This window comes from Odocoileus virginianus, chromosome 4 (genome assembly GCF_023699985.2).
Source record: "Odocoileus virginianus isolate 20LAN1187 ecotype Illinois chromosome 4, Ovbor_1.2, whole genome shotgun sequence".
Classification (NCBI taxonomy): Eukaryota; Metazoa; Chordata; class Mammalia; order Artiodactyla; family Cervidae; genus Odocoileus; species Odocoileus virginianus.
In genome coordinates this window covers 144,900-215,694 of record NC_069677.1, presented here as the reverse complement: position 1 = coordinate 215,694, position 70,795 = coordinate 144,900, and the positions used below count along the sequence as shown (strand labels likewise).

At 37.4% G+C, this 70,795-nt stretch overlaps 2 protein-coding genes across 8 annotated transcripts; one reads left to right on the top strand and one right to left on the bottom strand.

Moving 5' to 3' along the window:
- Positions 1 to 12,455: 12,455 nt before the first annotated feature.
- SLC35A5 (solute carrier family 35 member A5) lies at positions 12,456 to 33,119 on the bottom strand. Of its 7 annotated transcripts, none has more exons than XM_020890882.2 (7): positions 32,868 to 33,119; positions 31,887 to 32,032; positions 27,050 to 27,148; positions 25,593 to 25,726; positions 22,868 to 22,935; positions 15,488 to 16,268; positions 12,456 to 14,113 (listed from the first exon to the last, which is right to left on the bottom strand). In XM_020890882.2, the coding sequence occupies exons 2-7, from the start codon at positions 32,011 to 32,013 to the stop codon at positions 14,045 to 14,047; spliced, it is 1,278 nt and encodes a 425-aa protein (XP_020746541.1). In that variant the 5' UTR covers positions 32,014 to 32,032; positions 32,868 to 33,119; the 3' UTR covers positions 12,456 to 14,044. The 7 variants fall into 7 exon arrangements, with proteins under 7 accessions (XP_020746541.1, XP_020746539.1, XP_020746540.1 ...); XM_020890880.2 differs by lacking the exon at positions 32,868 to 33,119 and adding an exon at positions 32,619 to 32,776; XM_020890881.2 differs by lacking the exon at positions 32,868 to 33,119 and adding an exon at positions 32,619 to 32,776 and having other exon boundaries at positions 25,593 to 25,723.
- Positions 33,120 to 33,600: 481 nt separating this feature from the next.
- Positions 33,601 to 67,531, top strand: ATG3 (autophagy related 3). The gene is made up of 12 exons (XM_020890886.2): positions 33,601 to 33,686; positions 37,867 to 37,908; positions 41,738 to 41,787; positions 44,641 to 44,711; positions 54,314 to 54,421; positions 56,968 to 57,017; positions 59,068 to 59,149; positions 62,964 to 62,998; positions 63,236 to 63,391; positions 64,130 to 64,257; positions 65,675 to 65,743; positions 67,280 to 67,531. The coding sequence occupies exons 1-12, from the start codon at positions 33,615 to 33,617 to the stop codon at positions 67,359 to 67,361; spliced, it is 945 nt and encodes a 314-aa protein (XP_020746545.1). The 5' UTR covers positions 33,601 to 33,614; the 3' UTR covers positions 67,362 to 67,531.
- The last annotated feature ends 3,264 nt before the right edge of the window (positions 67,532 to 70,795 follow it).

Below are 70,795 nucleotides of genomic sequence, written 5' to 3'. Positions count from 1 at the left end.
TGACTCTTTGTGATCCCATGGACTGCAGACTGCCAGGCTCTTCTGTGCGTGGAATTCTTCAGGCAAGAATACTGAAGTGGGTAGCCGTGCCCTTCTGCAGGGGATCTTCCCAATACAAGGGTTGAACCCATTTCTTCCACATTGCAGGCAGATTCTTTACTGTCTGAGCCACAGGGGAAGCCCTGGGCTCTAAGGTGAATATTAATTCAGCAGAGAGTTCATCCCCTGCCACAGAGGCTGGTGGCCCAGACACAGCAGAGTCAGTGGAGCCCGCTGGTCTCATCCTTTAGATTATAGTTGATAATGAAGTGCACACCTTCTCAACTCCTGAAACCTTGAGCATAAAAATAGTTCAGGGCCAGGGTGAACGATGGCCTTGGCCGACCCTGATGGGTAATCTCAGTACTTAGCCGTGTATGGAGATTCCAAAAAAAGAGAAGCCTCTTGAAAAGAACCTCTGTCCATATCTGTGCCATCACTAATTCCCCTTTGCCTACTGAGGAATCCTTTCTGCTCTGTGGCTGCTCTGTGGTTTGGGGTGTGCAGATAGAGGGTGTGGTCAGTGCATACTCTTAACTTCCAACCCAGGTAAAATGCTAACTCCTTTTTTCAGTCCTCTCGGAGTTGGAGCAAAGCTCCCAGTGTGAGATTTTCCCCTTAGTTTTGTACATGTTACTGAAAGGTTGTTGCTGAACGATAAGACGCCGGGATTCTTGGCCTCCGGAGGAGAAGAATTCAATCCGGGGCCAGAGACGAGGCTGGATCGCTCAGAGCTTTTGTGTAATAAAGTTTTATTAAAGTATAAAAGAGACAGAGAACATTTCTGACATAGGCATCAGAAGGGGGCAGAAAGAGTACCCCCCTGCTAGTCTTCAGCTGGATGTTATATAGTCACTAGCAGTCTCTGTTAATGAAAAGAAAGGAATGTCTTAAAACTCAGAATGGCACCAGATAATTCATCTCAGGCCATAAAACGATTGACTTGAATCTTGTAGAAGGACAGATTACCAAACAAATAGTTTTGTTTACATAGATGAGGGGAACAATATCTGAGTATAACGTACAGGTTTGTCAAGTGGGTTCTGAGCCATTTGGCGGAACCAACTTGAAGACAGTGTCTGGGGTAAATGCATAGTACATTAACATAGCTTAAGACAAACATTTTCATAAGAAAAATGTATTGGTTAACTCAAGGTTTGAGAATAGTTAGCTTCAGGTAAAACCAGGTGTTATGGCAACACAGCATTTTAAGAGAAACCTCCTTTTAAATTTGTATAGAGAAGGAAAAAATATCGCTAGTTTGTTTCCTCCTGCCACTTAAGAGAGATAAAAATGTCTGACACGTGCAGGCTATTTCCTCTGTTTGGAGACCCCCTGGCCTTCCTACCTGTTACCCTCTCATTACTAGCTACTAAGAATTCAAGAATCAAAGTTGGGGTGGTGTTTCTTCTGGTCTCAGCCTGTTGATAGTGATGCTATCAGCTAGAAATGCCCAGGGCACTCACCTGGGCCTGTATATTTGAGGCCGCCCCCACAGACATTTTCCAATAGGAGCCAATGTTGTGGACTGACCTTTGTGGTTTGTATCATGATCACAAAACACACCTCAGCAACAGCTGTGTTGACGAAAAGCTAATCAATAGTTGATCTAAGAAAGAAGCAGAAGTTTCTCTTTGAGCCAACCTGAGGATTATAAACTGGGAGATGGTCTTTCAGAAAGCTCTGAGGTCTGTTCCACCCATCAGAGATCAAAGTAGGGTTACATGAGTTCTTGAGACAGATGGTTGTGTGTCATTTGACAGCTTACAGACCAACACGTACAGAGCGAGTAGCAGGTCATGGGTCATAGTAGCCCCTGATGGGGTTAAGAAGGAAGGTTATCTTCTAGGGAGGCCTGATTAATCCAGACACATGCACAGTACACCCTACAGGAGGTGGGGTGGGGTGAGGAGGCCCAAATAGGCAAAGAAAGATTTTATGTTGAAATTTTTCTCATCTTGCCATAAAATGTGAATTTTATTTCATCAACCATAAGGTAACTTTGTAAGAAAAATAGCTTTATTACTCACAGGTCCTGGAGGATATATACACAGCAAGGCTGGAGGGAGAGCAAAAACTTGGGGTCCTGCCTGTATTGGGGTTGAGGTGAGGTTTGTGGGTTACTCTTTAATGGTGAATATAACATAGGAGTGGGGGTCAGTTATGAAGATGACCCAGGGGTCTCCAATAGGGGAACATCATGGGGTTGCTGAATCTTTAGGTAGTTGTGTAACTGGCAACATGCTTATTTGAGATGGATTCTTTGAAAATGGATGCCTTGATGATCAAAAATTTAATGTTAAGCATTTACATTACAATCAAAAAAGCTGTCAGGCACTTACATTAAAAGTGATGAGAGGCAAAGGGCCAGTTTTAACAGAATTCGATAGGTGCTTCAAAAAGGCCATTGGACGTGGGACAACTACTGGTCTTTGCCCTGACCTGTTACTTTCCCTCAGACTTAGTTTCTCATCTCCAAGTAAGATAGGCTTTTAGGTAATAGAATGCAAAGTTCAGAGATTTCCTATCATTCAATCAATATTAAATTCTCAGAGAACCCAGACTTCATAATTCAGAATCCAGTTCTAAGTAGTTATGGGAATGGGGAAGGTATTAAGCAACTTCACTGCATTCTTCCCAGCACAGTGCACTGCTGTGGCCAAGATTCAAAGGGGTTGTCACCTCTAACACACAGGCATCCTCATCAATGCCTTCAGGCTTGAGCTTCCAAGGAATTTGGGCTGGCAAGGACTGTGACCTTCCTGAACATTTAAGGAGTCCCTTCAACAGGCATATGCTTGTTCTTCAACACAAATTTCCTAATTTGGGGGCCACATGCATCACCTGAAGCTTGGAAAACTAGGCAGGCCTTGGAGAGACTCCGAGTTCTTAACTATTAATGCTTTCTTCTAGAAAGCAAAAGAATGGTCCTCCATCCTCAATCCATGGGTTAATACATATGCCAAGGAGGCTGCTTGTGAAGTGGTGGGGTGATTTTAAACATCCAAAACCGACTTTGGGCAAAATTTTCTTTGGCTTTTCTCCTCCACCCTAAGCATTCCTTTCCTCTCTCCTGGCCCTTTTCTCCTTCCCCCTTCTCTCATGAACCATTCTGGCTTTCATGAACAGATGGCTACAACTGATTAGGTATAACTGACAGGCTAAGTTCCACCCTTTCCAAGGACATCTACAACACAGGGGAAGTTCATTGGAGATAGGCAGTAGGGAAAAGCTTGGCAAGCCATTTCTGAAAGACTGCTATTCTCTGTAAGCAAGCCTCATTTTTCTTCCTAAAAATGTTGGAGAAAGAGTAAATTCATCCTGCAGATTTCACCGTTATTCTGTTTGCTTTCTTTAGTCCTCTTTTTTAGCTTTGGCTTGCTTCTTGCTGTGAGCACTCTTCAGAGAGCCATATTAGAACAAGGTAGGCAGTGTGCTCAGTCACTCAGTTGTGTCCAACTCTTTGTGACCCCATGGACTGTAGCCCTCAAAGCTGCTCTGTCCATAGAATTTTTCAGGCAAGAATACTGGAGTAGGTTACCATTTCCTACTCCAGGGGATCTTTCAGATTCAGGGATAAAACCTGTGTTTCTTTCATCTCCTGTACTGGCAGGTGGATTCTTTACCACTAGCACCACCTAAGTAGGCAGAGGCAGAAATATACCCAAATTTGACAAGACTTGATCAAGAATAGCTGAAAGCCTTGATGTATAAAAATAACCATCTAGTCATTCCAGTTCCTAATCCAAGATACTATTTCTAGGTCATCCTCAAGTTACATGATGAATATAATATTTATTATTTTATGGTGTTTTCTATGTATTCTGCTAGAAACCAGGAATACAGAACTGAAGGACATCTCTCAGTACAGATTAGTAGAGAACATCTATGTACACAGTCAGTCATAAGACAGTATATAGAAGTATAGAATCAATGATGGGGGGAAAGTTATGAGGAAAGGACCAGGGAGAGAAAAGTGATGACAGTTCTTCAGTTAGTTCTTCAATCTTTTGGAGGCTATAATTATTCCATTGCTCTTCCTGTCAGGTTCCACATGATTTGAACAAGCACCTCATACTGACTTCATTGTCACCATGGTCAATGGCTTTTGGATACTCACAGTGCAGGCACTTATGCTTCTGGGAACTTCTTACCTCTCCCAGACTTAAGAAGTTGTCTGGCTGTCCATGGAAAGATGGTGGCACTAATATTAATTCATTCATAAACACTACCCCATCCCTGAAATAAACCAAAATGAACAATAAGTATGAATTTATTGCTGGGAGCCAACACACAAGATCCTACCCATGACAAGGTCATGAGGGAGAAAACCTGACAGGCAAGGCGGATCAGGTTTTCAAGTATTTGGAAAAGGCCAGCTCACGAGATCCCACCCATGACAAGGTCATGAGGGAGAAAACCTGACAGGCAAGGCGGATCAGGTTTTCAGGGATTCCAAAAAGCTGCCCCCGGTGCTCACCTTCAAGATGATATTTGTCTTTTTGATGCTTGCTTCAATAGATTACTCCCTAATTTCTGTGACACAGGCAGAAGGTGTTCCCCAATCTCTTCCCAAATAAGAATCAATTTAGAACTTTAATCAATAAGTTTCCCGGGTGGTGGTATTTTATGAGATTCTCCAAGGTGAAAGGAGTGTTTTAATTTAAACTCCTTTGCTGGTATTTTAGTTTGTTTGGCAAATGCGTTTATGCCCTTGGTACTAATATGCATGACTGCTCATAATACCCTAATCATAAAACAGCACAAAGAACCTGATCATATAAAGGCCCTAATAGACATAGAGCCTTTTTGGGGGGTGAAGGAGTCCTACTAGAAAACATAAGAAAAATTATTCTAAAGGTGGTTATTGGGTTAACATTTGCTTGCTGTGTTTTTGCTCTTAATGTGCTAAGGTTGTGTTATAGAAACCATTGTTAACATAGTTATAGATCTAGAAAAATAAGAGCTTAGCCCTAGTGTGGTAACAATGAAACAGTTGTTAATTATTAGCCAGGAGTGCTAGGCAAGGGCTGCCTCACCAAAGTCGCAGAGTCAGTGTGGGGTAAACTTCTTAGATAAACTCAACTGACAACTTCTGCAGAAGGATTAATTTTTGTGTTAACAAGGATATACTTCTACTCTGTACTGTTGCCCTCTGAGACTGCTACCTTTTGGTTAAAGTCACCACAGAAACAGAAAATAGATTTACATTCACCTGACCCGCATAAAATGTTAATGGGCCCCAAGGCCAGAAGATAATGTGCTAAGATTTATTATAGAATTAGAAAGCAGAAAACATCCTACTCTTCCTAAAAAACAAACTGATGTAATACTAATCCTGTATAAGCATGAGTAAGCATCTTGTACCTTGGAAATGTTCTGAGTGAGGGTATAAAAACTGTTGTCAAAAAGTAAAACACAGACTTGGCCCTATCAAGGCTGGTCTCACGTGTCTTCTCTCGCCGACGCCGTTCATCCTGAGGGTATCCCCTGGATCCTGCTGGACCCGGGCAATTTATATTAGAAGTAAACTTCTTCAAGACTGGAACTAGGGAATAGCTTTGATCTTAAAGCATGAAATTGGAGTGATGTGTGCCTACTTACCATCCCCACCTTAGGGAAACTGAGCACTAGGAAATGCAAGAAATAACTTGTGGTCTATGGCCCAGGCAAGAATCAGCTGTGGCTGAGAGGCCAAAGATAAGTGACGTGCTATGTCCTGCCTTTCCCCTAACTTCCTAATTGGAAAAAGGAGCTTTGGAGATAAGGGTATAGATATGGAAGATGGAGTTAGTTTACAGCTAGACTAGAAAAACTCTTTTATCTCTGGGGACATTATGGTGTCTGTTTTTTTGACTCTTGGCCAAGTTAAGGGCAGTGAGATTTACGATGCTGTTTTAAGTTTGAATCTACCCTGGGAATCCCCAGGGTTAATTTCTTTAATGATGGGTTTCCAACCGGCCTAATAGATTATGCAAACCTGATTGCATGACTAGAGAGGCATAAAAATCCTGGGAAGTTCTAGTTTGAGCTCTCCTGAAGTCAGGATCCCTTCCATAAATCATGGTAGTTCCAGCTGGAGACAGTGCCGTCTTGGTGTAATAAGGACGCTGGGAGTTTAGGCATGGGTTATCTCTTGAAATCCCAATGTCTACACTCTCCTTGCTGCACCTGTATCTTTGCCTTACACAAAAGTCTTACGTGAGTGTGCTCTCTGGAATCTGGTGAGTCCTTTCAAATACATGAACATGGGAAATCTTTGTAGCAGGGCAATGACACTCAAATGTTGTTTGGAAACAAATAGTATGACCATGTGTGTATGCTTAGTTGTATCCAACTCTTTGCAACTCATAGACTGTAGCCCACAAGATTCTCAGTCCATGGGATTTTCCAGGCAAGAATACTGGAGTGGGTTTCCATTTCCTTCTCCAGGGGATCCTCTTTAAGACTTCTCCAGAATCTTAAAGACTTTGCATTTATAACATAAATCTTCCCAATCCAGGGATCAAACCCACGTCTCCTGAATTGACAGGCAGATTTTTTTTAATCACTGAGCCAGCTGGGAAGACTATATATATACATACATAATAAAGCAGGGAAACAACTTCTTGGCAACACTAAATGATAAAAAAAAGACTTCTAATAAAAAAAGGTGACAAGAATGATTTTTCAGGTAAGCCATCATTTATATTAAATAGTTATAGAAAGTAATAAAAATGCAAAACCTCTTTGAGTAGTAATATGAATAGAAAAAAATTGCAGTTAGTTAAGTAGTTATTAGACACTAAAAAATGAAGAAATAAAAAACCTCAGGAAGTGTATCAAAGACACTCTCAGAAGAGAATAATCTATTTTAAGACAGCTCCCAGCTATTGGGATGAATTGGCATTTAAAAGCTATGAATGTGCAAGTTATATCATGAACAAATAAAGTTTAATTAGCTATGATAATTGGAGTTATAAACTAGAAGGCAAACTATTAATTCTTGAGAGGAAAGGTACATAATAAAACATTTAAAAAGAACTTCCAAATTTCATCATATCCGTGACAGCTCAAGTCTAAGAGGCACTACCATTTTGTGTCATGCTAAGAAACACTTTTAGTTTAATATATTACTTTCCAGTCATTACAAATTTTCCTTTTTTATCTTGTTTAAAGAGTCTTAAAGACTTTGTATTTCTCATTTAGCATTTTCTGATTGCATAAAAAAGGAAACTACAAGTTAAATAAATTAAACTATTGCTAAAACATCTTCCAGTCTGAATCTCTTGAATCACTTCTTGAAGCTCAGAGTTGTAGATGTCTGAGGTTTTCCAGGCAGATAGTTCCCTGCACCATTGAGAGATGTGATGATGCTAATGCATTTTAAGAGAGTTTCTTTGCTGTCTCCAGAATCTTCTTCCAAGATATTGACACTCATTCTGTAAAATTTGATGCTGATATGCTCTTGATCTTACCAGGAGGTATCACAAAAGGTGTTCAGACAACAACCAGGACTCTTATTTTCTCCTCAAGTGGTCTTTAAGTGGTTTGTTGACTGAAATATCAAGAAGTTGTATGCCCATGCCAAATGCCAGCTTGTGCAAGCAAAGACAACTTCATCCTTACTGCCAGGAGGCAGCAGCTATATTAACATGTCATTGCTTAACACACACCAACTTCAAAGATTGTAATATGAAAACATATGAGTCCTAGAATAGATGAAATACACTATGGTGGATCTGGATAAAATTCTCAGAGCTTATTAAGAAAAATTGGGAGTTGGAAGGAAATGCAGTAGCCTAAGTTCCACAATTTTCAATGAAAGGAGTCAACGACCATATTTTGAGGTTGAAACATTTTTATAAATGTAAAGTTCGAAGTTTGCTTTTTAAAAATGTAAAAGTAAATACTAGCAATGAAACAGACTAGAAGTGTAAGTTGAGTACATCTAAAACATAACAAGAAACTTTTTTTTTACTGTATGATATCATTTATATGTGGAATTTTAAAAATAAAACAAGTTAATGAATATAACAAAACAGAGTCACAGATAGAAACAACAAACTAATAGAGAGCAGTGGGGAGAGGAAGTGGGGAGGGGCACAATCAGGGTAGGGGATGAAAAGGTACAAACTACTTTTGTAGTCTGTATAAAATAAACAAGCTACAAGGATATATCACACAGCACAGGGAATATAGCCAATATTTTATAATGACTATAAATGGAGCATAACCTTTAAAAACTGTGAATCACTATACTGTACATCTGTAACAGAGAACACTGTGCAGACACTATACTTCAATTTCTTTTTTTTTAGTTTTTATTCTTTTTTTTTTCATTTATTTTTATTAGTTGGAGGCTAATTACTTAACAATATTGTAGTGGGTTTTGCCATACATTGACATGAATCAGCCATGGATTTACATGTATTCCCCATCCCGATCCCCCCTCCCGCCTCCCTCTCCAACCGATCCCTCTCAGCCCTGAGCACTTGTCTCATGCATCCAACCTGGGCTGGTGATCTGTTTCAACCTTGATAATATACATGTTTCGATGCTGTTCTCTCTGAACATCCCACCCTTGCCTTCTCCCACAGAGTCCAAAAGTCTGTTCTGTACATCTGTGTCTCTTTTTCTGTTTTGCATATAGAGTTACCGTTACCATCTTTCTAAATTCCATATATATGCATTAGTATACTGTATTGGTCTTTATCTTTCTGGCTTACTTCACTCTGTATAATGGGCTCCAGTTTCATCCATCTCATTAGAACTGATTCAAATGAATTCTTTTTAATGGCTGAGTAATATTCCATGGTGTATATGTACCACGGCTTCCTTATCCATTCTTCTGCTGATGGACATCTGGGTTGCTTCCATGTCCTGGCTGTTATAAACAGTGCTGTGATGAACATTGTGGTGCACGTGTCTCTTTCAGATATGGTTTCCTTGGTGTGTATGCCCAGGAGTGGGATTGCTGGGTAATATGGCAGTTCTATTTCCAGTTTATCTCCACACTGTTCTCCATAGCGGTTGTACGAGTTTGCATTCCCACCAACAGTGTAAGAGGGTTCCCTTTTCTCCACACCCTCTCCAGCATTTATTGCTTGTAGACTTTTGGATAGCAGCCATCCTGACTGGCGTGTAATGGTACCTCATTGTGGTTCTGATTTGCATTGCTGCAGCTCAATTCCAGAAAAATAAATGACCCAATCAAAAAATGGGCCAAAGAACTAAACAGACATTTCTCCAAAGAAGACATACAGATGGCTAACAAACACATGAAAAGATGCTCAATATCACTCATTATCAGAGAAATGCAAATCAAAACAAGAAACTTTCAAATTGGCATAAAATATAAACCCAGTATCAACTTTCTCAAAAAGGTTTTTACACAAAGGATGAGTCAAACAATAGAAAAAATTCAATAAAATATGCAAATAACAGGAAGAGTATAGATCTCACCTTCCAACCAGGTGTATAAAAACTAGAAATTAACAAAAGTATGAATAAAATCCTCAATGACACTGCTCTTGACTCAAAACAGAATTAGAAAAATAATGACAATTTTATATTTTAAAGTCTTTGGGCTAGAGTCTACTTACTCCAGGGAATTTTTCTACTAGTTATAAACATGTTCATTAAGCAAGAAAGAAAATAAATTCATTTGAAGTAGATAAGATGGAAAAACAACAAATTAAACTTTAGAAAAGCAGGGCATAATAAACTTTATTTATTTTTTTGTGAAGTGTCATGATATCTTTTTTTTCATAATAAACTTTAATAAAGTAAAAATTACTTAGAAACTGCTCATTAAACTTTTTTAAAAAGACAAAAGACACTATTGAAACAGTCAAAAACGAGAAAGAATATAGAACTAGAGTAAAAAAGGAAATGAAAAGAATTATGAGAATGATTCATAAATTCCTATGCAAATAAACTTGAAAACCTAGATGGTTAAAATATAAATGATCGAGTCAATCAAGGAGAGGATGAGATGAAACAAAGAACACTGTGGGGAAAAAAGTACTTGTCAAAAAAGTGCCAAGCCTAGGCGATTTTATTTTTGCGCTCTTTCAAAGTTTCAGGGAACACATAAAGCTGATGTTTTTAAAATCTTTCCAGGGCATTGTGGGCAATGGGAGTTGGCAGCTCGACCCACACCACATCCGTATGGGATTGCTGGGGACATGGATTGATAAATCACAGCAGGATTAAATGCATTACCAGCATTGTCAGCAGGTTTCAGCTATCTTGGCAGAGACAGGATGGCGCATGAAGCAAGTAAAACAACAAGTGAGGACAGAAATTCCACAGATCTGTTAGGGAGCTTATTGTTGAGTTCATCTGAGCAAAATAGCACCTTCTCACTAAACTATTTGAATTGAAAATTTACTGGTTAATTTTATCCTTTAAGTGTTCTGTTTTCATATAAAAACTATAAGCAAGAAGCTTACACTTTATGTTTGTATGCATTTATAGTAAAGTAGAAAATGGCCAACTCTTGAGATCTGTGATATTTTAAAGGAGGGATATTTATTATCAGGGGCTTCCCTGGGGACTCAGTGGTAAAGACTCCACCTGCCAATGAAGGAGACCCAGGTTCGATCTCTGGGACAGATAGAGCTACTGAAGAAGGAAATGGCAACCCACTCCAAATTCCATGGACAAGAGAAGCCTGGTGGGCTACCATTCATGGGTTGCAGAGTCAGACATGGCTTAGTGACTAAACAACAGCAACAAATATATTACCTAATTTCAGAAAGCTTGCTCTAGGCTTTAGAGAAGGAAAACAACTCTCTTTCCTTTGGGTTTGACTTTTTCTGCCTCTGCTCCACACAAGAATGGCGAGTTTGCAAGAAAAATCAGGACTTAAGTAAAAGGAGAGGTTGCCAAGGAGGACCTGGTATGTTTTGGGTCAAGGCTGGGCCTGTACAAGAGCAGGATTCCCTGCCAGCCATACACGGTCTAACTCAGCTCCAAGCTGTTGCTTCCCCATGAGGATTCAGACTTTTTACAAAAAGCCTTAGTTATAAACAAGAAACTCTTTCCTTAGAGTCTCCTTTGCATATGAACCTTGAAAACATCTGGCAGCAGGGCACAGCTGGCCAAGGATTTGGGATCCTGGGTCTAAGCCATCTTTCCCTCTACAACCAATGGCCACACCCTGCTTCCCCTCGGGATTAGGTGCATTCCTGGATAGAAGTTTGATCCTAGGACCAGTGACAGAGCTGGAGTCAGGTCACTGCAGGACATAATTGTGGTCCAGGTGAAGGCTATTCCAAAACTATGGAGAGAGCAGATTCAGCACATTAGTTGCAGGGCATAACTGCTTAGAAGAGTATCTAAAAATAGGAAATAACTTAGTCCAACTTCTATACTAATGGCAGAATTGCTTCTGAATCATCTGGTTGATACAATCTCTCCTTAACACTTCAGTGATAGAGTCTACTACTCCTCTCTACCACTCTTCAGGAGGGCCTTCTCCATTGTTGGAAAGTACCATTTGTTAGAAGAGTCTTCTTCTAAGGAGAGAATAAGCATTACCCTATAACTTGTTCTTTAGAACAGAAAAGAAGTTACTTCTTCCACATGACCATTGTTCTTCTCAGATAATGCACTTGACATAGGAACATCCAAGATAATAGGGTGTGGTTTCTAGGCTTCGTACCTTACGAAGGTACAAAGAGAATTATTCTCTTATTATTAAAACAGTAGCACCCACAAAATACAGGTGTCCCTTGGTATCTGTGAGGGATTTGTTCCAGGACTCACTGAGGATACCAAAATCTGAGGATGCTCAAGTCCTACAGCCTGCCCTTCATCTCTTCAGTTAAGTAGCTGAGGATTCAACCAACCAGTGATCATATAGTACCGTATTTATTGGAAAAAAAAAATCTGCATGTAAGCGGACCCGTGAAGGTTAAACCTGTGTTGAGGCGTCAACTATACTCCAGTGCATCCACATCAGAACTTCACACTTTATTACTTCCAGCTCCTTCCTTCTAATTTGTAAGTTAGCACCAGTAAACCTTACTTTAGGCAAGCAATTCTTTCCTAAAAAGGAGGGTGAAAAAAAGTAACTGTAAATGAGAAAATCAATCTATACAAATTAGTGGAATCTGCTATTTAATATATTCTGTAGGCAATACCTTCACAAATAATATTGTTGTAATTTTATCTGTCTCATAAGTATATTTTGTAAGCTATATTTCTTCAAAGTGAGGTCTTCCTAGAGCTGATTTTCTTTGCCTTTAAAATGAACTGCCATAATAAGGTAATCTTCCTGCTCACAGCACTCTGATGGAAAACCTATGACTAAGGCAAGAATTTTGTTATTCTCAGAAGTCAAGATCTCCTGAAAGAGAAAGTTTTAAAAGTTTTGAAATTAAAAATACTCTGTATTCCACCTCATATGACAAAATGGCAACACAAGGTAAGGGTTTAATAATTATTTTATTTATAAATTTCCACCAACTCTTGCCATTCATATTATTCTGGCTATCACAGATGTATTAATAGTATTATATTTATATGCATGAAAATTAGGGGGAAAAAGACATACAAACTGTATGAAAATGATACCGTAAAGCTCATATTTACAGTATAGCACTCTGTAAACACACAGGCCTATTAGCTGAAGTCAGCTCTTATCCTATTGCCATCCAGCTGTACAGTCTTGGGCAAATCATTTGTTTCCTCATTTTTAAATTACCTATCACCTGACTTTTCTACCTCATAGACTCAATTGGATGCATGCAAAAATACTTCTAAAAATACCATGCAGTTTAAGTGTGTAATAAGTTACTATAAAGTGTTTTATTTATGACTAGCCTTCCTCTTTTTAGAGTAACACTATTCAGATTTCAGTAAGAGTCATTTGTTTGCAAAGGGGCTCTCTTAAAAGGAACTCTTCGTCACTAGTTTTACCAACAGTCTGGCATGATCTGAAGCCAGTGTCTTAACCTTTAGGAACACAATATGCTATAAATACATATAATAATCATAACTTCTATTTAATAACTAATAAAAGTGGCTTATTAGTTCTCTGAAATAGAATAATCCAAAAGTAACATGCTCAAACTGTGGAGAAAAAACCCATCACAGCTGGTTTAACTGATGTAAAATACAAGGGATAACAGGACTGGAAACCAACTTTCACCTAAATTGAAGCTTTTTTGTATAGAAAAGCATCAAAGGATAATAAATAAAATTCCCTGAAAATTCCTAAAAATTAAAATTCTGAGATTTTTGTTGAAAATTGTTTCTTTGGCAAAATATTTAGCACAGACTACATTATTCTCAATTATGTTGTGGCCTTCCAAGCAAATTTTTTAGCAAGAGTCACATTGCTTTTCAATTACAAAATGACTATCTCCATGACCTCAAAATTCAAAGGACAACCTAAATGATATTTATAATGATAAAAAAGGGAAGACTATGGCATGCAGAGCAGAACTACACAATTATGAATATCTAGCAAACTGATCTCTATTTGTATACTTATAGGGTAAAGCTAACATGATCATCACAAGCTTTTTTTTGAATGGTAGAAGAGGAAAATAATCTGCAAATATATCTTGACTTACTAAGTGTTTGGGTGTCAGTCACATCTGACTCTTTTGAGACCCCATGAACTATAGCCTACCTGGCTCCTCTGTCCAAAGAATTGTCCAGGCAAGAATATTGGAGCAAGTTGCCATTTCCTACTCCTGGGGATCTTCTCAACCCTGGGGTCAAACCTGCATCTCCTCTAATGGATTCTTTATCACTGTGTCACCCGGTAAGCCCTCAATGTACTAAGTATCACGTCATTAATGCAGTCTCCATACTATTACTTATGTCAGTTCCTTAGAACTTCTCAGCCTTTAGGTCCTTTAAGCTTTGGGTGGAATTATTTGGGGAATGGTTATATATATGCAAAGAGTTTTATGCTTTAGAAATGTTCTTGGTTTATCAAAGTGAAAAGATAATCATCACACATAGTGAAAATGTTTGTGAGAGCTGCCAACTATTTGGGTATCACTTAGAAAGTATCTTCATCTGATTCAATATCACTCTTGGGTTTGGTAAGTCTTTCCAGTTCTTCTCCATCCTAAAATGAAACATGAAATCAGTAATTAATTAGGACAATACTAGAAATGCTCCATTTTTAATGATTACTAATGATAACCCTTACTAAAAAATCATGGATTTTATTTAATTAAACTATAACCTGGCTAAATGAAATTAAATAAATACTTATTCTTGGAAAGTTAATTTTAGACATATAATGAGATCATAAAAATTGGAATGCACGTCAATGTATTTGAATTTCAAAGTTAACAAGAGCAAAGTAAAGAGCGCCCTCTGCTGGTCTTGAAGGGAAATGACTAAAGGTTGCAGAAATAGGTATAAACTAGGTGTTGTTACCTAAATTCATTTTCTTTTACCTAAAAAAGTAGGGCAAACGGTGTTATTAGACTTTTGGAAAAGAACACAGAATTTATAAATCTATACTCTGACTAAGATCAGAGCAGGCTTCTAGTTTTTCCACCTTAAGAATCTGTCGTATCATCACTTAAGAGGCATTAATGAGGGAAGCTCTGCCATGAACTCTAATAAGCAATAGGCTGACTTTCTCAGAGTAAAATGTTCACTGTATGAACTATCACATGAAGTACATTCATTGTGTGAACTATCTCACGTGTTCATGAGAACTATAAATTTAAACCAAGATAGACAACTCTATCTCATGTTATATTTAAACATATGTGATCACCATTTATTTGCTAATAGTATGACTGGCAGACCTTCCTAAAACAATTATAAGCACTTAGAAGAATATTCAGAATAACTGCATATGTACTTTTCTAGAAAACAGTTTTGGTTAATGTGCAGAGATCCTTTTGGGGACCACCTTCTTAGTGAGATAAACAAGGCATATCCTTCAGGCACACTCTGGTTTGAGTAACTACCAAGAAATAGGAGCCAGGCTTTCAATTTAGTGATACATTTAACAAGACTTACTAATGTTAAAGATCAACTTTTCTTATAAACAAAGCTTTTATCCTCAACTATGGTAGAGCGATAAGGGTAATGAATAGATAAGGAGTCAGACCTCATGGGTTTGTTACAAGTTCTTTCACTTACTATCTGTCACCCAGTAAGCCTCTCGGAGTCTGTTTCTTCATTGTAAAACTATGGAAACTAGATAAGATAACCTATGAGGCATCTCTGGCTCTATGACTCTACAATATTCTATGATACAGCTAATGTACAAGGCCCTTGGCACTCTGATTTATAATTCTTTTCAACCCCTTACAGTATTATCATGAGCCCTTACACAGAAGGAGTTCAACAAATGTTGAATGATTTTTTAAACTCACAGAGATCAGATATGTCCTGTGATAAAACAGCCCTGATCTATTTCTTTTCTCATATAACCATGCTTTGAATTTGGGAAGCAGCAGCATCCTCACAAACTTACCCCACTGGAGCGCTCCCAAAGAGTGCCACTTAGATCTCGAATCCTTTCTTTCCTAGGTACATATTCCACACCTTGAGGACTGCTGGCATTGTAAATAAGTATTGAGAGAAGAACTGATGGGGCTTCTAAGAAAAACTCCAGGGAGGGCCTGAAGTCAAAGACCAAAACAGATACCGTTGTGATGACGACAGTGGTGACCTGTGCCATCAAGACATGGAACATGTTATCCAGGAACTTCAGAATAAAGGCCACCGAGAGGCCCTGGAATGCAGTCACAAAAATAAGGGCTACTGAAAATGCATTGTGGCCATAAAAAATCCCACAGTTCTTAATCTGATCATGGTTACTGCTCTGAAGGCCCAGGGTCAGTCCATTGAAAAGAACGCCAAAGAAATAGAGTTTGCTGTTCTGTACGAAAATGCTTTCGGTGAGTTGGTTCCCTTCCTTCAGTATCTTTTCATTATAGATATTGGCCATCGAAGAAATAAAACACTGAACTATAATAAGAACGTGACCCAAGCCAAGACGGATGTGACTGAAAACTCTGGCCGTCATGTTCCACTGAGCTTCAGAGAATGTCCACTCCTTTGCTGTGCAATTGTCTTTCCTGGGACACTCACTTCTGAAGAGAAGACAGGAATTGGATGGGCTGAAGAAGGCGTCATGATGAAATCCATGTCCTGCCAGGCTATGCTGTGAGGTCTCAGTCCCAGAAGTGAGGGCCACAATAGATAAAAACAGAATCAGGAGGGAAGCCCACTGTATCCCGTTTAGATGCCTCCTGTTCAAAGATGAAAAAGCAGATTTTTAATTACTCATTTTCCCCCCTCCCACATCAACTATTTCTACTGAAATCTCAATTACTTGAGTACTTGGTTGCCTGAACCACACCATTTTTGCTAGCATTCTCTACAATTCAAGTTCAAAGGAAATCTGTTGGGTGAGTCTGCTTCTTGAACTTGTTATTTTTATTCACTTTTTAGAGTAATTATTCCTTGACACCATCCAGTCATTTCTCCTGCTGCTGCTAAGTCACTTCAGTCGTGTCCGACTCTGTGCAACCCCATATACGGCAGCCCACAAGGCTCCCCCGTCCCTGGGATTCTCTAGGCAAGAACACTGGAGTGGGTTGCCACTTCCTTCTCCAATGCATGAAAGTGAAAATGAAAGTGAAGTTGCTCAGTCATGTCCAACTCTTAGCGACCCCATGGCCTGCAGCCTACCAGGCTCCTCCGTCCATGGGATTTTCCAGGCAAGAGTACTGGAGTGGGTTGCCATTGTCATTTCTCCTAGCTGTTGTTTAATCACTCAGTCATGTCTGACTCTTTTGCAACCTCCCCTAGGCTCCTCTGTCCATGAAATCTTCCAGGCATGATTACTGGAGTGAATTGCCATTTCCTCCTTCAGGGGATTTTCACATTGTAAATTTCCTTCTAACCTATATGTTTAACCAAGTCTCCTTTCTACCTTGAGAGCTGATCTTACTTGTTTGGTACAGTCACTTTTTATCTGGGAATGAAGTACATTAAAACAGGAATTCTTAATATAGTTTCCATGAATCAGGAGAAAACACGATGAACTTTTCTGTGAATTCTTACAGTGTGTGCGAAAGGTTCTATAATACATAGGTGAATTTCTGGCCTTCCCTACCCTCTCCAGGAGACCCTTCAAAGCTCTGTCATATTTTCAAAAGTATTCATGATCCAGAAATGATTTAAGGAGGAAGCTACCTCCCTGATCCATAGCCTCATCATAAGGTATTACACCCCAAACTACTATTGGATAAGACAAGTTAAATATATATATATATACATATATATATTTTTTTAGTGTTTCAGCTGACAAAGTATATACTTTGTCCAACAACACATTTTGAGCAAAAGAGGATGCAATGATTATTGTTCTATTTTCTGAATTCAGCTTAACAGACATTTCATGAGTAGCAACTATGTGCCAGGAATTCTGCAAACAGAAAAAAGACTTGGTCTCCATTCTCTACAAATTTACACTTTAATAGGGAGATTCATACCTAAATGATGACAATGTCTTATGTGACATGTGATAAACAGAACAACTAGGGTACACTGAGGAAGGAACACTTGAGGCTGTAAATAGAATCAGGTATTGCTTTGAAGAGGAGATGACACTTAAGCCAAAAGATGAAAAATAAACTTAAGCTTGCCATGTGAAAAGACAGTTGGTGATATATCCAGGCAGAGGCAAAAGTCTATTTAAAGGCTAAAAGAATGTACATTGACTAAGGAAAGAGGAGGATGGCAGTCAGGTGGGAACAGTCAAGGAGGCTTCTGGAGGTGACAACATCTTCAAGTTTGAAGATCAGTCAATCAGATGAAGAAGAGGAATACCAAGAATAGAGCAACATAAACAAAGGCAGACGTGCAAAGCAACAGGTGAGAACTAGAAGTAAGAATTTTGGAGCATTCGTTCAGCATCTACCATGGGTCAGGCAGTCTGTTCTAGGGCAGGAAATGGTTCTCAGAGGTTAACTGACATCCCTAAGGTCATGTATTCATGAGAGCAATGAAGCAGTCCGAGTCATGGTTTTGTTAAGTCCTCCTCCTGGACCAATGCATGTCTTATGTATCAATACAATTCTGAGTACCCAGTATGCCTATATGGGAATACGTGTGACCTCACCAATGCATCCATAGAGTTTCATGCTGTGAAACTGCTAACTAACAGTCTCAAAGGCAGCACTATCTGAGCATAATATCATATGTCTTCTTGTGCAGACACTTTCAAATAACCAGATCTAGAACTTAGTGATTGGACTAGCATAGTCCTACTTCATGAGGTCAGAAACTGTTAACTAGTCAGTTACATTTCTGAAGATGCAAGTGGTACATCTTCAGTGGTAGAAAGCTAATGTGATGGAAATTGAAAAGACACAGATGAGGTGCTCAATTTATAAGAATCATCATATAAGCAATCACTATGCATCAAGTTAAAAGAGGCAATGATAATACTCTATAGGTCCTTTAGAAGCTACAGATTTTCACTAATATTGACACTGAGAAAAAAGAAGCTAAGAAAGTAAAGCCTTATACAAGCTAAATGGTACCTACTACAAATAATTACTCATTCAAGAATGTTCTGGGGAAGGTTAAAAATTACTAAGGACTAGGCTGAAAATAGATTTTCAGCAAAGAAAATATAACAGTAAGTTACTCTGTAAAGTGAGCTGAGAATCTGTGCTGTTAGAAATGATGACTGATTATGCACAGAAGAGTGCTCCTCAGTTTAGGGGATGGACTCATGCAGAAGCTGAAGTTCCAATACTTTTGGCACCTCACCTGGGCAAAACGCCGACACAGGAAAAGACTCTGATGCTGGGAAAGATTGAGGGCAGGAGGAGAAGCGGGCAACAGAGGATAAGATGATTGGATGGTATCACCAACTCAATGGACATGAGTTTGAGCAAGCTCATGGAGATAGTGAAGGACAGGGAAGACTGGCGTGCTGAAGGACAGGGTAGACTGGCGTGCTGCAGTCCATGGGGTTGCAGAGTCAGACACAACTTAGAAACAGAACAACAGTGACACTCAATTGACATCTCCACTGCTCTGTGAAACATTCAGATTGATGTGCAGAGCTGAACGCTTATGGCTGGAAGGCTGCTTGCTGAACCCGAGGGCCTCTCCTCCCAAGTGAACTTTTTGTTCAAAAAAAGTGTCCGTTCCAAAACGTGTTTTGGCCAGGTGAGCTCATTATTCTAATCATATAGTTTAATGATTATAGAAACCATAAATTATGTGTGAAAGAAAAGGATTGCTCTTTTTATGAAAACTAAGTTGAAAGTTTTAAGAAGAATAAAGGCAAATCACAAGATTTAAAAAAAAAACAACTGCCTTTGAATTAGGTGCAGGTGAGTTAGTTTTAAGATTGGGGAACGAATAATAAAGAATCTACTAAAAAATATTTTTAAGGCTTGTTCCACTTTAAAGAAATTGGAACTGGAAAACCATGGATGATGTGTAATATACAGTAGGTTCAAGCAACCCCATTGGCAAATCCCAGACACACACAAAGGAAAGGCCTTAGCTCTTCATCAAAGGAATGATGAATGGAAATTCACATATCTTAAGTTAAATTTTCTAAAGTGTGCATATATGTGTACATACATATACACACAATACATATATACACCATATTTGGTGATAAACCAAGGCAGAGCAAGAAAATATTTAAGTGGAAAAAAAAACTTTTTTCAAGAAACCATACATCAAACCTTTCTAATTAGCACAGAGGATGACCAGGGACATATTTATCATGAGAAATTATAGAAAATATTTATCATGTGAATGAATGGTTTTGGGGAAATGCTTATATTACTGAGTGGCACTTTTGTTTCTCCTGCTACTTCTGAACGTAAAGTTTACCACAACTTCCAAGATACCCATCAAAGTTTCAAAATGTATTTTTTAATAATTTTTTTCCCTGCCCTTTGAAGAAATCAGAGAAACTCATATACATTCTTTAGGTAAAATTAAGTGTTGTTCCTGGTTCTGTTCCCAAATCTCGATGTTCAGGTTGAAGTATTATTCTCTAAAGCCTAGCAAACAAGATTATACAACTCTGCCAAGCCTTAAGAGCAAAGCAACGGGGCTTTGAGGCATGCTCGTCATATTTCCACTTTGAATCATTAATTATACTTCAAAGAAGGAATCTATGCATCACATGGGGTTTAGAATAAGACATTTTGATAGTGGCATTTTTGTTTTTCTCACTTTCAAATTCTTGCAAGTAAATTCCTGCATTAGTCATTGGACTTATTTTTTTTCTACATGTATAGCCTTTATACTCTTTATCTGTATGGGAAATGTATTTGATGGCTTTGCCAGAATCAAGTATAAGACAAGATCTTCAATATTCTAAGTGAGTTATTTATGGCAAAAAAAATTAAAAACTTGTGAAAAACAAACTATTTTTAGGTCAAAATTTTATCACAAAAGACCATCAAAGAGTCACAAAAATTAAGTTACATAGGGGAAAACAAGCAACATACATTACCACCAACAAAAAGATCAAAATAGAACAAGGTTAATTTTAAAATGTATTAACAGGTAATACTTAAAAGGTATTTAAATAAAATACATTATTAGATTTATTATCATATTTTAGCTCTACTATTTCAAGTAACTTCAGGCTGATTTGTGAATTACTCAAACTAAGACCCACTCTCAGAACTAAACTAAAGCTCCTGGAAATAATAAAAATGGAGCGATTTATTGTTTCTTTAATCCAAGTAACTTCTAAGTATTCAAAACAAAGAGATATTCACAAACTTAGAGAATGAACTTACAGTTGCAGAGGGAAAGAATAGAGTGAACGGATACTAGGGAGTTTGGGATGGACATGTACACACTGCCATATTTAAAATGGATAACCAACAAGGACCTACTGTATACCCTGGATGGGAGAGATGTTTGGGGAAGAATGGATACACATACTATGTATGGCTGAGTCCCTTTGCTGTCCATCTGAAACTATCATAACACTATTAATTAGCTATACCCCAATACAAAATATAAAGCTTAAAAAAAACCAAAGATACTAACAACAAAGTAAACAAATGCCTAAGAATCAATATTACTGCTTTGAATTTTATTAAAAGGTAAAATACATGAAGAAAGAAGTTTGAACTATAGTTCATAATGTTGTTTACCTCTCTGCCCCCAGCCTATTCACCTAGACTCCCTCCTCTGCAGCCAAGGGGAGCTGCTCAAAGGCTGCAAAATGCTTAGTGGATCCGGGCTCCAGGCAGACTCAGTCTAACTGAACCTACCATTAGGGGTCCTTATGGGATTAAGTTAAAACAGGGTGGAGAGGCCCTGTGGAGGCGTTAGGGTTTTCTGGTCACTGCCTGACGGACAGCCTCCCCGTATAGCTGTCCACATGGCAGTCAGGGCACCCTGGGCAGGGCTTTTCCAAGTGGCCCTCACCTCTGCCTATGGCCCTGCTCATGCTCTGGAGTCACTAAAAAAAAAACCAACCAATTCTGGGCACAGCTAGAGCTACTGGCCAATATCAAGCCAGGCAATAACATACTTTTAACCCTCTCTTTGGTAAAATCAGTTTTAAATTAATGTAATTTTGGCATAATACTTATGCATTACATAGTAACACCATGCATACTCATAAATTGTCATTTCATAGGAAAAAACATTTTTTTAACTTAAAGGTAAAAAAAACCTCAAACAGAACAAAAAATGCATGTTTTTTAAACCATTGTTCCCCTAATAGTGAGCCTTTTTGTGTGTCAGAGCCAATAATTTTTCCTTTACGGAAATGAATCTCAATTTTATCACAGGAATCAATATAAAAATATAACTGCTTACATATAAGCCAACTTTTATCCTACTAAGTGACATTCATGCTGATTTTAAAGACTATAAAATGTTTTTGGATTAGCATTCTTTACTTACTAGTTGGACTGAACTATTCTCACAATTCATAAATGAAGAAAGTGATGCAAAAGCACATTTCAGTTACTCTAACATTTAAATTGGTTGAAATGCTATGTTCATTTTTTCCCCATATCTTACATCAACCATTAAACTGAATGCTTTCTCAAGGTAAAAGAAAATCTTTCAAGAATATCATACAGTTTCTAAACTGAATGCATCAAGGGATTCCACAAATAACTGCTGAGTGCCTATGTACCAAGCCTTTCACCCTTCTGTGCACATCAATCATGAAAACACTCTGTCACAGTAGACAGAAAGAAATCGAAAACAGAAAGTGAATGTAAAATTAAAACAATCATAACAAATATAACAAAAAGTTATTTTATTTTCCATTATTACCACCATCATTAAACAACAAATTAAACCGGAGTTAAGTACCCAGATCCTATATCACCTTAGGACATTCTGGCCTTTGCTTTGCAGCAGAGCCTATTTAAACTTGTTGCAAATCCTCTGCCAGTTAGAGCTTAAATAACATACTTATCTCAAGGACTTTAATAAAGACAATTTGTCACTTTTTATCATCTCCAAACTCCAAATAACAAATACATTAATTTTAGGAACTTCTTGGTTCCCTATTAATGTACAGAGATTCTGTTTAAAAAAAAAAACAAAAACTAATGAATTCTTTGTTGAAAATCTGGCACTAAAAACTAAAATAATTAAAATACAGTCATTCGTCTCTTTTTCTGAGATGCTAAGGAAAAACATTTCAAACACTGAATCGCATGCTAACACTGCAGCTGCTTTTCAGATGGGTTAGACAACGTGCCCAATACACAAAGCCAATTAGCAATAAAATCCCAGCCTTGGGATTCCAGAGGGTATATCATCTGAAACAAGGCGGTGCCACTTTAAAGTATGATATATGCTTTCACAACAAGTTACTTACTTCAGCACTATCCTGAATAGGAGAGCTGTTGTTATAATGCTAAAATTTGAGAAGATAACAGCCATGGCCTAGAAAGAAAGAGAAGATAGAGTTACAATCCAAACAAAGCACTGACCTTAGAAATCTCTGAGCTTGGTGCAAGTTCACCTGACCAAAAAAGCTTTTTGGTCAAAACCCAGAGAGATTATTAGGGCAACTACTTCACTAGAGGATTAAATTTTATTTTTATTGCTGGTTGAATTTATGCAGATATGATCAAATCATTGTACAGGCTTTGAAAATGTGTTGAAGTTCAGCAAATGCCTGAGCAATAATCTGTATGAGCAGATCTGGAAATACTTATAAACTCTAAAGGTTTAAGTCCAGAAATAATGGTTACCATGACTATAAAGCATACTTTTTCAAGCCCTCAAAGAGATTTATATAGCCTTTTAATGCTGATTCTGTGGATAGAGAGAAAAGGCAAGTACTATTAGGCTCATTTATACAATACGAAGACAGAGGTATAGGTTTTTAGGCAGGTTTAATGTTCTAGAATGAAATCAATTTACTTGGTTGAACTATAGTGATTCAATATCAGTGATTCATTACCAAACTCATACTTGACAGTCCTTTGGATTTAGTCCCATTTTGGGAAAAAATTAGAAAGGTGCTAGCCAGATTTTTTATAAAGGTTTGTTTCTCTGAATTTAGTCAAATTGCACATGAGAATATTAATCTGAATATATGTACATTTTGGCCCAGAAAGTATGAAATTAATCATTATCCTCATAACTGGATCTGACAATGTTAATTATTTTCAAAAACAAGTCCTACTGCCTTCCTTGTCACTTTACATTGATTAAACCTTAGAGAGTTTCCACAATTTATACAACCAGTAAACATGACTAATATACAGCTGAATGAGAGAAATGAGTAAATCCAATAAAAACTAGCAAAAACTCCAAGAATGCAACATTGCTCTTTTTCCACTCCATTTTTACGGGAACCATTATTTTAAGATTTTCTCTGTAGATAAATGCTTGCGAACCCCTGGTTAGGAGGTGAATAAGAGGAGATGAGAAAAGTATGTGGCTGCTAAGTTGGAAAGTGGTGGCTCTTGTCAGTCACAGTAACAGCAGGCAAAGATACACAATTAAAACAGCCTGCTGGCCTGGGGCACTGGTATCCACTCTATCCATGGCAGTAGTACAGAATAAACAAAATATCAGAGCTCTTTGCCCCCAAACTGCCATGCATCTCTAATTCTTTCCCACTAGGCTTGGGCACAGCAATACACACAGTATGTATGCCAGGGGATTTATTTTGTAGTATTTGTGTTTGTAAGCAATCGGGAAGTAAGAGCAAAGCAATAAGTTGTAAGAAAAGGAAGCTGCAATCTTGCTTCAGTACTGGGGATTTAGCAAAGCAGTATAAATTTAGAGCTAGTCTGTTAGACACCAATGAAACACGACAAACATATACTTGTTGAATGTGAAAACTTATTTGTTGGGTACAGGAATTCTCAGATCTGAAAAACAAAAGTGAAAGAATTTAGAAGAGGACACAGTTTAGATGCAATGAACACTTACTAATAAAATGCACCACAGGTGAAGGAACTTCAGGTGTTCCTCTGGCCCAGGTCCTTGCCTTTGGGTTAGTATGGTAACATTATTCTATTTTTATAGAGCAGTTTGTTTTTGCCTGGTTCTAATCTTCTAAATTGTGCAAAAATATCAAACTCCTGTTCTCCACCTCAGTGCCTTCTTGAACCCTCCTTTTCACCCCACTCTCAAACTGATTTGGCTATACCTAAAGAGGCTTCAAATACAGGATTAGTGTCAACAGAAATCCTACTTATAATCAAAATGAATGAATTTGCTCTTTAAAATAAAACACAATTTTGTTAAATGCAGCAACAGAAACCTTCATTTTATAAAATAAAACTAGAGAGGGGAAAAAATATATGTGATCCCAAATGAATAATAAGTAAAAGCAGAAATGTGTGTTAATCGCTCAATTGTGTCCAACTGTTTGAGACCCCATGGACTGTAGCCTGTCAGGCTCCTCTATCTATGAAATTCTCCAGGCAAAGAATACTGGAGTGGGTTGCCACTTCCTGCTCCAAAAGCAGAAGACCAAAGTTTAATTTTGATTACTAGTGGCTCTCTAAATTGGCACAGGGAATGCCAGAAGAGATAAGAAGCATTTCTAGTATTATCAGTTATGGATAGCATTTAGATTGGGAGGATAGAATCTCTACCCTTAAACAACTTGTTGGTTAAATGACAGGACTAACACAAAAAGAAAATCATACCAATAGAATACATATAAACCACATTAAAACAAGTATAAGAGCACTGAGAATATAATTTTCTGAGTTCAACACTCGAGTCAGCTTAGAGGTCCTGGGTATTGAGATTAGCATTAGAGGTGTATGACCACAGGATTGCTCAGAAAATAGGCAGATAGGTTAAGGTTACACAGAGATGGCTCTAGATTCAGGGATCAGGAAGCAGCTCCCTCAGATCAGTCAGCACAGTTTAATAGTTATCTTTCATAGTGGGAGAGTCTGGCAAGTGGATTGGCTGTGCTCAGATGATTCTGGTAAAACCTTAGGAAGGTCAGTGAGGCAATGAGAAAGTAACAAAGGTAAGGTAAACAATTAAAAAAGAGAAAAAGGTTAGTTCTGGGATTTATTTCTCTTGTCTTTTCAGTGCTATTTTCTTTGTCATTATTTACTTACAGGCTGAAGATAGGAAAGGACATAGAAGACAATCAAATTATCCAGGAAATAAAGAAAGGCAGGAATGGACCACTTCATGAAATTAAAGAATTCCTTCCAGGAACCACATCTCAACTTTCTATTTTGATGATCTTCTAGAGAAAGAAATACAGCAGTAAGTATATGACCTTGATAAGAATGCACGAACTTTTAGAGAAAGTAACTTATATTGACTCCTGACACAATTCTTTAAAAGAGGCTTAACAAACTTGCTCTCATAAGTGACTATTAGTCTTGAGAAATCAAGAACAACACAGGATTTCATTACTGTCTTTCTTCACCCCACCACTGTGCCCATCACTGATATCAGCAACACCTTAGGAATTACGATTTTCTTAATTTCTGCTAACCTGAGATAGATGTATCACTGAAGAACGCAACTCAGAATACCCTTATGGTTTCTCTTACTACTCTGAGCATAAAGCCAAAAGAGATCAACCAGTTAAAATTTTTAAGTGGAAAGAAAAATCAATCATTCGCGCTGGAATTTTTTTACCCTGGGGAGGCTGTGTGTGTGTGGGGGGGGGGGGGAAGGAAATCACAAAAGGGAGATACTGACTAAAACTTAAATAGAGGGGAGTAGATAAAATTAACTTTTACTCGTCCTAGTATGAGTTATTATCCTATCTCTAGGTTTCCAAAAAACTTAGGAAGGTACTTAACAGAGAATGTAAAATAAAATGAAAAGATAGAAGTCAATTTATATTTAAGCCCTAGTATAAATTTTATGAGATAAGAAATGTATTCTACCAACTAGAAATGTCACACAGACGGAAACTTTTAAAAATGAAAAGACATCTTTTGGGGCAAGCTTTTAGCAGTCTAAGTTCTCTGTTTACCTGATGTGGGAAGGCAAACCAAAGTAGTAGAGAGGTAAAGTTCAGTAACTAGAGAATTAACAAAAGGCTACTTACTTTAGATATAAGGAAGGATTAGTACGCCTATTTGATTGCTAATGAAACTGGAACTCAGAAAAGTAAAATAATCTGCCCCAGAATATATTCTCTCTGACTTAAAAGTGGTATGCTGCCTCCCCTAAATGAAATGTGGACTGCCGTCCAGTATGCACATATCAAGTGAGATGGCAGTGATTTAGATGATCCTGAACTTGAATACAAATTAACTCCCTATGGGACCCACCACAGGAACAAGTCAAGAGGCAGAGCAGTGGACAGGACGCTAGGACATGTGGGTTGGAATTGGGGCTCTGCCTCCTCCTACCCAGCACCACCTTACACTTTGTTTGAGTCTGTTCCTTACCTGCCAAACATGGGTAATCGTACTTCTATTTGTATCTTAGCATCCTCATATATACAATTAATGGGCTAGGTTAACTGACATAAAATGTTTCTTTCAGTTCTAAAATTGTTTGATTCTCTGGTTTTTAACCAGTTATATAGTATCATGTCAAGACTCACCTTTCTTTAAAACCCAGAATGACACAAGCGCACAGAAAACCAGCTTTACCAGTTCTGAGCACACATTCACAGTAGTTGGAAGATAATCATATTTGTTCTCTGAAATGAAACAGAAATGTTTTTTAACTATAAATTTTGGTCTACATAATGTTTGTTGTTGTTTAGTTGCCCAGTTGTGTCTGATCCTTTTGTGACTCCATGGACTGTAGCCTGCCAGGTTCCTCTGTCCATGGGATTTCCCAGGCAAGAATACTGGAGTGGGTTGCCATTTCCTTCTCCAGGGGATCTTCCAGGGATTGAACCTGCATCTCCTGTATTGGCAGGCAGATTCTTTACCACTGAGCCACCAGGGAAACCTACATAAACCCATATTAGCTTACATACATTAATATTTAATAATTTTAGAGTTGTTTCTAAACTTAATAGTTAGATTTTAATACTGGTTACATTACATTTCATCCAGTTGGCTTTGTTCTTTCCGATGTTTGAATCAATTCACCTAATGTGTTAGTTAGCCCTACCTCAGTATTTTATTATCCTTGAAATTGAGAACTACATCTCTCATGTTTTCATTCAAATTGTTGAAAAATGTGCTAAGGGGGCTAGGGCTACCAGCAAAGAAAGCTTTGTGGTATGGCATTAGAGACCACCTTCTAAATGGACTATTAATTAACAATCAGGGCCTGATTCATCAACCAGCTGTCAACTTACATAGCTGAATTATCACCCAGCTCATGGTTCCTCTTATGTGTCTTATGTGCCTTGCTTAAACCAACATACATTCTGTGATATTCCCTAACTCAGAGGTTTCCTATCTGTTTCATATGATTGTCCACATGGAAAACATTATTAGTTAGGCACTTTGGGATAAACAGATGTTGAGGTCACAAGAAGGAAGCAACCTGAGGCAAGAGGCAACTAGCCCAGGGCTCTGGGGTGGACGAACATGCTCTCAGACATATCCAAACCCACTGACACATTAGTAAGAGATGTCCCAACTTACAAGTCAATCTAATTAGGAAATGAGATTTGGTTAGTATATACTGACTTAGCTATTACTTCTGTTTTCCAAATGCTTACAAACAACTTGTTGTATAATTTTGCCAAGGACAAACATAAATTTTATCCAGTACTATTTTGAGGAATGTACTTTTTAAAAAATATTTGCTTGTTTCCCTTGGTTGTCATATGAAAAACCCAAACTGGCCAAGTAGAAAGGAAAAAAGCCAACTCAACATTCTTTCTTCCCAGAACATTTTTTCTTCCTCTTTTCTGTGGTTTTCCCTCACCCTCTCAACCCATGCATAATCAATCCTTTATTCATCTCCAATCCTGAAGCACTACTGTAAGCAGATGAAGTCAGGGGTCGCTGGAGAAAGAACAGGCATGGCTCTCTTGACATGAGTGGCCATTTTTAGCTTAAGTCATCTTGTAACCTAAACTTGGCCACAATGCTTATCTTTGAACAGGTCTCAATAATTCAGAATTTTATGGAAACAAAAGAATGTAGTAATAAACTGTTATCAGTCAAGAAAAGTGACATCAGTAAAGATATCAGTTCATAAGATACTCAACCATATCAGTTTTAAAGACTCCCAGTTCAGTTTCAATGGTAAAGATGAGACTGCAGTGTTCACCTACCAGATCAACCAGAACCTAAGGGATGATGATGTTGACCTTTTCTGCCCCTTGCAACTTCAGTCAGCTAAAGTCTGGATTCTGTCAATAAGCCAAGCCCCTTCATAAAATGCACCTTAACTTAAAACTTCCCCAATTCTGCTTTTTGGGGAGACACTGCTTTGGGAAAGCTCTCTGGTGTTCTTACTTGCTACAAGTAACAAATCCTTTCTTCTCCTGATCTTTGGCTTAGTTGTATCTTTTGGTTCAACATCCACCAAGAGATGAACCCAGTTTTCAGGAAACTGTCTATAAATCTTTTAACAGTGCTTGTAACATTTCATTATGGTTATTTTTTATGTTGTATGTCTTACCCTTAAAATGTAAGCTTCTAATAAGACAGGGACCATGTTAGTCATCTTTCTATACCTGGCAGTTAAGGGTTCTGTACTACAGGCACTTACTTAACTGTCTCTTAAACTTTGTCCATCATTAAAAGCTTAGCTAAGAACGTCTCCTCATCCCTTTTCTGAGCTCAAAGCTAGATTGAAATCACATTCTATTATTCTCCAACAATACTTGCATTATTCTCTGGCATGATATACATGAGCATACATGCACACACAAAAATGGAGGGCCTCAGATCACAACTTTCAAACTCTTGTCATCGCTCTTTAACTCATTCTTGTTTTTTGTTTTTTTCCTTGTATTTCTCTCACGGTTGATTCAAAATCATGCCACGGTATCATTCCACTCACCTTCTACCCACACTCACAATCTTGTCTACACAATACCCATCCTTATTGGTTTCTCTTCAGTCCCAGAGAGGACAGCCATGGCCTCACTATTCATCCATTCTCCCCATTAAAACCTTCCCTTCTCTTCAGGGGCTTTGCTACAGTAAGTATTTCCTCTGGCTTCAGTGTATCTTCTTTGTCTTTCTATTAACTGCCTTCTTCTCCTCTACTACAAATATGCTCAAAATTACCAACTTAAAAAAAAAACAAACCAAAAACCCCATTATATCCACTTTCCACTCACATCTCGTCCCCGAACAGTCTGGTTTCTGATCACACTTCAGTACTCCAACTAACTAGTCCCTGAGATTAGGCCTTCTAATTAATAATCCCAAAGGGCAGGTTTTAATCCTTATCTTATCCTGATGTTGCAATTCTCTCCCCGTTTTCAAACTCCCTTCTACAAGTCATGTGCATTTAGTTCTCTCATCTTTCTAATTCCTTCTTAAGGTCCTTCTGAGTGTTTGCATGCCTGTTAACCGCTGGCATTCCTCAGATTTCTATCCTTGGCTCTTATTTTCTCATTCCGTGTGCTTACCCTGAATGAGCCCTCTGCTCATCAAGTTTTAAATGTCAATTTAATATTAATGTTTCCAAATCTGTGTTCTGGAACATTTAATGCTCACTAAATATATCCACATGAATGACTACCTTCTATTTATTCACTAAACTGGCAGTTCCTTGACATGTGTGAGGCGCTAGACATTGCAGGACACAGCTCCTGGCCTCATGTGAGGTACAAGGGCTAAAATTTTAACCTCTATGAGCTCTGTCCAATCTTCTCCTTCTCCTTGGTCTCCATCTCAGTTGGGAGCATCATTAGTCTATTGGGCATCTAAACCAGAAAGCTCTGAATGAACTATCCAATACTTCATCTCCTTCAACCTCCACATTCAATACACTCTCCAAGTCCTGTCTTTTTTTGGTCACACCAGCTTGTAGGATCTTAGTTCCCTTGACCAGGGATTGAACTAGGACCCTGTGCAGTGAGAGAGTGGAGTCCTAAAACCAGACCACCAGGGAATTTTCAAGTCCTGTGTTCTCTATGTTTAGAATATTTCTTGAATCGATCCTCTTTTCTCTATTCCCACTTTAAAATCCTTCATTAGTTGTCATCATCTATGGCTCGAATTTGTAATAACTCCCCAACTGGCTACTTCTCTTTTCCTTTAGTCTTGTCTTCACCCAGCTATTATAACAGTCTTTCTCATTTTATCCAGCTGTTTACAGTTCTCCAAGTACTCCCTGTGCCCCAGAATCTACAGCCTAAAGTGTCAGATCCTTAGCATGGCCTATGGAGTCCTCAACTATGTGATCATTACTGCCCTCTCTAGCCAAGCATTCCTTTCTCCTCTCCTCCAAGTCCTTAAAATTTTTTCTCAGTAATTCTGAATGACATGCTCTCACAATCCATTCTGCTTCTTGATACATCTGTCCATTTTTACAGGCTGCTGCTTCTGTTTTGAATACCTTTTCCCACCTTGTCTTCTTGTAGGTCAACTATCACCTTACCAGGGAAGTGTTCCCTGATCTCTTTGCAGTCCACACCAAGCTCTCTCAGACAGAATATATCACCTTCTACTCTAAACTACCTCTGCATTTTTAGTATAGAACTGCACTTATTATACTGTATTTTCTTAATGCATTTACATGTATTTCTCTACTAATAAACTGTGAATTCTTGAGAATAAGGTCTACATCTTATGCATTTTGAACCTTAATACTAACATTTAGCCCAGTGTGAATTAAGCTGTTAAAATATAAATTTTTACATCAGTAATAATAAAAGATTTCTTGAGTATATATTTACCAAAGCTAATAACCTGTACTGTTCCACTGATAATGTAATTAAAATAGTACCTTACAAATATCAGGTGTCCAAATTTATCTCTTGTCTATTTCAAAATAAGTTATTTATTGCTATAGGCTCAGAAACACCTGCTGACTGAAGCAACAGTCAGATGTTATGATCTATTCTGCAAAAGTTTTGATCTGTACTTAACTGACCCAAATTTTACTCAGCATCAAAAATTTTTCTTGGTGAGGAATGCAAGACTAAAGAATCATATTTAAACATGTTTTATCATTTACATAAAGCAGAGGGCTTTTAAAGATGAAAGTGAAAGTTGCTCAGTCCTGTCAGACTCTTTGTGACCCTCTGGATTGTAGCCCACAAGGTTCCTTTGTCTATGGAATTCTCCAGGCAAGAACACTGGAGTGGGTTACCATTCTCCTCTCCAGGGAATCTTCATCACCTAGGGACTGAACTGGGGTCTCCCACATTGCAGGCAGATTCTTTACCATCTGAGCCACCAGATGGTGGCCAACTTTTAAGGGTATTATCCCCATCCACAAGGAAACTAAAAACAAGATAATGTGCAGTTAGATGGAAGTACCCCATACATATTCCAAATTTAACTTACCTTCATTAGCTGAATATTTTACCAGTAGGATGCGACTTGAACTTAAAGTAATGAATACGGCCCCCAGCAGGAATGTATACATTGCTGACGAGGCGCTTAACATGGGATGAGCACAATTGTTTTCCATTCCACTGTTTTCTAATTCCCTTAAAGAGAATAATAAATTCATGAGCAACCATGCTGGCAGATTAAGCATAATACAAGTACCACTTACTGTGAAGAACAGAAAAAGAATTTTTTTAGGTGTCTAGCTATGGCTATACCTAAACCAAAAGTTGAGGAGTACAAGAGATACCAGGGAAAATGAAATGAAAGAGTCAATTTTATCAAATCTCTGATAGGACGGGGGAACTCCGGCAATAAACACAGGAGCCAGGTTAGAAGTGCTGCCCTCTAACCTGGACACTTTAGAAGGGTGCTTTAGGACTGCAGAATTCTGCAGAAAAACAATGCTTTAACTTTCATTCTTATGAGCAACTTTGCTCTAGAAGATAATTTCAGATTTTTATTTTTCTCCTCAGTAGCGTCTTTCCATAGGATGAAAAAGCGCTTGCTGGTAAAGATTTCGTTGCCATAAAGACCAAATGGAAATATCCGAAACACTACTGTTAATTTATACTGAATTACTGTTGAAAGTAGAAGACGACTTAAATATCAATGACTCTAAGGCCTTCTTTCGATATATTAAGGCTACCAAACTCTAGACAGGATAATTAACTTGCCCAAACTAACCTAGTATAAAGACAGCGCACAGGACGTGGGAAACTGATGGGAGACGGGCTGAAAATGACAACACCCGCAGCCCAAGCGGGCCTAACCCTGCAGTGGCCAGAGACACCTCCCCTTCTCGGTAAGGACAGGTTTCTCTCTGTCATCTAGGAACGCCTTCTTGTCACACATGCGCAAGAGGGATCTGGTTTGCTGCGCCCTTCCCTCAAACGCACGCGCACTTTGCCCCGGGCGCGGGGGGGGCGCGGTTACCTCGGTCCCTTCGAAGAGCTTCTAGTGGAAGAACGCACATCCTAGAGCTGAGACGATAACTGTCTAGCTCAGCAACAGCAGCAGCGGCGGCAGCTTTTAGGGTCCATAAGGCGAGGGAGCTATGGGAGGAAAAGAAAGGCGAATAGGCCTCTGGAAAAGACCCTCCTATTCCGGAACAAAAAGCACAATAACGACCGACGCGGAGAGAGCGGACCTGCCGCCCATTGCGCAGGCACGCTCAGTGTTACGCTCCGGGAGGGAGGGGAGAAGCAACCGGATCCCTCCCCAGCGCGGCCTTTCTGGCGTCACGTGTCGGGAAGAGTCCTGTGTCACGTGAGGCCCAGTTGGCGGCGGAGCTACGGCAAGAGAGTGAGAGGAAGGGGAAGCCGGAAGGGGCGCGAGTGACGCTTGGTGGAGAAGACAGCTCCCTAGAGGGCGAGGGGTGCGCGTGCGCCCGCTTCTCCCCGCCGACTCGGCCCAGTCGCCCTCAATCGCCGCCAGGTGATAGCTGGGCCGGGCCTGTGGCGCGCTGTTTGGGGCGAGAGGAGCGCGCGCCCTGCCGTCGCGCGGCGCGGCGTCCGCCCCTCCCCCTCGTCCCGTCCGTCCCGTCGCGACCCGTCCCATCGGGTGCCGCCGACTGGGTGCTGTGGCGAATCGGCGGCAGCGGGGACATTTTCTGACTCTCGTTCCCTGCCCCGGCTGCCCTTTTCACGCTTTCGCGGGGCCGGCCGCCCCTCCGGCCCCAGGATGCAGAATGTGATTAACACGGTGAAGGGAAAGGCACTGGAAGTGGCCGAGTACCTGACCCCGGTCCTCAAGGTAAGCCGGCCATGCGAGGGGCTGGCAGGCACGCTGGAGTATCATTGTGGTGTCCGGCGGGGAGCGGTGTAGCCAGCTGCTGAGGGTGGTACGCGGGAAAAGGTGCAGCCGCCTACCGCGGTCTTAATCTGTTCGCGGAGCGACGCTCTGTGCGTCTGTACTCTTGTTTATTCCCGTCGGAGCTCAACTGCTCTGGGTACCTTGGGTTGGAAGGTGGTCCGTAGTTAGGTCGGTTTGAGAACGTTAAATCTTAACATCCGAAATCTTTTGAACTTTTAAAAGAAGGATTATTGCTTATCTTAAGTCAGTTTTTGATACTAAAATGACATGTCACTTTTTTCTTTCAAATTTCATAGTAAGTCTCTTATAATTAGGAGTTTGAAATAGTTGTGAATGAGGTCACAGCTTTGTTAGATTTCAAAAGAACAAGGTGAAATTTGCAACGTTTTTTTTCAGTACCATTGAACCCAGTTTACAGGCAAAGCCCCCCTTTTTCAGGTTTTAAAATAGCTGAAACTAGTTCATCTTGGACGTTAGCAACCTGGCCATTCTAAATACATAATTTTATTTTACATTGGCAACAACAGCATTTTAAAAGTAAAAATTGTGACATATTACCTATTTAACCGGTGACTGATTTATTTTCAAAGATAAATTTTTCGAAGTGCATTCGAGTTTTTCTTTTATAACTCTTTCAGAGTGATTTTTTTGTTGTTATTGTAACTTTATTTTTCCTTTCCGAAAAGCAAGCAATGATGAAAAGTAAATGAATAAGGATTTCTTGCTTAAGTGTTTTTTTCTGTAAGTTTTCAATTAAAATTTTACATTTCTTAGTGTGGGGATGAAAAACCCTTGGAAATGGTTCCTCTTTATTCAAGAAGTTACTCTGGTATTTAAAATTTTTACTTTACTCCCTTTCCAGGACAGTGGGAAATGTTAATCCTGTGTTTTTAAATACTTATTACTAAGAATTGTTTAAAATTATACCTTGCTGGGCCAAGTTTAAAAAAAAAGTTAAAAATGAGAACTCCAACACTTGCCATACCTGTATTTGTTTAGTGTGAAACCCATCCTAATTGAGAGTATTTAGTCTATTTTGAAATTGAAAATGATTTTGACATTTGAATCAAGTGATTCTTTTGCATATTATGCCATCTCTTCAGAAACATGTCTAACTAGGCATACAGCATTTAAATAATACATGCTTATAAAACTTTTTAGTTTTAAGGAGAGAAGAGCAAGAGAAAAAGACTTCTTAAACATGAAACTGCTATTGACCAGTTGTATTTTACTGAACTTATAAAAAAGATTATGTTTTTAGGAAGTGTTCTACTTGTTCACCAAACTGAAAAAATGTGTTAGCTTCTTAGTATGTAGTTTTAGTAATAAGGAAAAGAGAATTAATGACCCTCTTCTTGTTCGTCCCTGTGCAAACTTCCCCGTTTTTACAAAGCTAATTCTTGTATTGATAGTTTCCTACTAGACATGCGAAAGCAGGGAGAACAAGCTAAATTCCTGGGAAAGAAAGAATGATTTCTCTTAGGAAGTAAAAGTTACGAAAAATTGTGGTTTGAAAGGCGTATGTATAGTGAAAGCCAGAGTCCTTACAGGGATCTACAGTGGTTTTTGTTTAGTCACGAAGTTGCTTCTGACAGTTTTGCCATCCCATGGCCTGTAGCCCTCCAGACTCTTCTGTCTGTGGGATTTCCCAGGCAAGAATACTGGAGTGGGTTGCTATTTTACTACGGGTGATCTTGATGACTTAGGGATTGAACTGGAGTCTCCTGCATTGGCAGGTAGATTCTTTAACACTGAGCTGCCAGGGAAGCCCATACTGATTTGATAAAGAGTGCTATCTCAACTACTACTGGTTTTTAAGCAAAACCTCTTGCTCGCTTTTGCATTATCTATCAAGAGCTCTCAAAAAGAAAAAAAAAAAAAAAGAACTCTCTTGCCTTGGGTTTTGCATTTGCTCTGAAATGCTCTTCAGCATTTGGCTGTTTCCTTTTCTTAAGGTCTCTCCTGTAGAGTCACCCATCAGTTAAATCTTTGTTCCCTCGCCATCCTATGTGAAATAACCGTCTCTCTCTTTCCATCCCCACTAGTATCCTCTCTGCCTTATTTTTCTTCCTGGTATTGATTACCATTTGGCTTTTCTCCCTGCACTAGAGTTTAAACTTATTAGGAAGACAAGGATGAATTTGGTCTATTTTATTCACTCTGTGTCCCTATTACTCAAATAGTGCTTAGTATGTATAATTTGGTATTTTTTTAATCAGTAATGTTCATAAATGGATCTTCATTTTTGTAAATTTCTACCATAAAATCTTATGTAAAACTTAAACTTTAGAAAAATTTGGTAAGGAACATCCTTGCTTTAGGGAGAGTATAGTGTATACTATCTTGGTGGAGATGAGAATAATGGAAAGTATTAAATGGTTTAGGACTTCTAGGTTTGGTTTCTAATATTACTCAATTTCAGTGAGACATTGGCTGAATTATAAGATGTCTAAACATCTTAAGATATTTTTGCTGTCTCGTAAAATAATGATATTTAGTCATTTTACAAAATTATTTTGAGGTTTAGTGTTTGTATAAACCTTTGAATGTTTTTCCAAAGAGCTTTGCTCTAATGAAACATTGATCACACTGTATTTTAATTACTTTCATGTCAGTTTCCTCTGCTACATAATCCTGAGGTCAGGTACCAGTGACAGATTTTTTTTTTTTTTTCACATTCCATTACCTAGATGGGTGCCAGGCAAATCAGTTCATTTCAGTTGCTCAGTCATGTCTGACTCTTTGTGACCCCATGAATCACAGCACGCCAGGCCTCCCTGTCCATCACCAACTCCCGGAGTTTACTCAGACTCAAGTCCCATCGAGCCGGTGGTGCCATCCAGCCATCTCATTCTCTGTCATCCTCTTCTCCTCCTGCCCCCAATCCCTCCCAGCATCAGGGTCTTTTCCAGTGAGTCAACTCTTCGAATGAGGTGGCCAAAGTACTGGAGTTTCAGCCTCAGCGTCAGTCCTTCCAATGAATACCCAGGACTGATCTCCTTTAGGATGGACTGGTTGGATCTCCTTGCTGTGCAAGGGCCTCTCAAGAGTCCTCTTCAACATCACAGTTCAAAAGCATCAATTTTTCAGCACTCAGCTTTCTTCGCAGTCCAACTCTTACGTCCATACATGACCACTGGAAAAACCATAGCCTTGACTAGACAGACCTTTGTGGCAAAGTAATGTCTCTGCTTTTTAATATGCTATCTAAGTTGGTTATAACTTTCCTTCCAAGGAGCAAGCGTCTTTTAATTTCATGGCTGCAGTCACCATCTGTAATAATTTTGGAGCCCCAAAAATAAAGTCTGTCACTGTTTCCACTGTTTCCCCATCTATTTGCCATGAAGTTATGGGACCAGATGCTATGATCTTAGTTTTCTGAATGTTGAGCTTTTAAGCCCACTTTTTCACTCTCCTCTTTCACTTTCATCAAGAAGCTTTTTAGTTCTTCACTTTCTGCCATAAGGGTGATGTCACCTGCATATCTGAGGTTGTTGATATTTCTCCCGGCAATCTTAATTCCAGGTTGTGCTTCTTCCAGCCCAGCATTTCTCATGATGTACTCTGCATATAAGTTAAATAAGCAGGGTGATAATATATAGCCTTGATGTACTCCTTTTCCTATTTGGAACCAGTCTGTTGTTCCATGTCCAGTTCTAACTGTTGCTTCCTGACCTGCACACAGGTTTCTCAAGAGGCAGGTCAGGTGGTCTGGTATTCCCATGTCCTTCAGAATTTTCCACAGTTCATTGTGATCCACACAGTCAAAGGCTTTGGCATAGTCAATAAAGCAGAAATAGATGCTTTTCTGGAACTCGCTTGCTTTTTCGATGATCCAGCGGATGTTGGCAATTTGATCTCTGGTTTCTCTGTCTTTTCTAAAACCAGCTTAAGCATCTGGAAGTGAACGGTTCACGTATTTCTGAAGCCTGGCTTGGAGAATTTTGAGCATTACTTTACTAGCATGTGAGATGAGTGCAATTGTGTGGTAGTTTGAACATTCTTTGGGATTGCCTTTCTTTGGGATTGGAATGGAAACTGTCAGGCAAATAGTTGCCCACAAATGTTTTTTCAATTGAAAGTGAGAGTGTAATACTGTTATTCTTTTTACTCTCTTTAGGAATCCAAGTTTAAGGAAACAGGAGTTATCACCCCAGAAGAGGTGAGTATTGAAGATATAAAGCTGTTATATTCTACAGTTACAGAAAACTGGGTGACTTTTTTGCTTTATAAGAAAACATCTTGAAATTTAATCATGATTTGAGTAAAATTAGATCCTGTTGACTGTATTAGCAATCTTGAAAGGATTTCTACTTCCCATAAAAGAAAATGTAACTTCCCTCTCAGTTTGTCATTTCTCATATTTTTCTATAGTTCCTCTTTATTTAAAAATGAGGGTGGGAGAAGAAATGGAAAAGATTCCTATAGTCATTTATCATTCAGTTATATTTGTATTATATTGAGCGTGCCTTGAACTCTGATATTTGTTGTTTTTTGATTCTTTCTACCCCAAACATGAGTATTCATGGCTTTCCATTTGGAAACTTTGGCTTGATGCTTGGATATTAAGTTTTCTATCAGTATTCAGCTTACATATTTTATTGCTACATACTTAACACTGATTTTTTTCACCATTCTTTCACTTTTTTTTTACTAGCCAAACAGTAATGAATCTGCTTAATGCTGAAACTCATGGCTCTTTTATAGACCAATTGTGTTTTATTGAACTTTTAACATAGAATTATGTTTTGAGGAATCATTTTGTGTGTTCATCAAACCTATATAATAAAAGTTTTCTTTTTCCTTTAGATAATTAATTTTGTTGTCTTCAGAGAAATAAATTCTGGCCTAAAAGTCCTTTTGGACTCCAGTTTTATGAGTAGTTACAGTTATATCCCATGTATTTTTTTATCATTAATGAATGGCAAATAATTTAAGCTTCACCTTTAGCTCTCATTTAAAGTATCAGTCATTGGCAATGGAACTTAACTCACTGTTTTGAAAGAAACAGTTTGAAATGAGCCATGTTACATGATCATGTTGTAAAACCAAGACCTGAAGTCAGAGAATTAATTGATTTTTCAGTTTTCAATTGTGATGCAGTCTCTTCAGTCCCAAATCCTTTTAAGTTCAAAGAATGGTGTGCTGAACTGACAGTTTTATCTAAAATTGTCTTTATTTTTAGTGAAGACACATAGTGGTACTGACAAAACCTGGAAGATCTGCCTTCTAGACCCATTTCTCTTATTTCTCCTATTCTGACTTGAACAAATCAAGCTATCTAGGCACAGGCCTCATGTTTCCTCATTTTAAGATGAGTTTTGGCTTGACATTCTCTAAAGGACCTGTCTGCCTTAGACATCATAAGTTTAATACCTTGAATGCCAAGTAAAACTAAGTTTTGAGCTTAAGGATAGTATTAATGTTCTTGCCAGGTATAATTTAGACATGAGTCTTAAAACTCAGTATCTAAAATAAAGAGCAGAGGTGAATGTATGCTGTTTTTCTTGTATTTTTTGGGTTTATTGCCTCTGTGTGAAAGTGACATTGATGAATGGATAGCTGGAGTTAGAGATGCAAGCCTGTGGTCATTGAATAGAATTAAGTTGTTTTAAAACAGCTACTAATCCTATAATGCACTTAATTGTATCATGGAGTGAGTTATAAATTTCCCCCTTCTTAAACACATGCACAGCAAAAAGTAGCTCAGTTGGGTACCAACCACATAATCCTGGATTGAGAATAGAGCACAATTATAGGATTTAGTTTAGAAAGAGCCTAGAGGAAGAAGATCAGAAGACATAAAATGCTTTGTTGTTGTTTAGTTAATAGGTCATGTCCGACTCTTTGTGACTCCATAAACTGCCACATTCCAGGCTTCCCCATCCTTTAGTGTCTCTTAGTGTTTGCTCAGACTCACGTCCATTGAGTCAATGATGTTACCTAACCATCTCATTCTCTGCCATCCCCTCTATCTTTCCCAACATGGGGTCTTTTTCAATGAGTCAGCTCTTTGCTCAGGTGGCCAGAGTAATGGAGTTTCAGCATCAGTCCTTCCAGTGAATATTCAGGATTGATTTCATTTAGGATTGACTGGTTTGATGGAACTACTATACTGATTTGATCTGTTCAGTTGTTTTCTCTTACTGTTTCTGGGCTTCTGGCTGTCAGCATTTAGCTGTCTTTTTGTTTTCATTGAGAGATGTGGAAGTATTGTGTTTAAAACAAGGGACAAGCATTAATATGGTACTTTTTGGACTAAAAATACTTTAATGTACAACATGTATATGGCTTGAGTAAGTAGAGTACTAGTACTAAAGGATAGCTTGAAGAATAAAGCTGCTTATCAGAATGTTAACATTAATTCCATCTTGTTAGAGTTATCCAGTGTTTAATCACTAAGAGTAAGCAGTACTGAAAGTTTAGAAATTTGACTCTTTCATTTGAACATAGGAAGCACGTAATAAAAATAATGGCTACGCTAACGAGAGCAAGAGATACCATATACTAAATATCATTGCGATGCTATGTTCTTTTGTAGTTTTCCTTACCTTCTAGAGTTTTTGTTATTTTTTCAATAGATATCACCAGAGGTGCTAGGGAATAAATACTAGAGTCTTGTGACCTCAGAGCAATTCCATTAAAGAATTTTAAAATTTTTAATTCTTTGTTTTGCTTGCATTTTTGTTAATACTTTTGTGTTAGTGATGAATTAACTCCTGATAACCACAGAGTTGTTATGTAGCATCTGGTTGCAGTGACCCAAAATGCATAAAACTTGGGGAAGAGGGTATTGCTTTCATTTGGGTTTTTGTCTTTACCTAATCACTTTAAATAGTCAAGAAATTCTTTAAATAAAAGAGTAGAAACATTTTGTAAAGTTGCTGTTGGGAGTATGCTATTAAATCTTGTTAATCTATCTTCTTAGAAGAAGTTACTCACAGAATTCTTAAGAGTTTTACTCTCGAATTAAAATAGGTTATTACATATATATATATATATACTTTTCTTAGAAAGGCATTAGAAGATTAAAGATAATGTAATTTTTTGCTATGTAATAAACATGAACACTACGTGATTTTAAGTTAGAGCTGTTGTTGTGAAATAGAATTGGGAAAGTGTGCGTATTGCTTGAGTCAGGACACTGCAGTTATGCTTAACAGACTCATTTTCTGCTTTTAAGAATAAGCAGAATTTCTGTCTTGCAATTAAGATCAGTCCATCCTCACGTATAATGGAAATTTTCAGAAGGTTAAACTATTTCTTCCTGAGTCTGTTTTTCATTTTTGAAGAAAAACAACAATATTCAGCCTGACCAGAAAGTCCAAGATGTGTTAGGAGGATTCAGTTTCTTAATTGTCTTGTTGTTTTCCAATTCAATCCAAAAGCTTCTAACTTTTCCACATTGGTTGGCAGTTCATTTCTCTCTTTTATTAATGATTGCTTTAACAGTGTGAAAAAGCTTTCAAAATTATATATTACTTAAATTTTTTAAAAAATGAAGAAAAACTGTACAGTATGAGGTAATAAACTATTCTTACATCATAGAACTATGTTTATTTAGTAATTTTTTCAAAGATCTTCATTGAGTTTTCTACTGTTAGCAAGAATCTCTCTTCATTTTATTCACCCATAAAGTGGTTTTGGTGTTTTAAAATACTGTTGTATTACTTTTATTCATTTCATGATACTGTATGCTTTTGGCATTATCTCATCCAGTGATTAAAATTGAATAAAAAATTAGTAGCACTCAATATTTTCTCTACCAAAATTAATTTGGACTTTCTTGAGTGTTAAAATTTGTAGTTTTAATACATGTTCAAAAATAAATCTTCAGGCTGTAGAGCAAGTTGGTGCTGTTTGCATTTTAACTAATTGTTTTGTATCAAGATTACACAGGATGATCCCTTTGGTATTCTGCCACCTTACATTCAGTGATGTTCAATTTTTCTTTTTTACTTTTTTTCATATTTCTTCTAAATCTTGAATAGTTTGTGGCAGCTGGAGATCACTTAGTCCACCACTGTCCAACATGGCAATGGTAAGTACTCTTGATTGAGGAATAGAAAGTTCATAAAAGGTATGACTTCATGATTATGGCAGTTTACAAAATAGATTGGTGCATGAAAATTAGAACAACCAGTTTAATTTTCCTCTTGTAGATTGTTCTTTTAAATAGTGCCCCAGTATTACTCAAAGTGAAATAAATAAAGAAAATTGAACGTTATACCTGTTTTGTTTTGCTGTGCTAACACAAAAGATGGACATTTTTGAGATCAGCACCTTCCTTTGCCAGTATTCCCTTTCTTTAGTGTCTAGGTCAGTTCTTGTGGTAGGTCTTTAAACAGTATTTTTAAAAGTTTAATAATTTTGATTAGCTTATTTTTCAAATTAAAAAGTATTGAATTTTTTATGACAGTAATAGATATGGAATTTTTCAGAATCTCATGTTTCTTTTACCATAAGACCTTCTTTGAGGTTCAAAAGTTTCTCCCCGTTTTTAGGAATTTTAGCTCAAAAGTTGAGAGGTTCATGATACCAAGTAAAGTCTTAATTGGAAATCTATCTGTAACAGACATTTCTAATTTTTATTTTTCTTATTTTCTTTTAATTATAAAGTAATTTAAAAAAATAAAGTAATTTAAGCAATTTAGCAGTTCTCATAATGTATCTTTAAAATATCTGAATAATAATAAATTTAGTTTCATTACTTTATGTACTTATGATAAAGCCACCTGGCAGTAGCTGAAAAATTGATCCCAATAGTGGCACACTATTTTATTTAGGCTAGAATTGTTTGGAATTATTATTTTGTTTGGATATGAGTGGTTCAACTTGTTATATCCTTTTTTTCCCAGTGACCCTTTTTCAGTTGTAGTTGAAAGGTAGAGTTTTGATTGGGGAGCAGGGATTTTAGAATTAACAAGGTACTAATTGATAAAGAGCTTAAGTAAACTTAAAATCACAGTTGGAACTCTCTTTCATCTGTGGCCTATTCTGTTACCTTTAATTTTTACATTTTAACACATCCAAATAGTTCATACTTCTCAAACATTGTTTCCTATGTACCAAGAAAGGCTGAAATGTCAGGTTCATTTATTTTTATGTCTTGTCTTTCCTGTGTGTATTTCTGTTCCATATTTTTAATTGTGTTCATATCATAGAAGATCTCAGATTTAGACTTTCTCCCACCTTCTAAATTGTTAAAACTGTATTTAGCTACATTCTGATCTACAGTATGTCAATATATGTATTTCAAGTCAAATAGGTGTATAGCATTTAAAATAATAGTCATTTTGTAGGAAAAGAACTAAAGGATTTTCTTCAATAGATATGTGATAGATATACATTTTCTTTATTCAGATTTGATTGTTGTAGTCCTTAGTTGTCTAATAATATAATTTATAGTATTGTTTTAAGGGTTGATATCCATGGACAGAATCATTGTTTAGCAGATAGTATTTATAGTTCCCACTTTATGAATTATGATGGTTGAAATAATTTTATTGTAACTTAGAACTCAGTTATATCACACTTCAGTGTCTATGCTTCTGACTGAACTGTTGGAACAATTTATTTCAAATCTGTGCTAGAAGCAGACTATTTCTGTGCTATATGTTCATGTTTACAGGTGCCATCATGACTGTATTATATCGTCTTCCCTCAGAACTTCAGGCATTACCATTTCATTGTTGAGTTTGACACTTGGGAATGGTCTAAAAAATCCTAGAAGCTGACATGGTTTTGGGGCATTTCCTGGCTTTATCTTATGCTCAAATCTATGATTTGAAGTTTAGATGGAAGCTTAAGGCAACAGAACTCCAAATCATTTATATTTGTGACAGATACCACATGCCACCCCAGCTCTGACCCGTTCTAGGAAGAGTCAACTCAGAAGAAATTTCTTAGTGGGATATTCCAGAGTAGCCCCCTAAATCAGAGATATTATACCTGGCTCTGACCCACAGAGGGCGTGGTATTCAAGAGCAGGAACCCCAGAGTAACTTGACTTCTTTATACCTTCTGGTTTTGTCACTGTGGGCAATGTGACTTATTTAAGCTTTTGTTTTGTATAAACTGGGGCTATTAATATTATTCACTTCTTAGATTTCTTGGGATTATATGAAAATAATGCATATTGGAGTTCTAGATCCTGTACTTAATAGAAAGAAAGTGAAAGCGTTAGTTGCTCAGTACTGCCGGACTATTTGCAATCCCATGAACTGCAGCCCACCAGGCTCCTCTCTCCATGGTATTTTCCAGGCAAGGATAGTGGAGTGGGTTGGCATTTCCGTCTCCAAGGGATCTTCCTAACCCAGGGATCAAACCTGGGTCTTTTACACTGCAGGCAGATTCTTTACCAACTGAGCTACCAGGAAGCACTCAATAAAAGGTTTTATTGTTTATTTCTGTCATTATTATTCTCAGCATTATCATTGGGTGATTCAAAGCATCTTATCTCTGAGTTCCAGTTTTAATACAGCAGTAGGAATGTGAATCTTGTCAGCTACCTACTTAGTTATGCAATATCATACAGCTATTTTTCTGCCTCCTCTTGGTCTTACGATCAGCCCTCTTTAAAAATCTGGTTCAGATTATTTTTGTTTCAAGGAAGACATAATACTTGCTTAATACAGTTCCATATTATTCTTTTTTTAATTTAATCTAAATTCTCTTGGTCTGTCTGCAGTCTCTTAGTACATTTCACTTATATTATTGCTATGCTCTTCATTGCCCCAGCATACATCACTTTTTGGATCCTTCCCAAAGCAATCCTAAAATAGTTTTCTCAGGGGTGTGGGTTGTGTGATGTTGAGATTAACATGTGATATCTTCTGTTTTTGCCTTTTAAAATATTTTTTTTGAATTTTGGTGCTTTTCACTCTTTTTAAAGGGCTACAGGGGAAGAATTGAAAGTGAAGGCTTACCTACCATCAGGCAAACAATTTTTGGTCACCAAAAATGGTAAGAATTATGTTGTATATATATTTAAAAAAAAAAGTTAGTACTTACTGAACTTTTTTTTAATTTACTTTTTTATTGGAGGATAATTGTTTTACAGAATTTTGTTGTTTTCTGTTAAACCATAACATGAATCAGCCATAGGTATACATATATCCCCTCCCTTTTGAACCTCCCTCCTATCTCTCTCACCATCCCACCCCTCTAGGTTGATACAGAGCCCCTGTTTGAGTTTCCTGAGCCATACAGCAAATTCCCAGTAGGAAATGGCAACCCATTCCAGTATTCTTGTCTGGAGAATCCCATGGACAGAGGAGCCTGGTGGGCTACAGTCCACGGGGCCACAAAGAGTTGGACACGACTGAGCAACTTCACTTCCTTTCACTATCTGTTTTACATATGGTTATGTAAGTTTCCATGTTACTCTTTCCATACATCTCACCTTCTCCTCCCCTCTCCCCATGTCCATAAATCTATTCTCTATGTCTGTTTCTCCATTGCTGCCCTGTAAATAAATTCTTCAGAACTATTTTTCTAGATTCCATATATGTGTGTTAGAATATATTTATCTTTCTCTTTCTGACTCACTACACTCTGTATAATAGTTTCTAGGTTCACCCACCTCATCAAAATGACTCAAATGCATTCCTTTTTATGGTTGAGTAATCTCCCATTGTGTATATGTACCACAACTTTATCCATTCATCTGTCGATGTGCATCTAGGTTGCTTCCATGTTCTAACTATTGTAAATAGTGCTGCAGTGAACAATGGGACACGTGTCTTTTTCAACCCTGGTTTCCTTGGTATATGCCTAGGAGTGGGATTGCTGGGTCATATGGTGGTTTTATTCCTAGTTTTTTAAGGAATCTCCACACTGTCTTCCATAGTGACTGTATTAGTTTACATTCCCACCAGCAGTGCAAGAGCATTCCCTTTTCTCCTCACCCTCTCCAGCATTTACTGTTTGTAGACTTTTTGATGATGGCCATTCTGACTGGTGTGAGGATATATCTCATTGTGGTTTTGATTTACATTTCTCTAATAATGAGTGATGTTGAGCATCTTTTCATGTGTTTGTTAGCCATCTGTATGTCTTCTTTGGAGAAACGTCTGTTTAGGTCTTTTTCCCACTTTTTGATTGGGTTCTTTGTTTTCATCAGTGTCTTATAATTTTCTGTGTACCTTTCTTTTGTCTCCTTAGGTAGGTTTATTCCTAAATATTTAATTCTTTTTGTTGCGGTGGTGAATGGGATTGATTCCTTAATTTCTCTTTCTGATTTTTCATTGTTAGTATATAGAAATGCAAATGATTTCTGTGTATTGATTTCGTACCCTGCACCTTTGTTAAATTCACTGAGCTCTAGTAATTTTCTGATACTATCTTTAGGGTTTTCTATGTGTAGTATCATGTCATCTGCAAACAGTGAGAGCTTTACTTCTTTTCTGATCTGGATTCTTTTTATTTCTTTTCCTTCTCTGACTGCTTTAGCTAGGAATTCCAGAACTATGTTGAATAGTAGTGATGAAAGTGGGCACCTTTATCTCGTTCCTGATCTTAGGGGGGATGCTTTCAGTTTCTCACCATTGATAATAATGTTTGCTGTAGGCTTATCATGTATGCCTTTACTGTGTTGAGGTAGGTTCCTTCTGTGCCCATCTTTTGGAAAGTTTAATTATAAATGGGTGCTGAATTTTGTCAAAGGCTTTTTCTGCATCTATTGAGACGATCATATGGTTTTTATTTTTCAATTTGTTAATATGGTCTATCACATTGACTGATTTGCATATATTGAAGAATCCTTGCATCCCTGAAATAAACCCAACTTGACCATGGTGTGTATGGACTTTTTGATGTGTTGCTGAATTCTGTTTGCTAAAATTTTGTTGAAGATTTTTGCATCTATGTTCATCAGTGATACCGGCCTGTAGTTTTCTTTTTTTGTGTTGTCTGCCTGGTTTTGGTATCAGGGTGATGGTGGCCCTGTAGAGTGAGTTTGGAAGTGCTCCTTCCTCTGCAATTTTTGGGAAGAGTTTTAGAAGGATAGGCATTAGCTCTTCTCTAAATGTTTGATGGAATTCTCCTGTGAATCCATCTGGTCCTGGGCTTTTGTTTTTTGTGAGATTTTTTTAATCACAGCTTCAATTTCAGTGCTTGCAATTGGGTTGTTCATAATTTCTATTTCTTCCTGGTTCAGTCTTAGAAGATTGAACTTTTCCAAGAATCTGCCCATATCTTCCAGGTTATCCATTTTATTGCCATGTAGTTGTTCATAATAGTCTCTCATAATCTTTTGTGTTTCTGCATTGTCTGTTGTAACCTCTCCTTTTTCATTTCTGATTTTGTTGATTTGATTCTTCTGTCTTTTGTTCTTGATGAGTCTGGCTAAAGGTTTGTCAATTTTGTTTATCTTCTCAAAGAACCAGCTTTTAGTTTTATTAATCTTTACTACTGTTTCTTTCATTTCTTTGTCATTTATATCTGCTGGGATCTTTATGATTTCTTTCCTTCTACTAATTTTGAGGTTTTTATGTTATTCTGTTTTCAGTTGTTTTAGGTGTAAAGTTAGGTTGTCTGTTTGATTTTTTTTCTTGTTTCTTGAGGTAGGATTGTATTGCTATAAACTTCCCTCTTAGAACTGCTTTTGCTGCATCCCATAGGTTTTGAGTTGTGTTTTCATTGTCATTTGTTTTCTAAAATTTATTATGATTTTCCTTTTGATTTCTTCAGGAATTTGTTGATTATTCAGAAATGTGTTGTTTAAACTCCAGGTGTTTGTATTTCTTACACTTTTTTCTTGTAATTGATATCTAGTTTCATAGCACTGTGGTCGGAGAAGATGCTTGATACAATTTCAGTTTTCTTAAATTTACTGAGGTATGATTTGTGACCCAAGATGTGGTCTATCCTGGGTTCCATGTGCACTTGAGAAGAAGGTATATTCTTCTGCATTTGGGTGGAATGTCCTGAAGATATCAATGAGGTCCATCTCATCTAATGTACTATTTAAGACTTGTGTTTCCTTATTAGTTTTCTGTTTTAATGATCTGTCCATTGGTGTGAGTGGAGTGTTAAAAGTCTCCTGTTATTATTGTGTTACTGTCAATTTCTCCTTTTATGTTTGTTAGTGTTTGTATTACGTATTGAGCTGCTCCTGTGTTGGGTGCATAGATTTTTACAATTGTTATGTCTTCCTCTTGGATTGATCCCTTGATCATTATGTAGTGTCCTTCCTTATCTCTTTATTTTTAAGGTTTGTTTTGTCTGATATGAGGATTGCTACTCCAGCTTTCTTTTACTTCCCATTTGCATGGAATATATTTTTCCATTCTCTCACTTTCAGTCTATATGTGTCATTAGGTCTGAAGTGGGTTTCTTGTAGACAGCCTGTATATGGGTCTTGCTTTTGTATCCATTCAGCCAGTCTGTGTCTTTTGGTTGGAGCATTTAATCCATTTACATTTAAAGTAATTATTGATATGTATGTTCCTGTTGCCATTTTCTTAATTATTTGGGGTTGATCTTGTAGATCTATTTTCTTCTCTTGTGTTCCTTGACTATATAAATTCATTTAACATTTGTTGTAAAGCTGGTTTGTTGGTACTGAATTCTCTTAACTTTTGTTTGTCTGAATAACTTTTTATTTCTCCATCAATTTTGAATGATATCCTTGCCCGGTACAGTAATCTTGGTTGTAGATTTTTCCCTTTCATTACTTTAAATATATCCTGCCATTCCTTCTGGCCTGTAGTTTCTGTGGAAAGATCAGCTGTTAAGCATATGGGGTTTCCCTTGTATGTTACTTGTTGTTTCTTCCTTGCTGCTTTTAATATTCTTTCTTTGTGTCTGGTCTTTGTTAGTTTGATTAGTATGTGTCTTGGCGTGTTTCTCCTTGGGTTTATCCTGTTTGGGATTCTTTATGCCTCTTGGACTTGACTATTTCCTTTTCCATGTTGGGAAAATTTTCAACTATAATCTCTTCAAAAAATTTCTCATACCTTTTTTCTCTTCTTCTGGGACTCCTGTAATTAGAATGTTGGTACGTGTGATATGGTCCCAGAGGTCTCTGAGACTGTCCTCAGTTCTTTTCATTCTTTCTATTTTATTTTGCTCTTCAGAAGTTATTTTCACCATTTTATCTTCCAGCTCACTGTTTCATCCTTCTGCTTCAGATATTCTGCCATTGATTCCTTCTAGAGTATTTTCAATTTCAATTATGGTGTTGTTTGTCTCTGTATGTTTCTTCTTTAATTCTAGGTCTTTGTTAGTTGATTCTTGTGTTTTCTCCATTTTGTTTCCAAGATTTTTGATCATCTTACTATCACTATTCTGAATTCTTTTCCAGTTAGTTTGCCTATTTCCTCATTTATTTGGACTTCAGTGTTTCTAGTTTGTTCCTTCATTTGTGTAGCATTTCTCTGCTGTTTTTTTTTTTTTTAACTTTATTGTGTTTGAGGTCTCTTTTTCCCATGCTTCAAGGTTGAATTCTTTCTTCCTTTTGGTTTCTGCCCTCTAAGGTTTGTCTAGTGGTTTGTGTAAGCTTCTTATAGGGTGAGATTTGTGCTGAATTTTTCTTTGTTATTCCTCTTATGGGCAAGGCTGAATGAGGTGATAATCCTGTCTGCTGATGACTGTATTTTTGTTTTATTTAGATGAGGCATCCTACACAGGGTGGTTGGGTGATGCTGGGTCTTGTATTCAGGTAATTTCCTTTGTGGGAGTTCTCACTATTTGATACTCCCTAGGGTTAGTTCTCTGGTAATCCAGGGTCTTGGAGTCAGTGCTCCCACTCCAAAGGCTCAGGTCAGGATCAAAGATTCCACAAGTGGTTTCTTACAGCATTAAGTGAGATTAAACAAAAATCCAAAATGAGAAACCAAAGATGAGCCCCAGACAAATGGCAGTTATAAAATCAGGGAAATAATACTTAAAATAATGGAATATATATACACATATACATATATACCCATGAGCAAAGTCAAAACAGTCCAACAAAATAAAGTATAGTAGATTGACCCAGCGAACATGGGAAATCAAAGATTATATTTACCAGTTAAGAACAACTTCACTAAAGCACAAACTGGAAAACAAAACTAAGGCAAGGTGCCAGTTGGGGAATAAAGCAATAAAAATAATAGTAGCAAATATGTTGAGAGGAAAGGAAAGAAAGAGTAGCTATGCAATGTTAAATAGAAGTAGATGAAGATGATTTGTATATATTGAAGATTAACTGTAAGGGGAAAAGGACAGTAGGAAAGGCAAACAAAGGAAGAAAAGTAGAAAAGTATAATAGATTTAAGAAAATTTAAATTATGAAATAGAGAAAAAAATATGGAAGAAGAAAGGAAAAAGGAAGGAAAGGAAAACTCCACAGAACTTCAAAGGCCCAATGTAGAGGCAGAGGTTTATAATGACTATTAAAAGTGTGACTGAATGTACACATATACATATACACCCATAAGCAAAATCAAAACAGTCCAACAAAAATAAAGTAAAATAGACTCGCCTGGTGGACAAAAGGAACCAAAAATTATGTCTACCAGAACAAAACTATAAAGCACAAACTGGAAAACAAAACTAAAAGCAGGGTGCCAATTAGGGTAGAAAGCAATGAAAATGAAACTAACAAATATGTTGAGACTAAAGTAAAGAAGGAAAAGAAAGAAAGAATAGATGTGCAAAGTTAAATAGAGATAGATAAAGAAGATTTATATAAAAGGTTAACTGCAAGGGGAAAAGAACAGTAGGAAAAGCAAATGGAGAAATAAATATAGAAAAATAATAATAGATTTAAAAAATTAAAATTAAAGAACTCCCCTGAACTGCAAAAGCTCAACATAGAGGTGGAGGTTTATAACAGCAATAAAAATGTGACTGAGGTGAAAAAGAAAAGCTCAAAAGCTTAGTTAGATTTCATAGTGCCAATAAAATTGACAACTACAACAAACGGGGGTGGGGTGGGTGGAAATCCAGGAGAATCTACAGAACAAGTCAAAACATAAGAATAAATGTTTTTCTTGAATCACTGCTGTCAGGGTCCTTTCCCTCACTGGGAGTCACAGTTCACTTCACCTCCCTAGGATGCCCTCTAACACTGTGCTGATCTCTGGACCTGCTGTGAGGGTAGCTCAGATTCTAATCTGGTCCTTCTCCATGTTCTTGCCTCCAAATGTCCACAGCTGTCAGAACTAGTCCTTTTCCTTTTGTGGGAGCTCTCAATGACCTTTTATATATTCCACAGACTCAAAATCTGCCTAGTTGATTGTATGGATTTAATCTGCTGCTTGTACAGCTGGTAGGAGGGTTTTGGGTCTTTTTCCTTAGTGACACTGCCCCTGGGTTTCAATTGTGGTTTTATTTCCACCTCTGGATATGGGTTTTCCACTGGGGTTTGCTCCTGAGGCTGCCTTGGAGGACCTGGGTTTGCCTCTGTGAGGGCCAGGTGGAGGTGGTGCAGCTGCTTGAGTTGCAGGGGTTCTGGCAGCACCAAGTATTCAGAGGAGTTGGGGTCTCGGGCAGCAGGAAATCCAGTACTCTAGAAGGGTTTGGCAACCAGTATTGGCCAATATTGGAGAAGGAAATGGCAACACACCCTTAATATTCTTGCCTAGAGAATTCCATGGACAGAGGAGCCTGGTGGGCTGCTCTCCATGGGGTTGCACAGAGTCAGACACGACTGAATCGATGTAGCATGCATGCATTGAAGAAGGAAATGGCAACCCACTCCAGTAGTCTTACCTGGAGAATCCCAGGGACAGAGGAGCCTTGTGGACTGTCATTGATGGGGTCACACAGAGTCGGACATGACTGAAGCAACTTAGCAGCAGCAGCAGCATTGGCCAATATGCTCCAGTATTCTTGCCTGGAGAACCCCCCTTCCTGACAGAGTAGTCTAGCAGGCCACAGTCCACAGGGTCACAAAGAGTTCGACACAACCTAAGCGACCCTGTGTGCATAGATGCAAGACTTTTTTTTGCCTGAGGCAGCTCTGTGCCAGTGAGAGTTGAGCGTGAAGATAGCGCAGCTGCTTGGCTTGCAGGGACCCTGGCAGCATCAGCTGTGCAAGGACATGGACTACCTCTGCTGCAGGAGTTATGGCCTTATCAGAGTTTTTTTGAGTCTCTTGTAGCTGGCGATCAGAAGGCCTATTTGGCCAGTCTTTCCCCATAGTAGCTCTGCCCGTTCAGGCACTTACAGGGCTCCCTTGTGTGGGGTGCTTATCTGTTGTTCAGAGCATCAGGCACATAGAGGGGCCCCTGCTTGGGATCCTACTCTGTAGATTGGTGCTTCAGGCACTTAAAGGGGCAACGTGGGTGGGGTCCTACTCTGTAATTCAGTGCATCAGGCATTTGATGGGCCAGCCTCTCTTGTTCAGCTGCTGATGCTGGTGTGTCAGGGGAGAGAGGTTATGGTTATGGCTCCACCCCCTACACATGACTCAGCCGTATTGCCTTACTTCCTTGGCTGCCCAGCTTTCCTCCACGAGCATTTCCCACCACAGTGTCCTCCTTCACATCCCCTCAGTCCATCTCTCTGCAGTCAACAGCAGCCCTTGCCCTGGGATTGCTCCACAATCCCTAAACTCCAGCCACTGTGCCATCTAGGGTATGTATGGCAGTGGCAAGGACTATCTGATTCTCATTTCATTTCAGTCAGTCAGTTCAGTTGCTCAGTCGTGTCCGACTCTTTGCGACTCCATGGACTGCATCATGCCAGGCCTCCCTGTCCATCACCAACTGCCAGAGTTTATTCAAATTCATGTCCATTGAGTCAGTGATGCCATCCAACCATCTCATTCTTTGCCCTCAGTGAGTGGGGGGAACTGAAGCAGGGGTCTGATCCCCACATTCGGGTGTCTGAGTCAGAGGAGAAACATTTAAGGCTGAAAGGGAAACAGCTGATTTGTGGCAGCCTAAATAGCTCCAAAATCACTGCAGATGATGACTGCAGCCGTGAAATTAAAAGTCCCTTGCTCCCTGAAAGAAAAGCACTTTTATGTCTGAAGGTGTATTCCTAATGTATCCATGAAGAGAGATGTATTCCACATCCATCTACTACTCCACCATCTTGTTCCTCCTCCTTACTGATCTTAATTTTTGCTTAAAGCTGTACTTCTAGCTTCTCTCAGATAGAAACTTAGAAATTTAATGAAATTCTGAATTTTATATGAAAGTGAAAATCATTCAGTCATGTCCGACTCTTTGTGACTTCATGGACAGTCCATGGAATTCTCCAGGCCAGAATACTGGAGTGGGTAGCCTTTCCCTATGGTAAATTTTTTTTTCCTATGGATTTTCTATGATAGACTATTATTTTCCATATTTGATTTTATCTCCTTCCATTTTGTTATTTCTTTTTGCCAAAAAAAGTGTAGGTTTATGATGAGGCTCTAAGCAAAATTGGACTTCTTATTGGGCTTTTTTTGTTGTTTTTTTTGCTGCACTGACTGCAGTGGCGTACAGGATCTTAGTTCCTTGGCCAGAGATTGAATCCGTGCCCCCTCCAGTGGAAGTGCAGAGTCATTATAACAGCAGGACTGCCAAGGAAGTCCGCTTGTGGACTTTTTTGAAGTCCTTTTAAGTGGACTTCATAATTATAATCTTTTCAGCTACTTAATATCAGTCTTTTTTAAACCTAAATTTTTCATGGAAGGTATAATTGATACTACCTTTGATATCTAAAATCTCAAAGCTAGAGGTTTTTATTATCCACTGTGTCATTGAAAGATTACCTGTAGGCACAAATGTGTTTCTGAAACAAGTATTTATGAAGTTAATGAGGTTATTATGAAGCTACTTTGAAAACAACCATCAAAAGTTTGTTATAGTCACAGGCTAATGACATAACAATACATTGATTTGTGTTCTACTCATTATAGGAAAGGGAAAACATGTATAAAACATCAGTTTTTTATTTTCTATAGTATAGTTTTTGATGGGATTGGTCATGAGATTAATAGCATTTTGTTGACCCCCACATCGTAATGTTTTTACCTTATAATTTTTCAGTTTTAGGTTTATATGGATAGTACCTGTTGATCGAAGCATATGCTATATGAAGAACTTGGCACCAGTTTGTGTAAGAGAGTAAAGTTTAGCAGATTAGTGAACTTTACACTGGTTTATCCTTTATTAATAGCTGAAGCTTAAATACAAATTAGAAGCTCATATTGAAAGTTACTTTAACATTCTAAACCAGAGGTCACCTCTACCACCTCCGAGTATGACAGGTAGTCCCTCCATGTTCTGAGAGTAAAGCCACTAAAATTATATGTTACTCATTAGCCTGAGGTTGAACAATGTCACCTCTGACTTCAGGTTTGCTGATCACATATCATAAAGGTAGAGAATACTTTGAACACTCTCAGTAGAGCCTTTCTACTTGTCTTCTCACAAAGCTATTTAGGGAAAGATAAGTGTCATCAAATAATTATGTGTCTGTGGGTTGAGTGTAACTATTAAATACTCTTATTAGGAATAAAATATCATATTCACTTAATATTTTGGTGGTAGGAATATATTTCACAAAATAAACCTTCTCTTTTTAAAATGGGTTTACAGGAAGCAGAATATATTCTAGTAACTGCCCTTGCCATTTCTTTATAGTTCCGTGCTACAAGCGGTGTAAACAGATGGAATATTCAGATGAATTGGAAGCTATCATTGAAGAAGATGATGGTGATGGGGGATGGGTAGATACTTATCATAATACAGGTAAGAGGAGAATAGAATGGCATGTGTTTAATTTGTTTTAAACTCTTTTATAACAGCCTTGATTTAAAAAATAAAGAAAGCAACACAAGGCATAGTTTTGTACCAGGAGATTTTTACCTGAAAAGAAGCTAGAGAACAAATTAGGAAAAAATGCCCTTGGAGTGTACCACATTTTATAGTACTGTACTACTTGCCAGTACACACTGCCGAATATACCATGAAGGCAAAATTATTGCTCTTAGTTGAGATTCACTGCTGTAGTCAGAGGTCTAAATAATCTGCACAGGAAAAAGTACCTCTTTAAGTTCATTTTTCCTCTGCTCTGTGTAAAGGACACTGCCATCTGTTTCCTTAGATGATTCAGAAACAGATTCAGGACTTAAGTTCCTTGATTTGAAGCTTTCTTGTTCCTTAATGAGTTGAATATATTGTTATGTCAAGGCCTAGAGAAAATAACTGAACAACTTCTTAAAATAATTTGAAAATCATCCTCTTTCCTCAACTGAGTAGTGCCGTAGAGCCACTGGTTATAGTACTACGTTTCTGATGTCAAGTTAGTGAGCCTCTCAGTTGTCTAGTTGTATTCCTTAATTCCTGTCCCAGCATCCAGGTGCGTATTAACAAAAGCATTCCTCACAGAGATAAGCAGGTGTTGGAATGATTGTGCTGTGCTATCCCTTGTCACTCAGTTGTGTCCAACTCTTTGAGACCTCATGGACTGTAGCCTGCCAGGCTCCTCTGTCCATGGGGATTCTCCAGGCCAGAACACTGGAGTGAGTTGCCATGCCTTCCTCCAGGGATCTTCCCAACCCAGGGATTGAACCAGGTCTCCACATTGCAGGTGGATTCTTTACAATCTGAGCCGCCAGGGTAGCCCAAGAATACTAGAGTGGGTAGCCTATCCCTTCTCCAGGGAATCTTCCTGACTCAGGAATCAAACTGGGGTCTCCTGCATTGCAGGCAGATTCTTTACCCACTAAGCCATTGGGGAAGTCCTTACATGATTGTGGAAGCTAGCAATTCTGAAATGTAAAGGGCAGGTTGGCCAGCAGTCTGAAGACTGGTAATGGTCTGTTGATAGAGCTAGAGTCTGAGGCCAGTCTGGAAGCAGAATTCTTTTAGAGCACTCAGTCTTTTTTTCTTAAGTAAAAAGTCTCTTAAGAGACTAAGTCTCTTTTTCTTATCTCCTGATTGAATGAGGCTCACCTACAGTGATCTGCTTTACTCTAAGTATACTGATTTAAATGTTAAGCACGTTTAAAAAATAACCTTCAGAGTAACATTTAGACTGTTGTTTAATCAAACTATGGGATACAATAACCTACCCAAGTTGACATATGAGATTAACCATCACAACTGGTACAGTGTTACCTTCATTAGAATCCTTTGAGCTTTCTTTTTCTTTTCCAATATGTCCTCCTTTTAGGAGAGTCTGATTTAATGGGATGCTACTGCATTATATTTAGATGGATTGAAGAGGTTTATTTTCTTTGTTTCTGTGAAGTAGTCTCAGTGAGTTGTAATAGAAATCCATTATGTTAATAATCATACCTATTATAAAATAATTTATAGAAAAACTACTCTGATATAAAAGCTTTATGCTCAAGCTGTGGATTGTGACTGACATTTTCTTTGAAAGTGAGTCTTTGGATTGGATATATTGAACAGATATATCAAAGCTTCAGAAGATAAACAAAGGAGCAAAGTATATTTTGTGTTTAGGGTTTTTTTTTTTTTCCTTTACTGTTTCCCATCCTTGTTAAATCATTTGAAAACACTGATGGATATTTTGAATTAGAAATATATTTAGCTGACTTGTGATCCTACCACCTTCTTAATGTTACCTTCATTGAGATAAGTGGTTTCCAAGGTAGCTGCTTAATGAGGTACCGTGGACAGAGCATTGAACCGAAGAGCAGGTGTGGATTTGAATCCCAGGTTCTTCATGTAACTGAGATTTATACAAGTTTCTTATTCTGGAGACTTCATTTCTTCATAGGAAGAAACCATTACAGTGACTCCCTTACAAAATAGTGTTTATGAGGACTATATAAAATATAGAAGTGCTAAAATAGAAAGTCTCATAAATCTGATGTGATATTACTTCCTCTGGATGTCCTAGATCTCTGAAGCAAATAGCATATTTAACATAACCATTATCTTATTGAGAAAATTTCATTGCAGGTTATATGACCCCTATAGTCTTCACTTTCTGTTTACTTTCTGAGAATATTTATTTTGATAGACTCACACAAGGAAAGTAAATAAAATAAATGAAGGATATTAAATGAAGATAGGCTAGGATAATTTATGATAAAATATTAAACTGATATTTTAAAAGTTACTATTTTTAATTTTGAGAAGTACCTTTGTGATTATTTATTCCTGTTAGAGTTCATTTGTAAAAGTGCTGCTAACATTGCTTTCTCATTTCAGAGAACTTTGAGAATTTAGATAATGTTAAAGTGTTTTTGTATTGCTCAAATCAGGTAAATTGATGATCTTTACAACTTAATTTTAGTAATTTTCTGCTGAATTTTAAACAGGTATTGCAGGAATAACTGAAGCAGTTAAGGAGATTACACTGGAAAGCAAGGTAATGGTTAATTCATTATGTTTTTAAGTTCAGTGACCTAATTATTTGCTTGTATATTTATTTTGAGGTTATTCATATCATTCATATGCAAACTCTTACTATCAGTATTTATTATCAACTCTTTGAAATTCCAGCTGTTTTATTTCCTCTCATTATTCTGCATCAACATACCAAAACACTACTGTTGCCCAGAGCTTCTCTTTTCTTTACTCTGTCAAATGGTTAAGAAAAACATTTTTTGAGACTGTAATTGGTTAAAATCTATAAATTTTTACTATTTGGGAAGATTTCTAGGCCAGTTTATAAGAAATGGCTTTCTATTTTTAAACAGAAGTCCCACACATTCTGTTAAGTGGAGGTTTTTGAAGGGATTTACTTACTTGCTGATTACTGTAATAGATATCTGATAATACCATTTTTAAGTTTGTAGTTTAAGCACTATCTTAAGCAGTTTATTCATTTCTTCTGAAGTTTCTTAATTTACTGCTAATTTGAGGGTTTCTTGGTTTTTGTTCTGTTTTTCATTTTGAAAATTTAAAGGAAGCTTTATAGCATTCAAAATCATAACATTTTGAATGAGTGAAAGCTAAATCAGTTGGGTTATATTGTACAGTTTATTTGAAGGAAGGGTAAAAATATACAATTGGGTAGAAATTTTCTGCTTGAAACTTTTCAGTTAATTTAGACTATATTAGGTTTTCATTTCTAAAGAATGATTATAGTTGTCTTCATATTTTTATATAGTTGTTTAAAATATTATAAAATACTGCAAAACACTTTCACCTTTATATTTTCTTAACTATTTTGTTAAATAGTCCATTCTCTTATTTTTGAGTATCCATTCTTTTTGTCTTTCTGAAACAGTTAGCTGCAGCAGTTCCTAGTTTAAGATCATCGTCTTTGTGTGTTTCTGTCATTGGGATCTTTTGGGATTTGTTACTGGGGCTTAACAGAAGGTGTTAAAAACCAAAACAAGGTTTTTTCTTTTTTTTCCAGTGTACAGTTTTATGCTTGCTAGGGATTAAGGTTTAGTTCATTAGTCTGAAAATTCATCTTTTTGAAGTTCTGCTTTTTGGAGAATTTGACTAAGGAGAAATTATATAAATGACTTTGCTGCTTCAGAAGCTCTTGTTTATTCCAGCGATTAGTGTGTATGGATCAGACTTTGGGAATAATAAATGGCAGAGTGTGGATCCATTGTTTTGATAGGTTTATGATAAACCCTCTCAGGAATTTTTAATAAATTTAATAATGGTTAATATGGTACTTAGTATCCCACTTAGCATTCTCCTGTCTTACTAATGGTTGAGTACTTGGAATAATTTACAACTAGAATTTATCTTCCCTGTCATTTCCTGTTTAATACAGAATTTACATGATTTTTTTTTTATAATTTAGTGCTTAGAATGCATACTATTAAAATTATATAAATTAGGTGAAACTAAATGTCCAGTTTTTTGACCTACTACATTGACTTCAGATTTTTAGAATATTAATTTTGTGAAAATGATAATTGTATATTATATTAGGCTTGTCTTTGGTTAGCATTATTAATGCAGATATAGTTAAGAAATTGAACTGAAATCTTATATGTTATAATAATTATAATTGCTTAATTCAACCAGGAATGTTAAATTAGAGAATATGATAGTATTTGATTTGTAATAATATTAACATGTAAATGTATTGTGGTTTAAAAATATATATATATTTCTCCTTTAAGTGTACCAGTTAACTTTGAACTGACTTTCTAATACTATTGAATTGGTTAGCTAGAAATATTGTTTTGTCAGAAGTGTAACTGGCAACAATTTTTAAATGACTCCTGGTGCTTCTATGATACTTTTTATATTTTTCAGTCACAGTGGTTAGCACATGGTTTTTAATGATTGGTTTATGGGTTTATCATATAAAGTAGGAGGTTTTTGAGTTTAAGAAATATCTCATCATTCTTACTTTTGCAGTGGTTAACACTGTGCTGGCATGTGGGTGCTCAGTATTTGAACTCATGAACATATTTAAATGACTTTAAATATAATTAATTTCAAAGGACAGTATAAAACTCAAAGATTGCTCAGCTTTGTGTGAGGAGGAGGAAGAGGAAGATGAAGGAGAAGCTGCAGATATGGAAGGTATTTGTGTTATGGATTTGTTTTAATTACAGTAGAGTATTGATTTTAGAATATATATAATTGGTGTGGATTAAGAATTCTACTTTATTGAGTTCTGAATTTTAACATTGAACAGCCTAGAGAGGATTTGTTTAGTTTAAATTTAATAAGTGCAGAACTTACCTTGCTCTTGGACTTTACCAAGAGCATGGCCTTGATAGAATTATTTCTGCTGGATCAGTATTGATCGTAAATATTTAATGCTGGAGACAGCCATGAGATACAGATTCTTAAGCTAATTCCTAAATTCTTTCAGAACAGAAGAAAATTTGTTCAGGGATTTAATATTTTCTTTTTCCTTTTTGGTAGCATCTTACTACTTAAACCTTATGATAGTTATTCTTAATGGGGCCTTTTGAACTATATGGAATCCTTCCACTGCTTCCCAAGAATCTGAAGTGCCTTCCTAGCATTGCCAGTTGAGAGTTGAGACTTAATGTGTTAGTGAATTATAGTTACAAGAGATTGAAACCCGTTATACTAACAGAACACAGTAATACAGGTCTAAAAGTATATGGCTATTCAAAACGTCATACTTCATTAGCCTGATGATCTTTAACATGAAATTTCAGATATTTAAAATTAGATGGAAGAAAGTGCTGTCACCAGGACAACCTCTCTTGTTCAGTCCAGATTGTTAAGCCCAATCTGTCTTTATAATACTTACCTTCTCTGTATATTTATATGATTCTGTTAACCTTTTCCTCCATTGGTTTTTATGACATGGGATTTACCTCCTCCTTGCTTGACTGTTTCTTCTAAGTCTTCTTCCCAGGCTTTTTTACTTCTGCTTAGCTGTTAAATGTTGGTATTTTATGGTGCTTCACTCTTTTCTCTGCTCACTCCCTACACTCCCAGGTAGATTTTTATCTACTCTTGTAACTTCTATAATTAGAGACTGTAGTCTGGCAGGAAGAATGGTGTGTAAACTGCATTAGATTTTCTATGAGAGTTTAAATATGAATATGTGTATGTATAGAGAGAGGATTAGCAGTTGGGAAAAGGAAAAGAATGTGAAAAATGACAGGGCAGGCATTTTGGAGGCTGTAAGGTGGCCAAATCCCCCTAGTACCTAGAATTTAGTGAGATAGAATGCAGAAGTAGAAGGTAGTATCTGTAGAGATGGCAGGTGGTGTTTGCTGAAGAGGCAGCGGCAGCCTAGCCTAATCAACCAGAGTAGTCTTGACTTAAAAAGTGAAAGTGTTAGTTGCTGAGTTGTGTCTGACTCTTTGCAACCTCATGGGTTGGACTGTAGCCTGCCAGGCTTCTCTGTCCACGGGGATTCTCCAGGCAAGAATATTGGAGTGGGTTACCGTGCCCTCCTCCAGGTCATCTTCCCAACCCAGGGATCGAACCCAGGTCTCCCACATTGCAGGAAGATTCTTTTACCATCTGAGCCACCAGGGAAGCCTTCTACTTAAAAAAGTACCTTTCAAAAAGAATAAGTATCTTTCACTTTTGTTTCCAAAATTACTTTTGAGCTTCCATGAAACCTAGCTGTATATCTGTTCCTAGATTCTAGTGAGAATTTTATCCTTATTTCCATGTATTACTTCTATTCGTTGAAGAAATCCAGATGAGTTTACTTATAACCAAAATTGATCACAGGAACCTCATATACTGTGTCTATGCTCAAGACATACATATCTAAACCCCAACCTAGATCTACTTGTTTAGATTCATTTCCACATGGAAGTCTCATAGTTGTCAGACCACCTTCTTGCACAAATACTCATTTCTGGATTCTGTCTCTGAATGGTATACAGTTGTCAAGTTGGAGCAGGAAACCTTATGAATAAAGTACTGTTTTAGTACTTCAATACTTTGGCCACCTGATGTGAGGAACTGACTCATAAGAAAAGACCCTGATGCTAGGCAAGATTGAAGACAGGAGGAGAAGGGGATGACAGAGGATGAGACGGTTGGATGGCGTCACTAACTTGATGGACATGAGCTTGAGCAAGCTTCGGGAGTTGGTGATGGACAGGGAAGCCTGGTGTGCTGCAGTCCTTGTGATCGCAAAGAGTTGGACATGACTGAGCAATTGAATTGAACTGAACTGTTTTATTAGAGTTCAAGCTGTAGAATTGCCTTAAATATCTGACCACCTTCTAGTATGTTTGTTACATTTCCCTTGGATAGAATTAAAGAATTGCTATATATGGAATTTTGCTTAAGAAGTGTCGTTGGTACCTAATATAACAGTTAATTTTCATCCATTTCTCAGCAAATATTTATTGAGCAAGACAGTATCTATATATCAGATACTACATTTGGTGCTGGATATAAAGCAGTAGACATGATCTCACAGAGCTAATATTTGATTTAGGGGACACAGGCAAAAACAATAGATAAAGCAAAACATAAACTATCTCAGATGGTTGTAAGTGTTAGGGAGAAAAGTAAAGACAGGCAGAGACAGGGAGTCTTGTAGTAGGATGAGTGTTGTAAATTTTAAATAGGTTGGTTAAGAGAAACCTCACTGAGGATATGCTTTTTGAGTATAGCCTGACAAAAAGTAAGCAGACAAGCTGTTTGGTTATCTGAGGAAGAGTGCAAAGGCCCTGATGTGGGAACACATATGACTTATATAAATACTGCAAGGAGGCTCCTATGTTTAGAGAGGCGTGAGGAGAGGGTAATAAGGAGTGGAGTTAGAGAGGTAACCTGGGATGGTGTATGGCCCTGGCTTTAACTCTGGGATGAGAAGCTGTTGGGGTTTTTTTAAGTAAAGGAACAACAGAATGAGATTTTAAGATCTCGAAAGAATCGCTATGACTTCAGTGTTGAGAATAAACACTGAAGGAGTTTGGGACAACAGTTAGGCATCTACTTTGATAATCTAGGCAAGAAATGACTGTGACATGGGCTCAGGTGGTAACTGGAGGTGATGAGAAACTGAAGATTCTAGATATTTTGAGGGTAGGGCCAAAAGAGTATTTGTTGCTGGATTGAATGTGACATGAGTGGTCATGTGTGACTCCAGGGTTTTTGACCTGAGTGTGTAGAAAGATGTTATTCATATGGGGAGTGAATGGCTTTGGAGGGGAAGTCAGGAGCTCAGTTTTTGACATGTGATACTTGTGCTGTCCCCTAGTCATTCATTCGAGTCATAAATAACAGTTGGGTATCAGTGTTTGCAGTAAGGGGATAAATTCAAAAGTCATCAGCATTTAAAGTCATTGGGACTAAATGAAATCTTCAAGGGAGTCAGTGTGGATGAAGAAGAGGCACGTTCCAAAAACTGAGCTTTTGGTTACTGTAGATATTGAACAGGACCAGCATAGGAGATAGTGAAGGAAAAGTTAGTGAGGTGGGAGGAAAGCCAGGAAAATGTATCTTAAAGGCTGAGGAAGGAAAATATTGCAAGGAAGAAGAAATAAATCATGCCAGATGTTCTTAAGATATCAATTAAGATGAAAACCGGGAATTTACCACTGGATTCAGCAAGTGGAAGTCACTGATGACCTTAACGAGCATGTCTTATGCAGTTATATAAATATCCTTGCATACCCTGTGGAGTCACCAAGGACTCTAGTATTATTGTGCCAGTTGGTATTAGTAATAGATCAAGCCTTAAGTAAGCCGACTTTCTCTGACACTGTTAGGTAAAGTGTCTGCTTCTTTAGAAATACAGAATTAGCTCTCTAATTTATTCAATATCTTCGATAGAAACTAAAGCAAAAACCCGGTTTTGCATTCTCTGAAGTAATATGTAATTTCGTTTAAGAAATTATTTTGAACTTGATTAATCTTTTGTTGCTTTTTATAACAGAATATGAAGAGAGTGGATTGTTGGAAACAGATGAGGTTTGTAAATTGAGTTTTCTTTAGTTAATTTTTAATGAGTAAACTTGGGGATTAGTGTTCCTAATATCTTGATCTATCAAATGAGTTTTTTATGTGTACATTGTTTATAGCATATAACATTTTAGCTTTGAATTTTGTTATATCTGCTGTTGAATAAAAAATACATAGGATGGGATGATTTGCTAAAACATCACATAGTGATTTTAATGGTTGTAAATTTTTCTCCACTGTTACCAGGCTACTTTAGATACAAGGAAAATAGTAGAAGCTTGTAAAGCTAAAACTGATGCTGGAGGTGAAGATGCTATTTTGCAAACCAGAACTTATGACCTTTATATCACTTATGATAAATATTACCAGACACCACGACTATGGTTGTTCGGCTATGATGAGGTAAAAATAAAGAAAAAATTTTAGTGTAAATGTTTAAAATTTGAGGGTTGAATCTTTTGTCATTAAGTCCATGGGTATATATTTTGGCCTTTCAAGTTTTAGGAATCATTTGCTTTGTAATTTTGTGATTAATGTTGAATTTGATTCTTATTTTGAAGAAACTAGGAATTATTCAATGTGAAACAGCACTGCTAAGGATTAAACAGAAATATTCTGTTACATTTATTCCTTGGTCCCTTGAACTTACCCTTTGAAATGTGAGGAAAATTGAAGTTGGTTTGTTATATTAAATTTTGTTTGGGATTATGGGTAGACATTTGCAGAATGATCATATTGCATGTGGAGTTTTTTTCCCTGTAGACTTTCACTTAATTGAATTAAAGGAAAACTAAAATAAAATTAACTTGTTTAGCCTGTCATTCCAATGACTATAAATGGAAAACAAATAGGCCTAAAAGATGTTATAAAGTTATAAAATGTTTTGATAGCTCTGAACTTGCCTTTTTGTGAACTTTTTTCTGTATTACGTGATAGCTGATTTCACATAGCCTTGATGGACAGACTCTCCTCCCTGGCTACTTGATATAAACTTTGCCCCAAATAATCTGGTGATTCTAAATAGTATAGAATTTGAAATTGCAAGTTATGTGGAAGGTGGGGCTAAGTATATTATAAAGACTAAGGTTTAGGCCTAAAAGTTTTTAAATAGTAATTTCAAAGCATTTTTTATGCTTTCAGCAACGGCAGCCTTTAACAGTTGAGCACATGTACGAAGACATCAGTCAAGATCATGTGAAGAAAACAGTGACCATTGAAAATCATCCTCATCTCCCACCACCTCCTATGTGTTCAGTTCACCCGTGCAGGTGCGTGTGTGTGTACACTTCATGGATTTACCACTTGAGAGTCTGTATAAACAGTGTCTGAACAGAAGAAAATTTACTTCATAAATAAAATTCTATTGTCTTCCTTAGAAATGTTTTTGTGTTTAAGTAATATGTAAGACCAAAAAAAAATTTATCAATTTCTTTTAAGTTTCAATTCATTAAGAATATTTTTTTGTTCTTTGTGTGTTGTATTATAGTATAGATTTTTGTGATTTTACTCCTGTTACTAGCTCCAAGAATATTTTGGAAGATTCTTTTTAAATTAAAAAATACTAATGGTTTGCTCTGTTGTGATATCTTTCTGTGAATGTGGAATATAAAGTTAACTTTGTGCTTTTTCTAGGTGACCTATTAATCTCCTTTTATTGGTTAGTGAAGGGAGATGTGTGCAGAATTTCTATTCTCCTCTACTTTTCAGTTAAGAAGTTTCCAACCCTACCAAATCAAGTACATTTTATAATTTGGTATTTCTTTGTATCAGTGTGTTATCACAGGGCTAAAAAAGTGAAACTGAGTCTATATACATATCAAGGCATTTTAGGCCTTGCCATTGGCTGCTTCAGATTATGACTTCATATTCTCAGGGCCAGTACATTTACTGTCATCTTCTAAGTTGACTGCCTCTGTCATGAAGGTTGTATTCAGAGATTGAAGTGATGTTATTTAAGCCAGGATACATATAAAAGTTCATTTCTTCTGTATGATTTTATTTACTCAGTTAATTTGCTCAGGTAATTACTCTGATATCACCGTATTATGTAGCATAGGAGATTAACCAGTTGGCCATGAGAAGATTTGTGGAAAACTTTAGATAAATATCTTTTATATAAAGGCAAAAAATTTTTTTCTAAATAGAATCAGATAATTTTTATCTGAAAAAATATATATGTGAACTTTGACCAACTGGCTTTTCTTTAACTCAGTTGTGGCTTATTCTCAGTTAAATATTTAAGCAGTCAAAAATCACAGCATTATAAATATCTCTTTGTTGTTGTTTTTAACCAACCGTTTTCATGTAACTTTTTTGAATTTGTCTGGTTGGATTCTTGTTTTTTTCTCAGAGCAGAAAGCCCTTGCTCTGTAGTTGTACCCTGACATGATTTCCCTTTCTCTGGTTTTCTGCCCTACTCCCCCTTCCACCCCCATTATAGGAAAGCTAACTAGTTCCATTGTGTTCCTTTGTGACTACCATAGCTTTTTAAAATTACCCCTTCCCCCAGTAAAACTGTCTGCATGACTCAACAGTCTGGCTTGTTGGGGAGTAGAGAGGAGAATATTTTACATTATTACTGTTATATATTAAAATCACTGACAGTAAAAATTTTCACAAACAAAAACTTTCTTTTCCTATTTTGATCCAGTTGATCTATACTAATATTTATTCTTTTACATTTAGGCATGCTGAGGTGATGAAGAAAATCATTGAGACTGTTGCAGAAGGAGGGGGAGAACTTGGTGTTCATATGTATCCTTACCTGTCTGTGTATGTGACTAGGGGCAAAGTGCTTCTGGGATATTTTTTTTGCCCTTTTTGAGAAATTTAGCCCCTCATATGTGGAAATCTTAGTGGGAGTCTTTGTTTGGAAGATGTTGCATTGTGATAGTTCTGGCCTCAGATGTTGCATTGTGATAGTTCTGGCCTCGTTCAGTTGTTGAACACATGTCCCTGTGTGAACCAGTTCACTCTGCTTTGTTACGGAGCTTCAGAGCAATATGTGCTTCTAGGTAGCAGCTTGCCAAGTGCCTTTGTTTGTTCAGGAGGCAATGGCTGAGAGTATGCAATTCATAACTGTTAACTCTTGATGAAAAAGAAACTCAAAACGCTTAATCTGTTGATGAAAGATGAGTAACCTGTGAATTTAGAGGATAACACGTGAATATCTTTTCCTCAGATATATTCCTAATTTAGCAGATTGTCAAAAGTGTACTTTTCTATCAGGTAAAAAGTAAAGTTGGGTCTTGTCGATCTGAGATCTCTGAAGTGAAGAAAAGTAAAAGCACATGAATTCTATTTCAGGTAGTCTTCAAATACAGTATTCTCATTTTTCTCCAGATATGAGCACCCATTTATTTTTCTGGGGTTGGCAAGAGGAATTAAGTGGGTCCTGAAATACACATGCCCATAGCCTGGATTTGTGAAAAGCAGCCAAAGTCAATGGTTTAAATACCAAACATCTTGAATGAGTAGTTCATGCCACTCACTGTTAGATGTAGACTGAGGGGTTGCCACTGTCTTGGAACTATAGATAACATGAGCATTGCCAATAGATTGTGTGTCCCTCAGAGAAACATTGAGCTGAGGTGATATTGAAACAACCGGGAGTTTTTGGTCCAAACCAGATTTACCATTGAAAGCCTATTATGCATAATATGAGCATTCATCTCTATTTTTGAAGCTATAAAGCAACTTGGAAGACTCTGTAATTCTAATTGAGTCATCAATTAAAAATTAAGCTCTTAATGTTTCTAAGTGCACTGGAACATAGGAAAAAAAATCAGGAATTTGTTAAAGACAGTCCAGTATAGCAGATGCTATGGCAGGTACATATACTAACCAAGAATCAGTCCTTATGGAGGATTTTTACCTATTTTTTGTTCTTTTGCTTCAGAATTTTTATATTCTCCACACTGTCTCATTTCCTAACATACTCTAAAAAACTTACAGACAATAAAAAAAGCCATTTCCCACTCATTTAAGTTTGTGCAACAATGTCCTTATTTATATATTAAAATATTTGGGCTAATAAGAACTTGTACTCTTTAAGAAGTCTTAACATGCAAATATTAAATCGGGATAAGTCAGACATTCTTAAGTTGTAGAGAGCCTTGTGTTGAATAGATACCAGCTTGCGTGAATGAATGTTTTCTTAATATACTTGATTTAAGATTCTGTCTTCTATATATTTTCTGAGGAGTTATTGCTTAATAAAATGGATAATTACAATGTTAGCTTAAATCAGAACTATTTACCAATCTGTTTTCCTTAGCTAAAAACCTTTAGGTATCTTCTGATTTTCTTGAAATTTGTACAAGCTGTCATTCCAACAATAGAATATGACTACACAAGACACTTCACAATGTAACAAAGAGAGCATAGAATCTATCCTAATTATTGGTTCTGATTTTTAAGGAATTAACCCATAGTGACCATTGACCGTATTCACCAATATGTACAATTTCTCTAATAAAGAGACTTATGTTTATGCATTAAATAAAAAAAGTTCCACCACCAGCCTTATTTGTTTAATAAAAATGAGTGTAAAGAGAGTTTTTTTCTTGCTTCTTATCAAAAAGGTTGTAATAGCATTTTTCTTAAATAATAATAATTCTTTAAGTGTAGAAATATATCATACAGAATGATGGTAAGAGTATTTTTGGTTCACATTTATGAGGAAGGTATTTAAATGTGTATTTGTGTGTGAGAGCTGGGACTAGAAAATACTGCATGCTAGACTCCCTTTCCCTTCTTTCTCTTGCTCTTTGTTCCTTTTGTTTTCCCTCTGTCTCCCTAAGTCTCCTATCTGCTAATAGTTAACATTGATGAAGTACTTACTGTGCGCCAGGAAATTAAGTGCTGTTGCTTATTTTGTTAATACTTCCAGAGTAATTCTGGATTCAAGAATATTTTTCTTATTGTGATTGCCTGTGAGTGCATGTGCGCACATGCGTCCTCAGTTGTGTCCATCAAACTCTTTGTGACCCCATGGACTGTAGCCCACTAGGTTCCCCTGTCCATGAGTTTTCCCAGGCAAGAATACTGGAGTGGGTTGCCATTTCCTCCAGGGGATAGAATATTAAAATTTCAATTGAATTAAATTTAATTAACATTAAAATTAAGTTAATATTAAAGTTTAAAGAAGTCCCTTTGTTGTATAGTTTATAGATCTGGGTCTGGGAGTTCAGAAAGGGTAAGTGTGCAAGAACACTCACAGAGCCAAGGAGTAGAACCCAGGCCCTCTGAGAACTCCCATTTTCATTCTCTTTGTTACCGCCACATTGCCCTCGTCCCTCTTTTTCATCCCTGCACATACCAGGAGTGGCTGACTGCCTTTAAGGAACCTTAGTTTCTAGGTTTGTTTTATTAATCCTCATCATTCAAGAATACTCTCCGTACCTTCAGTGCCCCTTTATTTTTCTCTCTTTTCCAATTATAACTCAGTTTTTGTGTTTTAAGGAAATCTCCATAACGAAAATAATGACTGAATAGCCTGCTTGCTCATGCATGCCACCAGGTTACTCTTTAATCTTCAGCTGATGTTGGGCTTCCCTGGTGGCTCAGACAGTAATGAATCTGCTGGCAATATGGGAGACCTGGGTTTGATCCCTGGGTTGGAAGGATCCCCTGGAGGAGGGCATGGCAACCCACTCCAGTATTCTTGCCTGGAGAATCCCTATGGACAGAGGAGCATGGTGGGCTGCAGTCCATGGGGTCGCAAAGAGATATGACTGAACAACTAAGCAGTCAACTGATTTTACTGAAATATCCTATTTTTTAATACCTTTAATCTAAATGATATGTAATAATAGGTATTGTCAACGTTTTCTCCCAGTTAAGCCTTATTTATTTTAAGTACAGATATTCTCAAATCTTATTTTAAGCGAACAGTCATTTATTTCAGTCACCACTAGGTGGCATAAATGATTTTGTTGGTCAAACCTTTTTAATTTCAGGTCTTTTTTTTCCTATTGAAATCTTTGTATGGGTACCTAATATATAAAATAGGGTTTCCCTGGTGGCTCAGTTGGTAAAGAATCCACCGGCAGTGCAGGAGACCCAGATTCAATCCCTGGGTGGGGAATACCCCTAGAGAAGGAAGTGACAACTAGCACTCAAGAAAAATGGGGTTGGTTTGATGTACAGTGAAGTTGTTTTGATGAACTTAGAATTGGGATTCAGATTATGTGCAACAGTCTTATAAGCCCTCACATCTAGTTTATTTTTTATATTAGCTTCATGTCATTCTTAAATGTCTTATTTGCATATATAGTAGTAAATGGTGATGGTTTTTTTTTTCTTTTCTAACATTTTTTTTGGAAATAGTTTTATATTTTTAAAAGAATTTGAAGTCATGTACATCCTTCACCTAGCTTCCTCTAATGTTAATATCTTGCATAACCACTCATCAAAACTCAGAAATTAATGATGCAATACTATTAAGTAAACTACAGATTTCTTTGAGCTGTTTGTGCAATTTTTTCCTTGCCTCTTATGGTAGTGATACACAATATTACATCTTTTCATGTGCTGTTGGCCATCTGCTTTTCATCTGGAAAAATGTCTATTCAGTTCTGTGCAGTTTTAAATTAGATATTTTTTTTGATGATGAGTTGCATAGGTTATTAATTTGAACAGTATCATTCACGTTATTTGCAAATGTTTTCTCCCATTTAATAGGTTGTCTGTTTTGTCGATGGTTTTCTTTATGGTATAGCTGTTTTAGAGAGGAAACTGGTAGTATGTAGTCACATTAAGTATGTCTCCTTTGGTTCAGTAATTTTGCTGAAGTGGCTAACAGAACTCAGGGAAACACTTAACATTTGTCAGTTTCTAAAGGATATGATGAAGAGCACACATGAGCAGCTAGATGAAGAGTGAGGTCTGGAAAAGTCCTGGTACAGAAGCTGCTGTTGCTGTGGAATTGGAGTGCATCACCCTCTCGGTCTGGAAAAGTCCTGGTACAGAAGCTGCTGTTGCTGTGGAATTGGAGTGCATCACCCTCTCAGAGTGGATGTATTTGCCAACCTAGAAGATCTCCAAACCATACTGTTGGGATTACTGTTCCTTACATGCTGCTGCTGCTGCTGCTAAGTCACTTCAGTCGTTTCCAACTTTGTCCGACCCCATAGATAGCAGCCCACCAGGCTCCGCTGTCAGGCAAGAACACTGGAGTAGGTTGCCATTTCCTTCTCCAATGCATGAAAGCAAAACGTGAAAGTGAAGTCACTTAGTTGTCTCCGACTATTCGAGACCCCATGGACCGCAGCCCACCAGGCTCCTCTGTCCATGGGATTTTCCAGGCAAGAGTACTGGAGTAGGGTGCCATTGCCTTCTCTGGTTCCTTACATAGGCCTGATCAATAGTTAACTCTGTTTCTAGCCCTTTTCCCTCTCAGGATGATGGGGAGGTGGGACTGAAAATTCTACACTTCCAAGCATGGCTTGGTCTGTCTGGTTATGAGTCCAATCCAAGAGCCCACTCAAAATTATCTTGACAGAACAGATGTTCTTAGTGCTCTTATCACTTCAGAGTTTAAGGATTTTAGGAACACTGTCAGGAACTGAGGATAGAGACACACACAACATATATATTGATTACTGTATTACAGTAATATATATATACACACACACACAGATTACTGTATTACAGGGGACGTACAGGCAGATGCTTGTTGCTGTTTTGTTTCTGGTGGCAGGAGTTGGAAGTGATCTGGGAAATAATCATTTGTTGAGATACCAGGTCCTGTACAGCCATTAAATACATAATAGATACACATGAAACAGCATGGCTAGATCTTAA

Coding starts and splice junctions, on each gene's coding strand:
- SLC35A5 (XM_020890880.2), bottom strand. CDS start 32,761: ATGACAGAGAGAAACCTGTCCTTACCGAGAAGGGGAGGTGTCTCTGGC. Junction 27,149..31,886: donor AAAATATTCAGCTAATGAAG/GTAAGTTAAATT, acceptor GTTTCATTTCAG/AGAACAAATATGATTATCTT. Junction 16,269..22,867: donor CTATTCAGGATAGTGCTGAA/GTAAGTAACTTG, acceptor ATCTTTGAACAG/GAGGCATCTAAACGGGATAC.
- ATG3 (XM_020890886.2), top strand. CDS start 33,615: ATGCAGAATGTGATTAACACGGTGAAGGGAAAGGCACTGGAAGTGGCC. Junction 37,909..41,737: donor GAGTTATCACCCCAGAAGAG/GTGAGTATTGAA, acceptor AATCTTGAATAG/TTTGTGGCAGCTGGAGATCA. Junction 65,744..67,279: donor GGAGAACTTGGTGTTCATAT/GTATCCTTACCT, acceptor AAAAACCTTTAG/GTATCTTCTGATTTTCTTGA.